The sequence below is a fragment of the Balaenoptera acutorostrata genome, chromosome 8 (assembly GCF_949987535.1).
Source record: "Balaenoptera acutorostrata chromosome 8, mBalAcu1.1, whole genome shotgun sequence".
NCBI classification, from domain to species: domain Eukaryota; kingdom Metazoa; phylum Chordata; class Mammalia; order Artiodactyla; family Balaenopteridae; genus Balaenoptera; species Balaenoptera acutorostrata.
The window spans coordinates 93,374,395-93,446,483 of NC_080071.1; the positions used below are offsets into that span (position 1 = coordinate 93,374,395).

The window sequence follows — 72,089 nt, forward strand, 5'->3', positions numbered from 1 at the left end:
CATCATTGACATAAAAAAAATTTTTATTTATCTATTTATCTATCTATCTATCTATTTATTTATTTATTTTTGGCTGCATTGGGTCTTCGTTGCTGCGCGCGGGCTTTCTCTAGTTACGGCGAGCAGGGGCTGCTCTTCGTTGCAGTGCGCAGGCTTCTCATTGCAATGGCTTCTCTTGTTGCGGAGCACGGGCTCTAGGCACGCGGGCTTCAGTGGTTGCGGCGTGTGGCCTCAGTAGCTGTGGCGTGCGGGCTTCAGTAGTTATGGCTCGCGGGCTCTAGAGTGCAGGCTCAGTAGCTGTGACTCACGGGCTTAGTTGCTCTGCCGCATGTGGGATCTTCCTGGACCAGGGATCGAACCCGTGTCCCCTGTGTTGGCAGGCAGACTCTTAACCACTGTGCCACCAGGGAAGTCCCTAGAAGGGTTTATCATCTCTAGGTGGACTCCTGTTTCTGGGGATGCAGGATTTGCAAAATGAGGAAAGGTCACAATATTACCAGCGTTCTTTGAGCCCGAGGCATTGCTCCCCCGTCCAAGGGCTGGGCCTGTCACTGGCCTCCCAAGGCGACCAGGCACCGCCACCACTCCCCAGTGAGCCGGGGGGGGGAATGGGTGGGGTGGTCTCTGCACCCAGCAACCCCCTCCGGTCGCCCTGGGTGGCACACGGCCAGTCACCGCCCAGCGTGTGCCGCGTGTGTAAAGTTTGGAAGAACAGGGCAAAGAGGCCGAGTTTATCAACAGCCTGCAGACACAGCCCCCAACCTCCTGACCACTTCAGATCTTTGTTTTTTTCTTTTAAACCCTTTTGAGCCCCTTTATCAAATACAAGTTCTCTGGGAGAGACCTACTCATGAAACAGCGGAGGGAGGCTGCTGGCTGGAGGGGCAGGTGGCCCTGAGCCCACTGCCGGCCTGGCCTAGATTAGCCCAGCGTCCCCCACGGCTCCCGCACGGAGCCGGGTCGGCTGCAGCCTGGGGGCCCTCCGCCAGCTTGCCAGAGCCGATGCCTCTGCGTCTGCCGCATTTTCCTGCTTTGTTATTTTCTTTGGCTATGCCGCCTGGAACTGAATGAACTCACCAGGCGTGGATCTTCACTGTCATGAAGTGTCCACGATGACGTTTAGATATCCCCCTTAGGAAATCTAGCTGTGGGTCACCCCAGACCATTCATTGCCCCCTCCATGCAGGCCCCCCTGCTTCTGCCTGCATCTTCTTAGCCAAAACCCCCTCTCTCTCTCTGCCTTTCCAGACCTCCAGGGCTCATGGTCACCTCTGCACTGGGTACTCAGGGCTGTCCTTCCAGAGCCTCCAGCCCTGCCTCTCTCCTGACCCACAGGTGCAGGTGGTGCCCAGGCAGCATGGATAGAGCTGGCCAGCTTCTGAATTGGTTCCCATCCGCACCCCCCTACTGTGACCCAGACTTTTCTTCTCGCCAGGAAAGCACCTGGGACCTTCTATTCTACCTGTGGTCTCAGGTCTGTCCCTGCCTTGTGTCGCCTGGCCTGTCCCTCAGCACACAGCAGGCAGTCACAAATATTTGTTGACAAGAAAGGATTCGCTTGATTTCATAAAATCTAGAAGCTGATTCCTGGAGCCAGTGCCCTGCAGAAACAGCTCTCCAGCCCAGTAATTTGTCATCATCCTTGGCCATCGAGCCTGTTGTCTTATCTAAGAAAATATGCCTCCTTCAAGACTCTCTTCTTCTAGAACAGACACTGCAGCTGGCATTTACACTCCCCGTTACATCTGTGGTCTTCATGATCTGGGTTGGTCGCCGTTGTGGGTTAAATTGTGTCCCCTGAAGACATAGGTTCAAGTCCTAACCCTTAGAACTTGTAAATGTGACTTCTTTGGAAATAGGGTCTTTGCAGATGTAATCGAGTTAAAATGAGGTCATACTGGGTGAGGGAGTGGGCCTTAAATTCTATGACCAGTGTCCTCCTAAGGAGAGAGACCCAGAGACAGACAGACACCCAAGGAGCTCGCCGTGTGATGATGGGGTAGAGTTTGGAGGGATGTGGCCAAAGGCCAAGGACTGCCTGCAGCCGCCAGAGGCTGGGAGGGGGCAGGAAGGATCCTCCCCAGAGCCTTCAGAGGGCAGGAGGCCCCACCGGCACCTTGCTTTCCTATTTCCAGCCTCCATTCTGGGAGAGAGAAACTTGTGAGGTTCAAAGCTGTCCCTGTCATAGTGGCCACAGGACACTGTGTGACCACTGAGGCCTGAGAGGGAGCAGGATGGGGTCCTCTGCCTTTTGCCTTGGCCTGCTGGCCGAGGTTTCAGTTCATTCTCAGTCTTACGGACAAAACCCTCAAATGCATTCTCCCCTCAAAGGGCTGATTTTAAACGTACGCGAGAAGGTTCTCTTGCATTTCGCTTCCTGTCACCGACAAGGGGTTACAGGAACAAGTCAGTGGAATCAGGGCCACGGGGCAACTGGCAAAGTGCAGACGGGTTATTCGGGCGCTCAGAGTCACCAAACCAGTTTGGGTTCATCCCCCTCTCAAAGGGCCTTTGCTCTTTAGATGTACTATTTCCTCAGTCCTTTGATGCCCAGAGCCTTACTTTCTTTTCCGTATAAGCTCAGTGTATCTCCCTCCTACTGCACTGTCTATTATGTTTTAAAATAGATTTCTGTGTGTCTCTTAATTGAAAGTGTTATATAAATATTTTCTAACGGCAGGAAAATGGCTTTTCTTCTCAGTTATTGTGTCCATTATTCCCAAGATGATGTATTTTTGACCGTGTCAGCATGTGCCTCGTGAGAAACACCCCGAGGGGACTTGCCTGCAGCCGGCCTGTCTCCGGTTGCCTTTCTTAGATGCCCGCGGACCCCGCACACCCAGCAGGGGCCCAGCTGAGTTTCCCCTTCACACCCTAGTTCGTTGTCCCCAACATCCCCACCTGCGGAGCCAGCCTCTGACAACACACGTACCTCGGGACCACACCCAGGAGTTGGTCCTGTTCTTCCTTTCCTGAACCCCACCCCACATCCAGCTCCTGTCTCCAAAGGCTATTCTGCATCCGGCCACTCTGGCCACCTCCGGGGCCTCCGGAGCTCCGGCCCCGCCACCTTTTGTCTAGACACGGGGATGCCCTTGACTTGTCTCCTAGCCTCATGCTTCCCTCTACAGCCCACTGCTTGCTTAGTAACTAGAGTGCTTTTTTTAATTTAGTTTTTTTTTTAATGTGGTAAAATATGCAAAACATAAATTCACCATCTTAACCATTTTTAAGCATACAGTTCTGTGGCACTGAGCACGTTTACTTTGTTGTGCAACCGTCACCCCCATCCTCTCCAGAACTTTTTCATCTTCCCAGAAGGAAACTCTGTCCACATTAAATACGCTCACTCCCCACCTCCCCCTCTCCCAGCCCCTGACAACCCCCATTCGACTCTGTTTCTTTGAATTTGTCTACTCCAGGGACCTCTTCATATAAGTGGAATCACACAGTATTAGTCCTTTTGTGACTGGCTTATTACACTCAGCATAATGTCCTCAAAGTTCATCCATGCTGTAGCAGGTGTCAGAATTTCCTTCCTTTTTACGGCTGAATCATATTCCATTGTATGGACAGACCGCATTTTGTTTCTCCATTCACTTGGGTTGTCTCCACCTTTTGGCTATTGAGAATAATGCTGCTATAAATGTTGGTGTACAAATATTTGAGTCCCTGCTTTCAGTTATTTTGGGCATATGCCCAGAAGTGGAATTGTTGGATCATATGGTAATTCTGTTCAATTTTTGGAGGAACCGCCACACTGATTTCCACAGGGTGGGTCTTTAAAGAGCCCAAAGCAGATCACATCACTCCCCAGTTCAAGAACCAAGACCTCTCTTTGGTCTGTCCCTGCCTTTCCTGACTGGCTCCCACTCTCTCACCCCGCTCCCCCTGTTCCGTCCGTCTGTCCTTCAGGTGCGTCCCTGCCTTCATCCTCTGCACTTGTAGGCAGATATAGATATAGATATATATTATTCAGCCTTAAAAAAGAAGGAAAGTCTGCACTTTGTGACAACATGGATTAACCTTGAGGACATTATGATAAGTGAAGTAAACCAGACACAGAAGGACAAATACTGCATGATACTATTTATTTGTGGAACCTTAAACAGTCCAACTCATAGAAGCAGAGAGGAGAATGGTGGTTGCCAGGGGCTGGGGGAGGGGAATTGGAGAGATGTTTGTCAAATGGTGCAAAGTTTCAGTTATGCAAGATGGGTTTGGAGAGCTCATGTACAGCCTGGTGGCTATAGTTAACAATACCGTGTTATATACTTGAAATTTGCTCAGTACGTAGATAAGTGTTCTCACCTTGGGAGAAAAAAAAAAAAGAAAGAAGATGGTTGACTATGTGTGGCGATGGGTATGTTAATTAACTTGATCATGGTGATCATTTCACAGTATCTACATCTATAAACTCATCAAGATGAACACCTTAAATATATGCTGTTTTAATTTGTCAGTTATACCTCAGTGAAGCTAAAAAACGGTACTAATATACTAAAAATATTATATATTTTTGAATCAATTAGGTCCCTATACTCCTGGGAAAATGATGTCTCCTGACCTGCCTTATCAATCTGGTATTTTCAATGGATTCATGTTAGAAAAATGCACATTTATGGTGATTACTTGAACTTTGTCCCACTGATATAAAATACCTAATATGTGAGCCAAGTCGTAGCCATGGTGAATATATGTAACACTTTAAGTCAATCTGTTTCCTTGATAATCTCCATATCGGTAGATATATCATTCATTCTGCATTAAAAATAGTCCAGGAATGCTATTTAGACCCTCGTTTTCATGGGCATGAGTCATTTTCTTAGCAACCGTAATGTAGCGTGAGCTTGCCATCGGACACACCCTGTAATGAACGCTGGGTGGCATTTGGAGGGCAAAGCATGGGCACTACACCAGCCACGGTTTTGGACCAATGCTGCCATCAGCATCTCCAGAGGGAGAGCTGGCTGTGGGTGTCCTTGTTGGTCACAGTTGTCAACACTGAAATGAACCTGCAAAGAAGCAACCAGGGCAAGAAGAAGGCATTCAACATGAAGAAATGCAGGCACCAGGAACCTTTCCGGCATTCTTTTAGACCTATCCTGTGTGCAGTAGAAAACATTCTAAATCAGAAATCTGAGACAGATTTCATGAGGTCCACACCCTGTAGCACTGTTCTGACGAGGCTGAGGCCAGAAAGTGTCAGGATTGATGTTAAGGTGGCACCTACAAGCCCAGGGGACCCATCGGGTGACCATTTTAGGGTAGTCGTGTTGTGTGCTCCTCCGAGCCGCCAGAGGTGGCCCCTTCACTCTGGTTGAGGGTGCAGGCATTCTGGTCAAACTGTCGCCTTTGGTGGAGTCTGCCCACTGGGGCTCTGGGGTCCATGGCCAAAGACCAAGGCCAGTGTCAGCTTTCTTCTCTGTCCAGCTGTGTGTGGACAGAAAAAGAAAGTGTGATCACTTTCTGCTGTGGTCATTGTGTCCTGAGAAACCTACAGTTCCAGGATGGCGGCCTGTGCAGGAGAGCCTTCTCCCAGGAAGGTTTAGCTGGTCAACCTGGGGGCCCCTGGAGAGGCTGGATGAACGTTGATGAGGTGAACTTAACCTTCAGTTACATTAGAACGTCTGATAGACGGACTGGGACAACTTCTTCCGTCGTGATCAGCAGTGACACGCGTTGTGCATTCAACGTGCATTTGGCACAGTGCTGAGCGTTCTCCTTGCATGTTAAATAATCAAACCACCATGGGAACCGCAAGTAAACCTCAAGGAAGTATGAATAAACAAAGAGAGAGAACATTCTGGATTAACATAAACTAACATTAACTAACATTAACTAACATTAACATTAACTAACTAACATTAACATAAACTCTTTCCTAAAAAGAGAAGAAAAAAAGCAGTGAGTTGGAACCTACAACCAGCAACCATACTCTCAATGTTTCTCCGACAAGGATAGCTTGGAGGATGGGAATAATTTCCCTGGAAGAAATGCAGGCATGTCTGACGCCAGCTAAACAGCAGAGTCTGGACCCCAAGGGTGGCTCATCGGAGTACCATCGTCGTTACCATCAGCATGAGGGGCATGAAACCAAGCTGACAGCACCGACACCTCAGTGAGTAAAACAAAAGATAAACTCGGACAATGGACCCAGAACAAAAAAAGAATAAGAATACATTCAAACACAGGAGCGGGGTTCTGGAGAGCCCTGAGACTAGAGCCTAGAAAGCAGCGCCTTCAAAAGAAGCCAAACAGCACAGAAATCGTGGAGCCATCGTTAAAGGGCGTTTCTGGAACAGGAAAAACAACCAAGATTGGAAAAAGCAGAGTCACACAATCTCTATGATGCTGAGTCAGCACTGAAGATGTGACAAGATGCTTCCTCGTAAAATGTTCAACATCAGAGAGAATCTGCCAGAAGCCAAGTGCAATGAACTGGCCCCCGGAGGCTGCCCTCGCCCACCCAGCCCCCCGCCCCACACACCTTTGCTCCATGAACCCTTGTGCAGTGAGTGAGCGAACCCAGCAGAAGGTCTGCAGCTTTCTGGTGAAACAAGAGCCAAAGGTGGCGGGATGCTGTGTGTGGAGAAAGATGGTCTGCCTGCAGGGGTGTCGCTCCAAATGCCCCCCCAGATCCCCTTCCCCCTGGGAGCACCACAAGCTCCCGGGGGGGCACTGCCACCGATGAGGTGATGGGCAGTGACGTCAACCACTCTGGGCAAACGACCGGGACCTCAAACCGAACGGGATGTGACGGCGCCCCACAGAGCCAGGCGAAGGTGAGGAGACAAGCACGGCTGCCCGAGCGCCGGGAGAGGCGCGATGGGGAGACAGTTTCTCATGAAAAGCAGGCTGAGATATTGTGTTCCTTTTAATTAGAATCTACGTCCACAGAGAGAGAACTGAGGAAGCCTGCAGAATGCTTCGTGCCCTCACCAGCAGAGTTACAAAGAGTATTTACTTTCTAAGTTCAAGCAAAGAATGCAAGAACACAGAGACTCTGTAAGAATGGAGGGAAGGCAGCAGCAGGATGGGGCCAGGCAAGGATCAAAGCCGAAGAGGGGACCCTGTCCCAGGTCGGGGTCCCAGAGAAGCAGGGAGGTGACAGGACGTTGCCAAGGCCCCAGTGGCTGACGTACCCTGTGCCTGGCCCGGACAAACCACACGGCCTCCCCCTACCCTACAGCCTGGATGGGTCCCTTCACAGCAGGACTGGCCTGGGTGCACGGGGTTCATCATGCTTGGATGGACCTGAAATCCCCCAGGATTCGAAACAGGCATCATCATGAACAACCAACAGAAGGAGAAAAGCTGAGCTCGGCCCGGGGGGTGCTGAGGGACCCCCACAGAGGCAGCCCCGTGGCTGGTCCTGATGCTGGAGACTGGCTCCCACTGGGGTGAGCCAGGATGCTTGGGCGGCCTGGGCCTCAGTCCCCCAGGCGGGGCCGCAGGCCTGGAAGGCAAGGAGCACGTCCTCCAGGTCAGGAGGATGGGGCCCAAGACACCTTTGCTTCCTTCCTTTCGCTACTGATACCCAGAGAGTTGCTGCCAACCTGTTTTCCAAATGCGAGAACACACTGGAAGATTTATTTTCTGTAGAAAGGCAGAAAACAAATAGGAAATATTATTTCAGAGAACTTGCACGGGGTAATTATTTATGAATGTATTACCGACCATATGGTCTCCTACGCTGGTTTGAGGGGGTAATGATTTTTATAATTACCTGTGTTTAGAAATACCTTCATGCAAAGAAGTAAACATGCCTCCTGCTGAGAACAGAAGCAGTCTCTCCTCTTCCATAATGAGTGAGCTTTTCTTCAGCCAAAGCCTGAAATTACTTTTGGTTTCTCAGGGCCAACGTGAGACAGAGGCCCCGGGCCGGGATCCAGCCTGTGGGGCGTCAGATCTCTCCCAAGTGTCTTCCGTATGCTGCCCTCTGGTGTGACAAAGGTGACCATGGGGTGGCGGGGGCGGGTCAGGCACAGACCTGCCCTCAGGACACAGGTCCCCCTCCCCTGTCCACACGAGAGTCTGCCATCCCCGCCTCTCTGGCCACCTGCCTCAGGTCCGTGTCCTGTGTCCAGAGCCATCTCCTGTCACATGTGACCCGTCACTTCCCTGACTGGAGCCCCAACCCCTGCCCCCGTGGTCCACGATGGGAGCCCCCCAGAGCCAGCGGGATGAGATGCAGGCAGACCAGGACAGAGTGGTGAGGTGATGAAGAGAGCAGGATGATTTGAAAGTTCTGTCCTTTATTCTTGGATGATGTCTTTCCTACTTTTGGGGGCTAAAATCTTTTTTATGGATCGATGGGCATTTGTGATTTGAATAGTCATTTCTTGTCCCTTCTCCCAAAGTCCTGTGTTAGTTTTCTGAATCAGCAATGTGTGTGCATGTGTATATGCGTGTATGTGTGTGTGTGTGTGTGGGGGGGTGATGGGTGAGAGGGAAGTGGGAGGAGGCCTGGGGCCTGCAATTGGCTGGACTTGAACTTGGGACCACAGGCCCATCACTGGACCCCTGACTCCACGGCCACTGCCGGGCATCAGCTGTGTGGAGCAGCGGTGGGGACCCCGTGCGGCTGGGCAGGCCCCTGGACTGTCCTGTGTCCCCACTCCTTCACTGTGAAGCAGGGTGATGGTAGCGGCAGCCTCCTTGGGAGGAGGAGACCTGTGCTCATGTCTGTAAGAGGTCTGGCCGCGGTGAGTGCTACGTGCGTGCACGCTCACACGTATGCATGTGTGCACACATGCCCGTGCACGCCAGTGGGAGCAGGGGTGCCCTTGAGGAGGGAACTGCTGCTTTGCCTGGGAGTCCGCTCTGGATCACCTGAAGGGGAGAAAGGGGGAGGGGGGGAACAGCGAGTTCTTGGGGCCCAGCAGCTCCAGGCTCCAGCGGCTGCCCTTCCTCTGCCTCCTGGCAACCTGGGGCTCGCAAACATTTTAGTGGCTCCTGCTAAATATTTCAGGCTGATAAATATTCTGACGCTGCCTGGTGTTAAGCCACGCCCCCTGTGGTGATAGAAACCATCTCTCCAGAATTTCCAGAAATGCCTTCCAGTTCTGGGTTGACATTTTTATTTTCCAGGAGCTGCTTGCGATGACCTGTGAGCCGATGCCTTTGGCGCTTCCTTTGGCCACGATGCCTGGTTTCGTGCAGTTAAAACACCTGTTTTCTCTGGTTGTGCCACATAAGCTTATGAGTTTTACATGGAAATGTGACCTGCTTTCTTTAGCGAGTCTGCCCCTTAGGGGGCTCCCAGTGAACTGGTCCCCATCGGCCTGCAGCTCCCGCTGGGCAGGAAACGGGGCGCCCGCTCTGTCCTGTGCCCCAGTAAGATGTGTCGGGCTTAGCGAGACCAGTGGCTCCCAGGTTGGATTTAGAGCTCCTCTCTTCTGTTGAGTGAGCCCTGTTACAGAGTCTCCCACACTTACACTCACGCTGGGAGCATCTACTGAGCGCCTACTGTGTGCCAAGCATGGTGTGAAGGGCAGTAAAGGGTGACTTCCACCAGCACCCAGGCTCTGGCTGCAGCAGTGTGTGTGTGTACCATATCTGCACACATGGAAGGACCCCTGCTTCTCACTCCAGTGCGTGACCACCCAGCCCTAACCCGGCCATTCTCAGGGCTCACCGAGCAAGGCCTCCACCCGGAGCCCCAGGTCTCGGTTCTGCTACTTCTGATTCAAGGCCAGTTAACAGAGAAGCTTCAGTCCAGCCCTCATATCACCACTGATGAAGCATCTGCTCGACGGGCCCTTTCCAAGACCCTGTGGTGTGACAGGCATCTGTTGGCTTCGAAAGATCCAGAATGTCCTAGACTCGACTCCTCCCTGGGAAGGACTCACTGCTTCCTGCTGGAATCGGACAAACACAAATAATCCCAATCTAATGAGATAAGAACACAGATGGCTTAGAGCTAGGTTCGGGGTTAGGCATAATTAAGGCAGCAGATGGGGAAATTCAAGTGAAAATTCAGTAAAATTTTAATTGAAAGATGATGTATTTCCACCCTAAGATCCTTTACAGGTGAGCTCACATTTCACGCCCCTGCCCCCCTCCCCAGCAAACACACAATCCCAATCAAGCCTGTTCCAAGCTATGTGGTCGTCACTCCTCCCCCTCAGCCTGAGGAGCTCGACCTGGTCACTCTTCCTGTAACTCTTCCCTGTTGCTGGGCCCAGGAAGAGATGCACACGTCCCTCTTAGGGTGGGCAGTGAGGGCGGGACGCAGAGGAGAGAGGAGGGTAGTTGGAGGGCGCCCGGTGCAGCGGAGGCAGGGACCTGGTCTAGATAGCTACCCCTGCTCGGCCTCCCAGGTGGCCCCATACATCCTAGGTCTCGGGCTGTCTTCCTCTTGGATGTGCTGGGCTGTCCGTCTCTGCCATCGTCTTGGGGATCTGCCCCCAGCCACCGCTGGGAAGCTCTCTTCACCCTGGAGGGGGAGATCCCCAAGGTCCTTGTCCGTAGGGGGACACCATAACCACTATGTCTTTCTCCATAAACGAGGTATTAGTAAAATTTTATGTAACTTTGTCAAAGTTAAGTCACAGATGGAAATCCTGTATATCTCTATGGCATATCCTTTCCAACTAGTGTTTCAAGACGCAACATCAACCATCATGGAAGAATTACTACACTTTCATGACCACATACTAATAACTGTCTTCTTCATTAGCTCTCTGGTTCTTTATATCATTTCACTAACGCTAACAGCTAAGCTAACACATACCAGCACAATAGACGCACAAGAAGTAGAAAGCATCTGAAACACCTTACCGGCCATTATCCTGAGTTTAATTGCCCTGCCATCGTTGCGAGTCCTCCACATGACAGATGAAATCAACAACCCGTCTCTTACTGTAAAAACTACAGGCCACCAGTGATACTGAAGTTATAAGTACACTGACTACAAAGACTTAAATTTTGACTCCTATATAATCCCAACATCAGACTTAAAACCAGGGGAGCTACGGCTGCTAGAAGCAGATAACCGAGTAGTGTTGCCCATAGAAATAACAATCCGAATAATAATCTCCTCCAAAGATGTATTACACTCAGGAGCCGTACCTTCCCTAGGCCTGAAAACGGACGCAATCCCAGGGCGCCTAGATCAAACAGCCCTAATATCAACACGACCAGGTTTGCATTACGGACAGTGTTCAGAGATTTGTGGGTCAAACCATAGCTTCATGCCGATTGTCCTTGAGTTAGTATCCCTAAAATACTTCGAAAAATGATCCGCATCAATATTGTAAACTCATTAAGAAGCTAGGTAGCGTTAACCTTTTAAGTTAAAGACTGAGAGCTAAGACGCTCCTTAATGGCATGCCACAATTAGATACATCAACATGATTCTCTACCATTTCATCTATTTTCTAACACTGTTTATTATATTTCAACTAAAAGTCTCAAAGTACACTTAGTACCCCAACCTAGAGTCAACACACACCAAAGTGCAAAAACAGTCCACCCCTTGAGAAACAAAATGAACGAAAATCTATTTGCCTCTTTCGTAACCCTAACAATAATAGGCCTCCTTGTAGTCATTTTAATTATTATGTTTCCAAGTATTTTACTTCCAACATCAAAACGACTAATTAATAATCACATAATTTCCCTTCAACAATGACTAGTCCAACTTACATCAAAATAATAAGCACCCAGAATCACAAGGGACAGACTTGATCACTAATACTAATATCATTCATTTTATTTATTGGGTCAACCAACCTTCTGGGACTACTACCCCACCCATTTACACCCACCTCACAGCTCTCAATAAATGTGGAATAGCCGTTCTCCTATGAGCCGGCACCGTGATTACAGGTTTTTGAAACAAAACAAAAGTATCTTTAGCTCACTTCTTACCACAAGGCACACCCACCTCCCTTACCCCCATACTAGTGATTATCGAACTATCAGCCTGTTTATCTAGCCGGTAGCACTAGCTGTGTGATTAACAGCCAATATTACAGCAGGACATGTATTAATGCATCTAAACAGAGGGACAACTTTAGCACTAATAAGCATCAACACTGCCACAGTTTTTATTACATTCATCATTCTCACTCTACTCACTATCCTCGAATTTGCCATTGCTATAATTCCAGCCTATGTGTTTACCCTCCTAGTAAGCCTATATCTGCGTGACAACACATAATGACCCACCAGACCCACACATATCACATAGTAAACCCCAGTCCTTGACCTCTTACAGGAGCCCTTTCAGCGCTCCTCATAACATCAGGCCTAATCATGTGATTCCACCTCAACTCAATAATACTACTAATATTAGGCCTACTCACTAATACTCTAACAATATATCAGTGCTGGCGAGATGTTATTCGAGAGAGCACCTTCCAAGGCCATCACACACCAATCGTCCAAAAAGGGCTTGGATATGGAATAATCTTATTTATCATCTCAAAAGTCCTCTTTTTTTTTACCGGCTTCTTTTGAGCCTTCTGTCACTCAAGCCTCACCCCTACTCCTGAATTAGGCGGGTGCTGGGCGCTAACAGGCATTCACCCTCTAAATCCTCTAGAAGTGCTGCTCCTCAACACTTCCGTGCTATTAGCCTCTGGGTGTCTATCACCTGGGCCCACCACAGCCTCATGGAAGGAAATCGCCAGCACATACTCCAAGCCCTCTTTATGACAATTGCCCTGGGCGTATATTTTACACTCCTACAAGCCTTGGAGTATTGTGAAGCTCCATTTACAATCTCAGATGGAGTATATGGATCAACTTTCTTTGTGGCCACAGGGTTCCATGGACTGCACATAATCATTGGGTCCACCTTCCTTATTGTCTGTTTTCTACACCAATTAAAATTCCACTTCGCATCCAACCACCACTTTGGCTTTGAAGCCGCTGCTTGATACTGACATTCTGTAGATGTTGTATGACTATTCCTTTACGTATCTATCTATTGATGAGGCTCATAATTCTTTTAGTATTAATTAATGCAACTGATTTCTAATCAGTTAGTTTCGGTACCCCCCGAAAAAGAATAATAAACTTAATACTGACCCTATTAACACGTACTACACTGGCCTCATTGCTCATACTCATCGCCTTCTGACTCCCCCAGCTAAACATGTACGCAGAGAAAACAAGCCCTTATGAATGCAGATTTGACCTTATAGGATCCGCCCGCCTGCCTTTTTCCATAAAATTTTTCCTAGTAGCAATCACATTCCTCCTTTTTGACCTAGAAATTGTCCTCCTACTGCCCATCTCCTGAGCAACTCAAACAAGTAATCTAAAAACAATACTCACCATGGTTTTACTTATAATCTCATTATTGGCAATTAGCCTGGCCTACGAGCGAACTCAAAAAGGACTGGAGTGGACTGAATATGGTATTTAGTTTAAAACAAAACAAATGATTTCGACTCATTAGAGTATGACTAAACTCATAATTACCAAGTGTCTTCAGTGTACATATATATTATTATAGCTTTCACAGTATCCCTTGTAGGGCTGCTAATATATCGATCCCACTTAATGTCCTCACTATTACGTCTAGAAGGCATAATATTATCACTATACATCCTGGTGACCCTAATAATCCTAAACTCACACTTCACCTTAGCCAGCATAATACCCATCATCCTACTGGTGTTCACAGCCTGTAAAGCCGCACTCAGATTATCCTTGTTAGTAATAGTATCAAATACGTATGGCTCCGACTATGTACAAAACCTTAACCTCCTCCAATGCTAAAATTTATTATCCCTACGATTATACTAATACCACTGACTTGATTATCAAAAAACAATATAATCTGAATTAACGTTACAACCCATTGCCTGCTAATTAGCCTCACAATCCTGCTTCTTCTTAACCAGTTTAATGATAATAGACTTAATTTCTCATTAATATTTTTTTCCGACTCCCTATCTGCACCTCTACTGATTTTGACAATATACTCCTACCTCTGATATTAATAGCCAGTCAATCTCACCTGCTCAAAGAATCACTGACCCGAAAAAAGCTATGCATCACTATACTAATCATATTACAAACATTTTTAATCGTAACATTTACCGCCACAGAACTAATTCTGTTTTACATCATATTCGAGGCCACACTAATTCCTACACTCATCATCACTCGATGAGGTAACCAAACAGAACGCCTCAACGCAGGGCTCTATCTTCTATTCTACACACAGGTCGGATCACTCCTGCGGCTAGTGGTATTAGTATATATCCAAAACACCACGGGCTCTCTGAATTTCCTCGTACTTCAATATTGAACCCAAGCATTACCCAACTCCTGATCCAACGTTTTTATATGACTAGCCTGCACAATAGCCTTTATGGTAAAAATACCCCTCTATGGCCTCCACCTTTGACTACCAAAGCACACGTAGAAGCTTCCATCGCAGGCTCTATAGTCCTTGCAGACGTATTAGTAAAACTCGGGGACTACGGCATGCTATGAACTACAAAAATACTCAATCCCCTGATAGAATTCGTAGCATACCCTTTTCTTATGCTCTCCTTATGAGGGATAATCATAACCAGTTCAATCTGTCTACGCCAAACAGACCTAAAATCACTTATTGCGTATTCTTCCGTCAGTCACATAGCACTTGTTATTGCAGCTATCCTCATCCAGACTCCTTGACGTTACATAGGAGCCACCACTTTAATAATCGCCCATGGCCTCACATCATCTATATTATTCTGCCTAGCAAACTCAAACTATGAGCGAGTTCATAGCCGAACTATAATTTTAGCCTGAGGCGTACAAACCCTCCTCCCACTAATAGCCACTTGATGACTACTGGCAAGCCTGACAAACTTAGCCCTACCTCCAACTATTAATCTAATTGGAGAACTGTTTGTAGTTATATCAACCTTCTCATGATCAAATTTTACCATTATCTTAATAGGAACTAACATTGTAATTACAGCCCTATATTCTATATACATACTAATTACGACACAACGCAGTAAACACACACACCATATTAATAATATTACACCCTCCTTCGCACGAGAAAACGCCCTTGTAGCCCTCCACATTCTACCCCTCCAACTCCTGTCACTAAATCCCAAAATCATCCTGGGCCCCCTGTATTGTAAATATAGTTTTAAAAAAACACTAGATTGTGAATCTAGTAACAGAAGACTGAGACTTCTTATTTACCGAGAAAGTACTGCAAGAACTGCTATTTCATACCCCCGTGCCTAACAGTATGGCTTTTTCAGGCTTTTAAAGGATAGTAGTTATCCATTGGTCTTAGGAGCCAAAAAATTGGTGCAATTCCGAGTCATAAACCTATTTTCCTCTTTTGCTTTGGTCACACACTAATACTAATTAACCCAATTATAATAACTAACATAGATTTCTACAAAAGTGACAAATATCCATCATATGTAAAAAAATACTGTCTCATGTGCTTTTATTACCAGCCTAGTTCCAACGATAATATTCCTCCACACAGGCCAAGAAATAATTATTTCAAACTGACATTGAATCACTGTCCAAACCCTTAAATTAACACTTAGCTTCAAAATAGATTACTTCTCAATAATATTCGTACCAGTAGCATTATCTGTTACGTGGTCCATTATGGAGCTCTCAATATGGTACATACACTTAGACCCTTGCATTAATCAGTTCTCCAAGTACCTACTCCTCTTCCTCATCACCATGCTAATCCTCGTTACTGTCAATAACCTCTTCCAGCTTTTTATTGGATGGGAGGGGGTTGGAATTATATCCTTCCTACTCATTGGGTGATGATATGGATGAGCAGACAAAAACACAGCTGTTCCCCAAGCAATCTTATACAACCTCATTGGGGATATCTGGTTCATTATATCAATAGCATGATTCCTGTTTAACTCAAACACATGAGATCTGAAACAAATTTTTATACTCGACCTAAATCCCTCGAACCTCCCCCTTATAGGACTCGTACTAGTCGCAGCCGGAAAATCAGCCCACTTTGGATTCCACCCTTGACTCCCTTCAGCAATAGAGGGCCCCACCCCTGTATCACCCCTGCTCCACTCAAACACGACAGTTGTGGCAGGAGTCTTCCTACTTATTCGATTTTACCCTTTAACAGAAAACAACAAACTTATTCCAGCAATAGCGCTGTGCTTAGGAGCCCTCACCACCCTATTCACAGCTATATGCACTCTCACCCAAAATGACATTAAAAAAATTATCACTTTCTCCACTTCAGGCCAATTAGGCTGAATAATGGTAACGATCGGCATCAACAAACCCTATCCAGCATTCTTGCACATCTGCACACATGCTTTTCTTAAGGTCATGCTATTCATATGCTCCGGATCCATTAGTCACAGGCTGAATGACGAACCAGATATTCGAAACATAGGCGGCCTATTCAAGGCTTTACCCTTCACCACAACAGCCCTCATTATCGGGTGTCTGGCATTAACAGGAATGCCTTTCCTCACCGGCTTCTATTCTAAAGACTTGATCATCGAAGCTGCTAACACGTCTTACACCAACGCCTGAGCCCTGTTAATAACTCTAATTGCCACCTCCCTCACAGCTGTCTATAGCACCCTTCTTCGCTCTGTTAGGACAACCCTGCTTCTCTCCCTGAACCCACATCGATGAAAATGGCCCCCTCTTAATTAACTCCATCAAACGCCTACTCATTGGAAATGTCTTTGCCGGGTTCATTATCTCCAACAACAGTCCCCCTAATAACCATACCCTTAAATCTAGAACTAACTGCCCTTGCAGTAACCATCCTAGGCTTCGTATTGGCACTCGAAATCAACCTTAACACACATTCACCCTCAAATACTCTTAAATTCTCTAGTCTCTTAGGATATTTCTCCACCATCATGTACCGTCTTCCCCCTTACCCAAACCTAAGCCAAAAGTCAGCATCTTCCCTTTTGGACTTAACCTGACCAGAAAACATTTTACCAAAACCCACATCCCTTACTCAACTAAAGTTCTCCACACTAATCTCAAGCCAAAAAGGCCTTATCAAACTATACTTCCTATCGTTCCTCATTACTCTCACCCTTACCATGCTTTTATTTAATTACCACGAGTAATCTCCATAATAACCACAACACCAATAAGCAACGACCAACGAACGAGTAACAATCGCCAACCAGGTACCATTACTATATAATGCCGCAGTCCCTGTTGCCTCCTCACTAAAAAAGCCAGAGTCACCAGTATCATAAATAACTCAGTCTCCCAACCCATTGAACTTGATCACAACTTCCACCTCCTCATCCTTTAAAATATAAAATACCATCAAAAATTCTATTATCAACACTGAAAGAAACGCCCCCAAGACAGTCTTATTAGAAACCCAAACCTCAGAATACTGCTCAGTGGCCATAGCCGTCGTATAGCCAAACACAACTAATATCCCCCCTGAATAAACCAAAAACACTATCAAACCTAAAAATGAACGACCAAAGTTCAACACGATCCCACACCCAATACCACCACTCACAATCAACCCAAAGCCCCCATAAATAGGCGAAGGTTTTGAAGAAACCCTCACAAAACTGATCACAAAAATAACACTTAAAATAAATACATCATCATCATTCTCACATGGATTCCAACCATGACCAATGACATGAAAAATCATCAGTCATTCAACTATAAGAACACCAATGACCAACATCCGAAAAACACACCCACTAATAAAAATCAACAATACATTTATTGACCTCCCAACCCCATCAAACATTTCATCATGATGGAATTTTGGCTCTCTACTAGGCATTTGCCTGATCCTACAAATCCTAACAGGCTTATTCCTAGCAGTACACTACACACCAGACACAACAACTGCCTTCTCATCAGTAGTACACATCTGTTGAGACGTTAACTATGGATGACTCATTCGATATATACATGCAAACGGAGCTTCCATATTCTTTATCCGCCTTTATATTCACGTAAGACGTGGCCTATATTATGGGTCCTGTGCCTTTCTAGAAACATGAAACATCGGAATTATTCTACTGCTTACAGTCATAGCTACTGCATTCATAGGCTATGTTCTACCATGAGGACAAATGTCATTCTGAGGGGCAAGAGTCATTACAAACCCTCTCTCAGCAATCCCATACATTGGCACTACTCTTGTCGAATGGATCTGAGGCGGCTTTTCTGTAGACAAAGCAACACTCATGCGATCCTTCGCTCTTCATTTTATTCTCCCCTTCATCATTACAGTGCTAGCAGCTGTCCACCTACTATTTTTCCACGAAACAGGATCCAACAACCCCACAGGAATCCTATCTGACACAGACAAAATTCCATTCCACCCCTATTACACAATCAAAGACATCCTAGGTGCCCTACTACTAATCCTAGCCTCACTAATACTAGTCTTATTTTCACTCAACTTGCTAGGCGACCCTGACAACTACACCCTAGCAAACCCACTCAACACACGACCGCACATTAAACCAGAGTGATACTTTCTATTCGTATATGCAATTCTACGATCAATCCCCAACAAACTAGGAGTCTTAGCCCTATTGCTCTCAATCCTAATTCTAGCATTTATCCCAATACTCCACAAATCCAAACAATGAAGCATAACATTCCGATCCCTTAGCCAGTTCTTATTTTGAGTGCTAGTGGCAGACCTACTAACACTAACATGGATTGGAGGACAACCTGTAGAACACTCCATCATTATCGGACAACTCGCATCTATTTTTTACTTTCTTTTAATTCTAGTGCTAATACCAGTAACTAGCATCATTGAAAACAATCTCCTGAAATGAAGAGTCTTTGTAGTATATCACATTATCCTGGTCTTGTAAACCAGAAGAGGAGAATAACACACCTCCCTAACACTCAAGGAAGAAGCCCTAAGCTTCGCCGCCAACACCCAAAGCTGAAATTCTACTTAAACTATTCCCTGAAATTATAAGACATTTACAAAATTATTAAGTACTATATCAGTATTAAAACAGTCCATTTTATCACAAACTACTATGTACATCGTGCATACTTGTACTACCACATTAATAAGTACATATACCTTATATGTGCATATTACATTATATGTATAATTGTACATTACACTATCTACCCCATGCTTATAGGCATGTACATCTTATTATTAGTATTGCATAGTACATATAGATTATTAATCGTACATAGTACATTGAGTCAAATCAATTCTAGTCAACCTGCATATCCTGTCCATTAGACCATGAGCTTAATCACCAGGCCGCGTGAAACCATCAACCTGCTCGGCAGGTGCCCCTCTTCTGATAAACCTCACCAGCCCTTGATAATTCAGTCTATATACCGCCATCTTCAGCAAACCCTAAAAAGGAGCAAAAGTAAGCACAACTATAACACATAAAAATGTTAGGTCAAGGTGTAACCCATGGGGTGGGAAGAAATGGGCTACATTTTCTACACCAAGGACACTCTCTTACCTGCATGAAAGTTTTTATGAAGCCTAAAAACCAAAGGAGGATTTAGTAGTAAATTAAGAATAGAGTGCTTGAAAACCATAATTCAAAAAGAGTCATGTACCACAATGTTCATTGCAGCTCTATTTATAATAGCCAGGACATGGAAGCAACCTAAGTGTCCATTGACAGATGAATGGATAAAGAAGATGTGGTACATATATACAATGGAATATTACTCAGCCATAAGAATAAATGAAATTGAGTTATTTGTAGTGAGGTGGATGGACATAGAGTCTGTCATACAGAGTGAAGTAAGTCAGAATGAAAAACAAATACCGTATGCTAACACATATATATGGAATCTAAAAAGAAAAAAAGGTTCTGAAGAACCTAGGGGCAGGACAGGAATAAAGAGGCAGACATAGAGAATGGACTTGAGGACATGGGGAAGGGGAAGGGTAAGCTGGGACCAAGTGAGAGAGTGGTATGGACATATATACACTACCAAATGTAAAATAGATAGCTAGTGGGAAGCAGCCGCATAGCACAGGGAGATCAGCTCGGTGCTTTGTGACCACCTAGAGGGGTGGGATAGGAAAGGTGGGAGGGAGAAGCAAGAGGGAGGAGATATGGGGATATATGTATATGTATAGCTGATACACTTTGTTATAAAGCAGAAACTAACACACCACTGTAAAGCAATTATACTCCAATAAGATGTTAAAAAAAGAAGAATAGAGTGCTTAATTGAATAAGGCCGTGAAACAAGCACACACCACCCGTCACCCTCCTCAGGTACTATGACAAAACCATAACTTATTAACAAATGCTAGTCAATTATATGAGAGGAGATAAGTCGTAACAAGGTAAGCGTACTGGAAGATGTGCTTGGATAAACCAAAGCATAGCTTAAATAAAGCACCTAGTTTACACCTAGAAGATTTCATAGCCTATGAATGCCTAGAACTAAACCTGGCCCACACCCCTCCCACCATACTAGCACGAACCAATCAAATAAAACATTCACCTAACATCTAAAGTAAAGGAGATAGAAATTTAAATACTAATGGTGCCGTAGAGAAAGTGCCGTAAGGGAATGAGGACAGAAACATTAAAAGTAACAAAAAGCAAAGCTTACCCCTTGTACCTTTTGCATAATGATTTAACTAGCAATATTTTAACAAAGAGAACTTAAGTTAAACTACCCAAAACCAGACGAGCTACTTATGAACAGTTACTAGAACAAACTCATCTATGTGGCAAAATAGTGAGAAGATTTACAAGTAGAGGTGACAAGCCTAGCCAGCCTGGTGATAGCTGGTTGTCCAGGAAAAGAATTTCAGTTCAGCGTTAAATAGTACTAAGAACCTCTTGTAAGTTTCAATGTATATTTAAATGTTAGTCTAAAAAGGTACAGCTTTTTAGAAACGGGTACAACTTTAAGTAGAGAGTAAAAACAAACAGCACCATAGTTGGTTTAAAAGCAGCCACCACAGAAAGAGAAAAACAAATACCGTATGCTAACACATATATATGGAATCTAAGGAGAAAAAAAAAGAAAAGGTCATGAAGAACCTAGTGGCAAGAGGGGAATAAAGACACAGACCTACTAGAGAATGGACTTAAGGATATGGGGAGGGGGAAGGGTAAGCTGTGACAAAGTGAGAGAGTGGCATGGACATATATACACTACCAGATGTAAAATAGATAGCTAGTGGGAAGCAACCACATAGCACAGGGAGATAAGCTCAGTGCTTTGTGACCACCTAGAAGGGTGGGATAGGGAGGGTGGGAGGGAGGGAGATGCAAGAGGGAAGAGATATGGGGATATATGTATATGTATAACTGATTCAGTTTATTATAAAGCAGAAACTAACACACCATTGTAAAACAATTATACTCCAATAAAGATGTTAAAAAAAATGCTAAAGAAAAAAAAAGCAGCCACCAATTAAGAAAGAATTCAAGCTCAGCAATAAATATATCTTAATTTCAATATTAAATAAATCAGTTCCTAGTCTTATTACTGGACTAATCTATAAAATTATAGAAGCGATACTGTTAATATGAGTAACAAGAAGTATTTCTCCTTGCACAAGTTTACATCAGCTACTAATAATATACTGATAGTTAACAGTAAATAAATATAACCCAACACCAGACTATTTATTAAACATACTGCTAATCCAACACAGGTGTGCACCCAAGGAAAGACTAAAAAAAGTAAAAGGAACTTGGCAAACACAAACCCCGCCTGTTTACCAAAACCATCACCTCTAGCAGCACTAGTATTAGAGGCACCGCCTGCCCAGTGACAGCTGTTAAAAGGCCGTGGTATCCTGACCGTGCAAAGGTAGCACAATCATTTGTTCTCTAAATAAGGACTTGTATGAATGGCCACACTAGGGTTTTACTGTCTCTTGCTTTTAATCAGTGAAATTGATCTCCCCGTGAAGAGGTGGGGATGACAAAATAAGATGAGAAGAGCCTATAGAGCTTCAATTAATCAACCCCAAGAAACATAGTCAAACCGCCAAGGGGTAACAGAATTTCACACGGGTTGACAGTTTTGGTTGGGGTGACCTCGGAGCACAAAAAATCCTCCCAGTGATTAAAGCTTAGACCCACTAGTCAAAGCATAATATCACTTATTGATCGAAAAACTGATCAACGGAACAAGTTACCCTGGGAATAACAGTGCAATCCTATTCTTGAGTCCATATTGACAATAGGGTTTACAACCTCGATGTTGGATCAGGACACCCCAATGGTGTAACTGCTATTAAAGTTTTGTTTGTTCAATGGTTAAAGTCCTACGTGATCTGAGCTCAGACCGGAGCAATCCAGGTCAGTTTCTATCTATTATGTATTTCCCCCAGTGTGAAAGGACAAGAGAAATATGGCCCACTTTAAACAAGCACCTTCAAAGCAATTAATGATATAATCTCAACTTAATAAGCAAACACTAAACAACCACCCGAGACCAGGGTTCAGTTAGGGTAGCAGAGCCCGGTAATTGCATAAAACTTAAGCCTTTATACTCAGAGTTTCAAACCCTCTCCCTAACAAAATGTTTATAATCAACATCCTAATGCTTGTTATTCCTATTCTTTTAGCCGTAGCATTCTTTTTTTTTGTTTTTTTAATAAATTTATTTATTTAATTTATTTATTTTGGTTGCGTTGGGTCTTCAATGCTGCTCGCGGGCTTTCTCTAGTTGTGGCGAGCAGGGGCTACTCTTCATTGCCGTGCGCAGGATTCTCATTGGGGTGGATTCTCTTGTTGCAGAGCATGGGCTCTAGGCAGGTGGGCTTCAGTAGTTGTGGCACACGGGCTTAGCTGCTCTGCGGCATGTGGGATCTTCCCGGCCCAGGGCTCGAACCTGTGTCCCTTGCATTGGCAGGCAGATTCTTAACCACTGAACCACAGGGAAGCCCAGCTGTAGCATTCTTAACATTAGTAGAGCAAAAAATCCTAGGCTACATACAATTCCGAAAAGGACCAAATATTGTAGGACAACACGGCCTACTTCAACCTGTTGCCGACGCAACCAAACTATTCACTAAAGAACTTCTACGACCAGCTACATCCTTCACCTCCATATTTATTATCACACCAGTCTTAGCTCTGACTCTGGCCCTAACAGTATGGATCCCCCTACCCCTGTGGGAGGGCAATGCCCGACTGATGGCACAGGGGACAGGGGAGCAGTGAGGGGCCGCCTCCCCTGGGGCAGTGGTCCTCTGGGCCAAGCTTACTGGAGAGGGTGCATGAAATTGCCCATTTGGGGTTTAGTTGCTGTTGTGTGGTCCTCTCTCCACAGGATATGGACATGAGTTCACAGAGCATCCACTCCCCTCTGTGTCTGTCCTTGCGTTTGGACCAGTCTGTGCTCCTCAGGTCTGCGCTTCACAAGGCTCCTCTGTCCCTCCTCCAGGCCAGTGTCCATCTGCCCTCAGGAACTCTGCATGCTGGGGCCTGGACAAGAGGCAAAAACATGCGTTGAGATCAATTGATTAATCAATTGATCAGTTGATCAATCCATCCAAACATCTGTCCATCCATCCATCCATCCATCCACTCACCCAAACTTTCTTCAACAAAGATTGGATTTATATAATAACTCAAAAAAGTAGTAGGATGGTCAACGATGAAATCTCTCGTCACATCTTCAAACAAAATTGTACTTTTTTTTAAGATCAAGGGCAACCATGTGAAATATTAGTTGCCTTTTATTGGATAACTATTGTGCATCTCCATTATACTGAAACATTATATTCTTTTTTCATGTATTAATGATTGGTGTGTCAAGATTTGAACATGGGTCAGCTTTCTCCCCTACCCCACTGCCTGCTGGAGAAGAAATCCCAATCAGAGCACACCTTTGAATAATATGTTTGAGGAGGGTTAGCTGACACTGTAATGGTAGTGTTTGCTCTTTCAATACTTTGGCTCTGGTGGTTCCACCATGATTTTGTTGGCAGGTGATGCTGAGATGTCCCTGACCTTTTGAGTCTCTTTTCTGGTGGACGCAGACACTTCCGGGAAGCTCATTAGGCAAGCTTGGTGGGACCCTCCCTTAGAGGAGAGAGGTCACCTGCAAAGCACAGGAGGGATCCTGGTTGGAAGTGGGACATGGTCCAGCTCTACTTAGATGTGTCTTTTTTTAAATTATTTTATTAGTTATTGATTGCTGTGTAACAAATCACCACAAATATAGTGGCTAGAAACAACAGACACTTGTTTTCATGGGTCAGGAATCTGGGTACAGCTCAGCTGGGCCCTCATCTCGGGGGCTCACAGGCTACAGTCAAGGCCAGGGCTGGGGTCTTATCTGAAGACTGGACTGGGGGTGGATCTACTTCCAGGTTCCTGAGGTTGTTGGCAGCATTTTGATCCTGTGGACTGTTGGACTGAGGGCTTTGGTTCCTTGCTGGCTGTTGGCTGGGGACTGTCCTCAGTTCCTGGCCATGTGGGTGCCTCCCCAACTTGGAGCTTGCTCCATGGAAGCATGAAAACAGAGAAAGCAATAGAGAGAATGCTAGCAAGTGGACGTTGGTCTTATGTAGAGTAATTGCAGACATGCCAGCCATCTCCTGTGTTGTGTTCTCCTGGTTGGAAGCAAGTCATGGGTCCCCTCACACTCAAGGGGAGGGGGGCACAGAAGGACATGAACACCATGGGGGTGGGGGTCATTGGGGGTCATCTTGGAGACTGCCAACCACATTATTCATGTGCAAGTTTTCTTTCAATATTAATGATATTAAACCTGTCTTTGTTATGTTTGTTGAAGATATTTTTTTCCTAGATTGCTCTTTGCATTTTTATTTAATTTAGTTTTGAAGTAATGATTTTTTGTCATTATGTAGCTGGGTTTTTTAGTGTTTTCTTTTTTGGAGTTTGTGCAAACAAAAGCTTTTCTCTCCCCTAGGTCAGGTGGCTATTCATCCACATGCTACACACGTTCAGAATTAACCTCCTCATCTATCTGGGTTTATTTTGCTGTCTCTGGATCTACCTTTTTTCCCAAGTAGTAAACCCAGCACCAGGTTTGAATAATCCATCCTTTCTCTCACTGATTTAAGTTGTCCGTTTTATAAAGAGTGAAATGTTCTTTATGTCACAGGTAGTTAAGAAGGTAGGTATTAAATATTGAAGCTAGACCTACCCTCTGAAGGACTTGCAGGAAGTGGATGGTTAAGGATGGCTGGATGACCCTTTGACCCCTCTAGTGGAGCAGATGGGGGAGGATCTGAGAGGGCAGCTTTTGGAGCTGCTGCTGTGGGCTTGGAGCCCTCCCCAGCCAAGGGGTGGGGCATTGGAGGGCATCTCAGAGAGCTCAAGTGCGTCCCTGCAGTTGGGGGTCAGAGTGATCCCTCCCAAGGCATATAAAGGGTAATGAACAGGCTGGGATCGAAGGAGGAGCTGGTGCTGAGCCGGGGGGCAGCCTGCAGGGGCACGTTAGGGGGTGTGGAGGATGGCTGTCTGCTGCTCCTGGGACCACTGACCGTGAGGCCCACGGACCATATGTTATCCTTAGGGTCATCCTAGGGCCTTAGGATTATCCTTAAGCCCCCTCGGTGGGCAACATCCCCAACAGAGAGAAGTTGGAGGTTCTGTGGGAATTTGAGGGCCTGAGGGACAGGGAGGGACTTGTCAGAATAGAGACATCAAATAGCCATTCTTGACCCCTGCCTGTTCTGAGACCAGTGGTATCTGTTTCCTTGGCCCCCTAACAAATGACCACACGCCAGTGACTCACAACAACAGAAATTTACCCTCTCCCAGCTCTGAAGGCCAGAAGTCCTCCATCAAGGTGTGGACAGGGCTGTGCTCCCTACAGAGGCCTCCCTCCTTCCTGCCCCTTCCAGCTTCCAGGGGCCCCAGGTGTTCCTTGGCTCGTGGCCCCATCATTCTGGTCTTCTCGTGGCCTCTTCCTCATCTTGCTGTGTCTACTCTTTTGTTTCTTCTAAAGGATCTGTCCTTGGATTTAGGGCTCACCTGGGTCAGCCAGTAGGACTTCATCCTGAGACCCTTAGTTACCTCTGCGAAAACTCTTTTTGCAAACAAGGTCACATTCACAGGGTCTGGGGCTTAGGGCTTGGGCACATCATTTTGGGGCCACCATTCAACCCACTACACCACCTTAGGAGGAAGTCACTCAGAGGTTTCCCTGCCCACCTCACCTTCTTCCCTGTCTACCTAGAGGGAGAGAAACGGAAGGTGGAAAATTGGGGGAGGAGGAGAAGGAGGCTTCCTGGCTGCCCCCTGGTTTCGGTGCTGCTGACGTGCTCATCTGGGACTTTATGAGACTAACATTAACACCTAGTACTATTCACATCACATCTATTCATCCCTCCTAGCCTGAAGTTTTGTTTCTTGGCCAATCTTGCTTGTTAATTTTTTTCAAATAAAATTTGGAATTATTTTGTCAAATTCTCCCCAATATTTGATTAGAATCTTTATTGGAATGGCACCAAACGTATCTATTAATTCCGGGGGGATAGATATTTTCTCAACATTGAGCCCTCCTCTGCAGGAACCAACAAGTCTCCATTTAGTCACATGTTCTTCACGTGCCTCAGTGCAGTTTGCCCGGATTAATAGGTTCTGCTTCATTTCTGTTAGATTCTCTCCTTGTTGTTTTGCTACTTTTCAGTAACAGAAATTTGTTTTAACTTTGCTAACTAATAGTTGCTAATATACAGGAATGCCCATGATTTTTTATTTTATTTTATTTATTTTTTATTGGGGTGTAGTTTTCTACAATGTTGTTAGTTTCTACTGTACAGTGAAGTGGAGTTCCCTGTGCTATACAGCAGGTTCTCAATAGTTATCTATTTTATACATATTAGTGTATATATGTCAATCCCAATCTCCCAATTCATCCCATCCCACCCCCTTCCCCCCTTGGTGTCCATACATCTATTCTCTACATCTCTGTCTCTATTTCTGCCTTGCAAACCAGTTCATCTTTACCATTTTTCTGTGTTCCACATATATACGTTATTTGTTTTTCTCTTTCTGACTTACTTCACTCTGTATGACAGTCTCTAGATCCATTCACGTCTCTACAAATGACCCAATTTTGTTCCTTTTCATGGCTAATATTCCATTGTATATATGTACCACATCTTCTTTATCCATTAGTCTGTCGATGGACATCTAGGTTGCTTCCATGACCTGAATGCCCATTATTTTGATGTTTTTTAGTTTCTTAGTTGGCATACTTATTGGTTTTGAGAATTTTTCAATTTACTATTTGGGTTTTTTTGGGGGTTGATAATGATATCACCTGGTTCTTCTAGACAGTGATGTTGGATTTATTTCCAGCAGAGTCTTTGCCTCCTTGCTGAAGCATTGAATCCTCTGTAAGGAATTATTGGTAACGTTTGTGCATTGTGTAGCCATGTTTGTAGTAAATATTTAGACTTAGACCCGTGGTCAGATGGTTTCAGTGCTTCCTAGCAGAACTTTTATTCAAAAACTTTCCACTCTCAAGTTTTAAATTGTGATTGCACTTTGAGTATGTTTGCATATGCCTCTGGAAAAGTCTATGTTTAGGAAGGATTCCTGGGTATATACTTGAAGAAATCTTGCGTATATGAGAATGCCCTTCTGTTGAATGAAAACGGCCCCTGCAGAATCCCGTAAAAGAGACTCCGCAATCCTGTCCTCACGTCCACGTTGTCTGTCCTGATGTCAGAGGCTCCTTTTTTTCCTTTGCATCTTCTGCCTTGTGGTTTCTCTTAACACAAGCCTTTTTTCCCCTTCATGTTCTCACTGTGAGGAACCCGTCTCTGCTGGCTTTGTCCCTGTGGCCATGTGTCTGGGAGGCCTGGCAGGCTGTCTTTCTGCCTACTGCCTGTCCTGTGCCTCAGAGACGGGGTATCAGTGGGGCGCTGCTGAGGTACCCTCCTTCTAACTCTGAACCACGTTGCTCTTTCAGAGACTGGTTGGCTGTGGATCAGTCCCTTTTCTCTCACTGACACAGTCATACCTCAGTCTTTCTAGCATAGATTCCCAGAGCACATGGCATTCATTTCTGTGTGATGCAGGCATCCCCAGCTTCAAAATTATTTCCACTGACTCTGTGAGCTAAACACCTGCTCTTCCTATACCATTTACGTAAAAGTCACCAAGGGAAGAGTTTCGTTTTGTTTTTAATAGATTTTGTTTTTTAGAGCATTTTTAGGTTCACAGCAGAATTGTACAGAAGGTACAGAGAGTTAGTTCCCAAGTGTCTCCACCCTCCCCCCACAGCTTCCATTATTAACAACATGCATTAGTGCAGGACATTTGTTACAACCGATGAACCAATATTGATAGCTTATTATTAACTACAGTTCTGAGTCTACTTTGAGGTTCACTCTCTGTGCCGTAAAGTTCTGTGGTTTTGACAGAGGCAGGCTGTTGTACATCCACCATTAGAGCATCATACAGAATAGCTGCTCCTTCCTAAAGAGGCCTTGTGCCACCCGTTCTTCCTCTCCCCCTGCCCTGAACCCTGGTGGCCACCGATCTTTTTCTGTCCCTGTAGTTTTGCCTTCTTTGTTTGCTTTGTAGGACGGGAGAATGTATTGTACGTATAGGATGAGGGGAAACAGCCATGAGAAGAGAGCCTGGAGATGTCAGGAGAGAGAGTGTGCTTGGAGGAAGAGGCCCCTGGGAAGCCAGGAGACGCGGGGCATGAAGCAGAGGCGCGGAGGAGTCTGCAATGGAAGGGAGAAAGACTTCGTCTCAGAGACAGGAGGCTTCGGGGAGGCTGAAGGCCCCGCCGCAGCAGTGTGGAGGCACGGGATTGTCTGCGGGGGGAGGGGGAGAGTGAGAAGAAGCAGATGATGAACACGGAGATGCTGGGCTGGGCAGCAAGGGGCACGGACTAAGGCTGGGAACCGTGGTCCACAAGTGACTGAAACCCACAGAACTTCAGAGCTGCGTTGGCAAGGCTTGTGTGACTGAAGGACAGGGGCAAGAGGGTCACGGATGCTGGTGGTCGATGGGGAGATGAGGCCTGTGAGGGGCTGGCAAAAAACAAGAAAGGACCCAGCTGGGAGCGTGGCCTCCACTTCTGAGGTCTCCAATGTCACTAATCCTGGCCACACCCGGACAACGTGGGAGAATCAGGTGCCACTTCCACTTTGGGGAATGTGGGATTTGCTCTACGCTTCTCTAAGCTGGAGATTTTAAAGAACCAGAACTAATGCAGATGACTCCCCTCCAAGTGCTTTCAATCCCCTGAAATATGTGCTCAGGACAAATGTCTCTTTGCAAAACATCTCTTTCCAAAGAAGTCTTTAATTCTTTTTTTTTTTTTTTTGGTAACATTTTGTGTTTTCATAAAAGCCATATTCCATCCGTGATATTCTGTAACACTCTTTCAGAGCCAGATCTATTTTTTAAAAAGCATTTGGCACTCTGAAGTGTTACATGTGGCTTAGTGAAAACAGCAATATGCAGAGATTCAAAAGATGTCACTCCATGTTAGGTACAAAACGTGATCAGCCTTAGTTATTACCCAGCACAAACACGGAATTCAGACGTGATGCTGTGAGCAGAGACCTCCTGCGCACATGGCCCTTAGGGCTTGAATTCTCAGCACTTTGAACTGCTCACCAACAGAAAGAGCGAGGGACGCAAGGCCCTCTCTTGGGCACGTCCTGAGGTAAGAATAGCCTCTCAGGGCAGACCAGTTGGGGTAGGGAGGATTCCCTGAATGCAGCCTTGCATCTGCCAGACCACACCAACCAGCCACGGCACGTCTGCTGCCTCGTAGATGGTGTTGCCTTGAAGTCAGGAGTCTTGGTGGCCTCCCTCCCCCTGCCCCTCTGGCTAAGCCCTCAGACATTTGTCGCCTGACTGAATCTCTGCAACAGTCCCAGCAGAGAGTCATGTGATTGCCACCATCTACAGATGAGTAAACTGGGTTCCAGGGGTTAGAGATGAACTGAGGTTTTCCTCCCAGAGTCCATACGTATGTTCAGCCACACGTGGCTGCCACCACGACAATAAGGAAAACGCTAATCATCATCACGGCTGTCACCCGGCCCAGGTATGCACTAGCCCAACGCATCTCTTAGGATTTCAGGTCAAGGTCACTCACAGTTGTATCTGGGGCCTAGGTAGGCAGCCTATGATATTCTTGCAGGAAGCCTGTGTGTGAATTGGAAGAGCCTCTCCCTCTAGGGAAATACCACTGCTGTTCTGGCCACAGTGAAACATTAGCCATCAGGTCTGTATTGAAACTGAACCTAGTAGGTTAACAGCTTCCCACCAGTACACAGTGCTTCGGAAAGCCAGCCAATCAGTGGCAGCTTACCCTTCTGAAAACCAACCAATCAGTGACCACTCACCCTTCGGAAAGCCAGCCAATCAGTGACAGCCACACGGCTATAAGCGCCAGCCCATGAAAACAGTCTCACTTTGGTAACTGAGATGCCACAGCTGCAGGTCATCCTGAATCTACCCATTGTGGGTTGCGCTCTTCGCTGGCGGGGAGGCTGCCTACTCTTCCTTGCTTCACGCAGGTGTTTGCGCCATGCTGAGGCCCTACTGCAAAAGCCTCCCCACCAGGCAGCAGCTCGGGCTGTGCAGTGGGGCCCGGCACTCAGGTGGACCCGGCACTCAGGTGGGACCTTACACTCAGGTGGACCCGGCACTCAGGTGGGACCTTACACTCAGGTGGGCCCAGCACTCAGGTGGGACCTCACACTCAGGTGGACCCGGCACTCAGGTGGACCTGGCACTCAGGTGGGACCTTACACTCAGGTGGGCCCAGCACTCAGGTGGGCCCAGCACTCAAATGGGGTCCTGGCACTCAGGTGGGACCTCACACTCAGTTGGACCCAGCACTCAGGTGGGGACCGAGACAGGCCACAGGGAGAGCACCTGTGTCCTGGCACCTGTGCCTTCCTGAGAGGGTGGGGGAGGATCTGTCTGAGCACCTCCCGTACAAGGAAATCCACCAGGTCAGGCACTCTAACTTCATCAAATATGGCCAAGGGAGTAAGCGCAGATGATGAGGGAACACTCCATCAAAGCCAAAACAACAGACACCCCCTCCACCCTCTACGCACAAATATCCTGGAGCTTCCGGTTTGTGAAGAGTCTTCTCACAGTTGTTCGCTGCAGCAGCTCCAAAGGGTCCAGCAGCTCCAGAGAGCTCAGCACAGCGAGCAGCCGGGAGAGGACCCCGAGGGACGATGCCCAGGCTGAAGCAGGTGCCGTGGCCGCCGGAGTTGCATCGTTTGGTCTGGAAGCCACAGCGGTTGACTTGAGTCTCGCTAGGACGGAGGTCCAGGAAACGGCTGAACCTCCAGCATCCCAGCCGAGTCCCCGTGCAGCTGACCCACTCTTAAGGCCTTGGGTGCCCCCTGGACCGACCTCTATACTGGAGACCCCACACATCTGCTGCATCCCCCATGCCTGTGGTCTTGACCTCTGACCTGTAGCCTCACCCCTCTGTCCTCAGCCTGCTCCCAGCACCCTCTTCCTGCAGGCCCATCACCCATCCCACGGGCATACCACCACCTGTTCCACCTGCATCCCACATCCATGGTGAGGGTCCACCAGGTGGAGAGTGCAGGGTCCTCTGCAGCTGGCGATTAGCTGTACAGACATCCAGTGTCATTGAGGCTGTGGCACTGACGTCCCCGCTGGGAACTGTGAGGGTGGCAGAGGGAGTGTTCTGTAACACAGGAGGAAAGCAGGCCTGGAGAGCGGCCAGGTGTGTCCAAAGGCCGAGCAGGAAGGTGAGGGAACCCTGCAGACTCAGCTGCTCCGGCCCAGCCACCTCCAGTTTCCCGGCTGGCGGTCCCTGTGCGACATAAGTGTACACGATGCGAGGGCCTTCAGGAATTACTTAGGTGGAACCCGCCCGCCCGGCCCAGTGCAGGGCTCCACTGTCTCAGCCCATCACTGGCTACTGACGGTTGATCCATAAAAAGGAAAACTTAAGGGCAGCCTCAATGATTTAACTAAGCAGTCATTATTAACGCAGTTAAGGCCGAGTTGGATTCTGCGTATGTTTACGGAACACCTGTGATTCGTGAGGCCCCGCGTTGGGTTCTGAGAACAATCTGGATATGATTACAAAGTAGTTTAGAGCAAGGTTTGAAGAAATATAAACTCCTAGGTGTGACTGATGCATTGCTCACTTGTGTGTTGCCGGCACCTCTGTGTCCACCTTGAAGGAACACTTGCGCTACATGGAGGGCGGGCCCGAGGGGGCTCTGAGGGTCGGGACCCAGTGTCTGGACCACGGGAAGCAGAAGGGTGGCCCATTCTGCTGACCACACGAAAGGGCAGCGTGAGGGAACCCAGGAGGGACAGGCCCCCAGGACCCTGTTTGAGCAGGAAGCAGGACATGCCAGAGCCCTGGTTCCCTGGAAACGACACCGGGCTGTTCTTCTGTCTCCTCTGCAGCTCAAGGGCAAGGCTCAGTCGACCTGCTGATGTTGGTGTGAAAGTTAATGACTCCTGCCCTTCATCTACCCCTACAGGCCACGTCTGGGACCCCCAGCTTGGGGTCTAGATGGAAGGATCCCTAGTCTCCAGGTGGAGAGGGCTTAGGACTCAGAGGAATGACGAGTGGCTTGGTGTGCCGTCTTGGTCTTTATTTCTACAGCACTGATCGAGTTACTCGGAATTTGGTGGGCATTGGTGCAAATAAAACCGGGACAAGCCATGGTTGGGTCTAGAGCCCCTGTCTCCACTGGATGCTCAGGGAACAGATACAGCAGCAAGCTTCAGGGAGACAGCCTGGGACGTAGTTATGCTGGCTGTCTCAACCCAGCTTCCTTCCCTTGGGCACAGGTTGGGGGGGGGACTCAGTTTCCCTGTCTGCAGCATGAGGTTGGTGGGATTGAGACACGCAAGGTCTGTCCCAGCTGCAAAATTCTCCTTCCATGAGTCTTTGGCAAAACAGGACCGTGGACTGTCAGGAGCCTGCCGGAAGCCAAGATCTGGATGATGATTCTGGAATGGCTCCGGAGCCAGGTGAGGCCAGCATCTCTCCAGAACCTTCCAGCATGGGGGACGGAAAGGGGGGCCAGGGCAGCTGCGCTCGCCCCTGTGGTCCAGCAGGGCCTGGCCGCCTGCTTCACTTTCTCCCTCCTCCTTGGGTTTCAGTCTCTGACTTGCTAGCAGTTGGCTCTGGACCGGCCAGCTGTATATGACAAGGAGCTGGGTATGGCCCCGCGGAGATGGAGGGAGAATGACAGGCACTGGGTACCAGCCAGGAAACTGGCCTTTTCAGCTTCATCTTAATTTGCCAGAAAGCGCTCCCCTTCTCACCCCAAGCATCTCACTAAGACGCTGAAAACCTGATGCCCTAATGTAGTGGATTGCAATTATTCTAAATTAGGCAAACGAGCACATTTCTGAGAGTTTTTCCCCATCTGTCTAACTTGAAGATTCTGCTGTTTGTAATGAGTCATTTCTTTAGCACAGAAGCCTGGACCAAGAAGAATTTTTACATTGAATCTTTGCTCTTCCATTGTCTGGAGTCTGAGACCTTTCCTGCCCCCTCCCAGGGCCAGGGCGTTAGCTTTGAGGATGGATGCTGGCTGAGTGTGACCCAGGACTCCCGGGCCGCGGGGTCCTGCTGGGTCTCCAAGGAGCTCTGCCTGGAATGTGGGCCCTTTCTGGGCAAGTCGTGTGGTGGGGCAGGCTGGTGGAGGGAGGGAGGGGAGGTGGGTGGGTTTAAGGCATGCTGTCACCACTCCTGATGTCCTCACGTCACAGGTTTTAGGGACGTTCACAAGTGATATGGCAGCTCACGCCCATCAGGACAACTCAGTGAGGTGCCCGCTCTTCTCTCCCGGGAGTCTGGGACCATGTCACTTGCTCTGGGTCAGGGCTGGACAGTGGCGGGATGACCCTCAGGGAGCCCTGGACCCCATGATCAGGTTGACCTCAGGAGCCCACAGAAGGCCTTCTTGCCTGTTCCCTTCCCCAGGAGCTGGCCGTCCATCCTTTCAGCCTGCCAGTGTAGAGACAGCTCTCCTGGGATCCTCACAAGTCACTTGACCCAGAGACGGGAGGAAACCTGGGGGGCAGGCTTCTGCCAGGTGACACCAGGAGCTGGGTCACTTGCCCTTCCTGTGACTGACTCACCCAGAAGGTGGGTTCACAGCACACATGAGATTCACCCTCATTGGCATCTATTGACATCACCCTGATTTCCCGCAGAGCCTTGGGGCACAAGTGGGGGCAGGGCAAGGACAGCTTTGGAAAGGGGAGAGGCAAAGTCTGACCGTGGTGGCTCTTCTCCCTCCGTGTGGGAAGGATGTCCCCCTCCCCCAGAACTCAAGCTCCTGGGTGCAGGCGTGCATTCTGCTCTGCCCATGGCTGCAGCCCTGGGCTGGAGCAGGGCCTGGGTGACTGGGTGAATGCATCCCCAGGGGGGTCTCTGAAGTCAGCCCCATTCCATCCCAGCCAGGACTAGCCCAGAAGGGAGATGTGGCAGCAGGATGCCAGCCCCTGCAGAGAGGAGGGGCGGGAGCCCACCCATGGGAGGGTGGTGGGGTCTGGGTGGGCAGAGGGCCAGGCTGGGCCACTGCAGCCAGGAGCTCTGAGGGGGCATCAGGTGGGTGAAGGGACAGATGTCCATTTTCTAGTGGGATGGCAGGAGCTGGGTTGGAGTACTGGCCAAATGGGTGCCAAGATAGGCTCCCACCTCTGACCTAAGTGGGTCTCACTGGTACCCATGCAGGAAGCCCTGGTATGAGACTCAGGGCCATCAGTCAGCCAGCTGTGACCTTGAGGTACTGGACGCCTGTGTCAGTGAGGGTTCTCCAGAGAAATAGGACTGTACATATATATATATATATATATATATATACACACACACACACACACACACACACACATATGTTATTATATATATGTTATAATATATATATTACATACACATATATACATATATTACACACACATGTATAAGGTACATGATATATAATATGTGATATTTATTATAAGGAATTGGCTCATGCAACAGTGGCGTCCAAGCCCCCAGATCAGCAGTCTGCAGGCTAAACACCCAGGAGAGCCAACGGTGTAAGTTCCAGTCCAAAGGCTGGAGGTGCATGACCATGGAAAAGCTGATAGTTCAGTTCAAGTCCAAAGGCAGGAAAAATCTGCTGTCCCAGCTGGAAGGCAGTCAGGTGGGAGTAATTCGCTCTTATTTAGGGAGGGTCAGCCCTTTCTGTTCAGGCCTTCAACTGATCGGATGAGTTCCACCACACTGGGTAGGGCAATCTGCTTTCCTCTGTCTACTGACTTAAATGTTAGTCTCACCCAAAACCCTCACAGAAACACCCAGAGTCATGTTTGGTCAACTCTCTGGGTGCCCGTGGCCTGGTTGAACTGACATGTTCAGTTAACCCTTACACCCCCACCTGTGCCCACCCCTGCTGGTCCCCTGGCCGCACCCCATTCAGGCATGGAGCGGGGAGGTCAGGGGTGGCAGACTCATGGCGTGTTGCGCTGGAACGGCCCCAGGTGTCCACAGATCTATCCCAGAGAGGCCCGCGTCCTGCCTGAGTCCACACAGCCAGTGACCCGGAGAGCTGGTGCTGCCCGAGAGGCTCTGACTTCACTATGCCCCACTGCCTGTGTGGTCCCTCAGGTTGGATTTCTTTGCCAAAGAAAAGTTCTGTTAAGATGCGAGGATTTTCTGTGTCTCAGAAGCTTGGGCTTTTCGCTAGGCAAGGCTCTTTGAGTCCTCAGAGAGCTAAACGAATCTGATTCACCCAGAAAATCCAATACAGCCTGAGCTTCAGCCCAGGTGATTCAGTTTCGTCCCGGAAGCTGCATCCCTCGGTCTGACTTAGGAAGCAACTCCTGACAGCGTCTACAATGTGCTAACACGCAACGCTCAAGGGGTTATCGTTCAAAAACGAGATTTGCCACGTGGTAAGTACTCTGTGAGCAGCCTCGCAGGCAGTTCAGCCGTGTAAGCAGGTTTAGTCTTTGCTGCTGTGCTGAATACCCATAAATGAAAACATAGATTTTACAATATTTCATACACGCACACGCACACGCACCACAGACCTGTCAGCTCGTTCTCAGAAGGTGTCTAATCTGTATTTTAAATATTTACCCCTCATCGTGCAAACAATAGAATGAGTGTAACAGGTGACACACTGGCCTTCTGCCTTAACATTTTTTTTGTTTAAACATCTTTATTGGAGTATAATTGCTTTACAATGGTGGGTTAGTTTCTGGTTTATAACAAAGTGAATCAGCTATACATGTACATATACCCCCATATCTCTTCCCTCTTGCATCTCCCTCCCTCCCACCCTCCCTATCCCACCCCTCTAGGTGGTCACAAAGCACCAAGCTGGTCTCCCTGTGCTATGCGGCTGCTTCCCACTAACTATCTATTTTACATTTGGTAGTGTATATATGTCCATGCCACTCTCTCACTTCGTCCCAGCTTACCCTTCCCCCTCCCCATGTCCTCAAGTCCATTCTCTACATCTGTGTCTTTATTCCTGTCCTGCCCCTAGATTCTTCAGAACCTTTTTTTTTTTTTAGATTCCGTATATATGTGTTAGCATACGGTGTTTGTTTTTCTCTGTCTGACTTACTTCACTCTGTATGACACATTCTAGGTCCATCTACCTCACTACAAATGACTCAATTTCGTTTCTTTTTATGGCTGAGTAATATTCCATTGTATACATGTGCCACATCGTCTTTATCCATTCATCTGTCGATGGACACTTAGGTTGCTTCCATGTCCTGGCTATTGTAAATAGAGCTGCAATGAACATTGTGGTACATGACTCTTTCTGAATTATGGTTTTCTCAGGGTATATGCCCAGTAGTGGGATTGCTGGGTCTTAACTTTTTAAGAGAAAATGTTATTGTCAAAAAGTGCTGTGGGTAGAAACCTCACCCTGGCTGTCACTGGTGCTGAAGGAGGCAACCACGGGCAGGCAAGATTCTCCAGAAGCCCAGAAAGCTGCCACCGAGCTCAAGCACTCAGCACCTTAGGCCAGGACAACTGTCATGCTGAGGGCAGAGCTTACCAACTGTGTAAGAAAAATGGAACGGTCTACCTCTGCAAGTCTGTTTTCCTGGGCTTTTTTTTCCCCCCTGGAAACCCCCCAATTCTGCTCTTGCTTCTTGAGACAGCAAGAAGACCATGCATCTGTTTATCTGGAAGACAGCTGTCCAGAAGGGACTGGATTATCCTGGGGGGGCCCAAGCCTGTGCTGTGCTGTTTCTGCCTCATGCCGATTTCTGTGGGGTAAATACACCTCCCGTGGCTGCTTTCCAGCGGTCAATGGGAGGTCCTCACTGTGGATGTGGGAAGACATCACGTACAACCTGTTCTTGCTGGTGGTAGCGGCCAGCCCCAGCAAACCACTGCACCTCCAGCCCTGGGAAAGAAGTCCTTGCTTCTCCTAGGTGAAGCCTGCCGTCCAGTTACCTGCGACCTGAGAGGGCTTGTGTGTGAGTGACACGCAGAGGGACAGAGAGAGGAAGGGAGTCTGCTCGTGAGGGGCTGGTCGTGCAGCCCTGGGGGGCAGGGGTGGGGCTGCGTAGTCACGACTCACCTGCACCACGGACGGCCCGTCCGTGGGGCACTGCGGTCTGCGCAGACCTGCTTACACAGGCTTGGGAGCACATCGTGGCCATGATTTCCCAGGGGATACTGCCCAAGGGCTGCACCCAGATCCCTCAGCGAGGACGTGGGAAGAGCCTCCTGTGTTCTACTTGTCTGTCCAAGAGGAGACCACGCAGCCCCCCAGCCTCCCTGACGGAGAGTGACGCGTCTACAAGCCGAGGAACGCCAGGGCTTGCTGGAAGGCCCAGAAGCTAGGTACGAGCACGGACGCGAGTCTCTAGAAGGAACCAGCCCTGACAACATCTTGATCTCGGGCTTCTGGCCTCGAGAGCTGTGAGCCAATAAATTCCTATTGTTCTAAGCCGCCCCATTTGCGGACTTTTGTTATGACAGCCCTGGGAAATTAACACAGGTTCCAACATCAACTCTGCCCCAGGCGGGCTCTGTGACCCCGGGCACCCGTTTCTGGCCCCCCAAGTGGAGTAAGGACTCCGGAGATGTGATGGCGATGAGCTGTGACTCTGGCACAGGCCCTGGAACGGCGCCTGGCCTGGCTGTGTGTGTCCCGCGTGAGCACAGGTGCAGGGGAAGCGGCACGAGCAGGGCCCAGAGCCCCGGAGCCCTGGGAGGGGCGGGAGACCCTGGCAGAGCCAGGCAGGTGGTTTGAAGGCCCAGAAGGAGCGTAAGGGGGGAGCAGAGAGACCCTCAACACCCAAAAGAGAAGATGTCTTCGGACGGCTGCAGCTTCTCGAAGGAGCTCAGGGAATTCTGGGAAAGGTTCCCGGGTAGGTCACTTGTCTGCTGATGTCAGCCCTGCTTAGCCTGAGAAGTCAGGATGGGATGGTGAGGAAGGGGCGGGGAGGAGGCTCCTACCCTCCATGCCGGGAGAGGGGGGACAGGGCGACAGGCTGAGCCCACGGGCCTGTGACTGTGGGAAGAAAGGGGCCCCGGAGCCGCGGGGAGGCCTCACGCACACACAGGAGGGCAGACGCGCCTGACCTGGCTGCCCTCCTCCCTGCCCAGCTCCAGACCTCCCAGGGAGGACCGTGCCAGCCTGCAGCCCAGGCCCTGCGGCAGCCTGGCCGGGTCTGGCTTCATTTCTGCCCCTCGGCCCACAGAGGTGCTCTTCAGAATGTGTCTGATTGAAACTCATAGACAGTGTCACGTGACGAGGTGGCCCTGGACCAGCTCTGCCTGCACGGACAGTGCGTCTGTGCCACACGCCCTGCGGGTTCTCCGTCCCCCACGCCCACCGCACGCTCTGCCGTTATAATGTCCCCTTGCCGCCGAGTGACATGATGACACTGGATGATCTGGGCATTTTCTCCAAGCCTCAAGCCCCGCATCTTTTTTAGCAGGTGCGAAATTGCCCCTCCAGCTGCTGAATGTAATTAGCTCCATTAGCATCACAACAGCTGTAATTTTTGAGGAAAAGAAAAACATTAATAACCACTACCAAGCTGAAAAACAAAGCCAAACAGAAAACACAGCATACCCCCCAGAGCTGAATTGGCCAACAGGGGAGAAAATGGTCCCAGGGATCAGACAGGCTCGCAGACCCCTGGGGGGGCGGGGAGGGTCTCACCCTCCCTGTCGGGTGGTGACCTCCCGCCCACCCTGGGGAGAACCGGCCATCAGGGTGACCCCTTCCAGGTCGGACTGCTCAGGACACCAGATGGGTCCAAGAAAGGGAAGTGGACAGAAGAAGAGGAAACCCCACAGGGCATGTGTCCTGACGCTCTGGGGATGGAGTCGAGTCGAGGGCAGAGCACGAGCAATTCCGACTGGTCATCCTTCCCGTCTACACCACAGGCATACTCACGCGTGCAGGCACACGTGTCGTGTGCAACCCTGCAGAAATGTGTACACAACACGCATACCCTCACACACGGGTGTGCACTCAGGCACACACGTCCACGTGATACACACATATACACATGGGCATAGCCCTCATATATGTGCATGCACCACGCACCTCGGACACTCAGGTGCAGACCCTCCATGCACACATACATGCATTCACATGATGCACACAGATGCACCCCCTCACATGTGTGTGCATGGAACACACACAGGTTACCACCCTGAGACCCCTGCCCCGGGCCCCTGCCCTGGGCCTGCACCATGGTGAGGACCCTTCATGACACACATGTACAGGCATGCTTACACGCTCACACACAGGGTATGAAAGCACACCCAGCCGCCCAGGCCCCAGAGGAACGCCCTCCGTCCTGGAAACAGAAGGTGGTTGTGTCACGGCTGTGTGGTTTGTGCGCTGCGGACGGTGGGGTGGAGACACTTACACGGCCAGGAGGATCCGGGGGCTGAAGCACTTTAGTAAAATAAGGCGAATTAATGTGTCCAAGCTTCCTTCTCAGAGAGCGTGAGTGGAAGTGATTCTTGCACAACAAAGTATCATTTCTAAGTAGTGATTTAATCGTCAGAAAATTAAATAATCATCAACTTTGTTGAAATAACTTTGAGGTGAAGTTTCAATATTTATTATAGGTTGCATTTGCCATTAATTTTTTTTTTTTTTTTTTTTTTTTCCACACACACACACACTGTATTTTATTTTTACAAGAGATAGATAGACTGACACCAAGCATTGTACATGGATGACCACAACAAAAGCAACAATGATTGCAATTACCAAACATGAAACACACTTATACTATGTCATAATATTGACATTCAGTCCAGTAATCCTCCACTGTAACAGCTCCTTTACTTTGCAGTGAAAATTGATTTGTATATTCTTTTCCTCTGAGTCCTTGTGGGATTTTTTTTTTTTTAATTCAGACAGAAAGTCACAAAAATTATACTCATCCTCATCAGTTCACTCAGTCCCATGTAATTAATTTCTTTTTTTTCATCTTGATCTTTTGTTAGCACTTTTATGAGTTCATCAGTTTTTCATTAGAGTTCTGAAAATGCTTATTCATTCAGTTCAGCAGTACAGTCAGTTACCAGAAACCTGTACTTGTCAGAGTCTTTTCCATGAATTTCTTGAAGATGAAACTCTTTTATAGGAACATATTTGCAAAATCATCAGAGTACACCCAGAACTGTCTGTAAATGACAAAAGACTTAAAAATGACCATGGTTAAAGATTTGATGAAAGTTCATAATAATGCAGTTGACAAGAAAATTAGTTATTTCTGAGATATACATTTTAAAGTAATAACTAGGATTATTACTTATAACATTATACCAGAACATATAAGATTTTTAGACGTTTCCTGTAATGTCTGAAACATTTATATTAACATATTTCCATACATATTTCCATACAAATACAAATATAAGATTTTTAGAAATTTCATGTAATGTCTGAAACATTTATATTAACATATTTCCATACATATTTCCATACAAATACAAATATAAGATTTTTAGAAATTTCATGTAATGTCTGAAACATTTATATTAACATATTTCCATACAAATAACCCAATGAAAGTTTAGTATTAGTTGTTTTGTTTGTTTTTTTTATACTGCAGGTTCTTATTAGGCATCAGTTTTATACACATCAGTGTATACATGTCAATCCCAATCGCCCAATTCAGCACATCACCATCCCCACCTCATCGCAGTTTTCCCCCCTTGGTGTCCATATGTCCATTCTCTACATCTGTGTCTCAACTTCTGCCCTGCAAACTGGCTCATCTGTACCATTTTTCTACGTTCCACATACATGCATTAACATACGATATTTGTTTTTCTCTTTCTGACTTACTTCACTCTGTATGACAGTCTCTAGATCCATCCACTTCTCAACAAATGACTCAATTTCGTTCCTTTTTATGGCTGAATAATATTCCATCGTATATATGTACCACAACTTCTTTATCCATTCGTCTGTTGATGGGCATTTAGGTTGCTTCCATGACCTGGCTATTGTAAATAGTGCTGCAATGAACATTCGGGTGCACGTGTCTTTTTGAATTACGGTTTTCTCTGGGTATATGCCCAGTAGTGGGATTGCTGGGTCATATGGTAATTCTATTTTTAGTTTTTTAAGGAACCTCCATACTGTTCTCCATAGTGGCTGTATCAATTTACATTCCCACCAACAGTGCAAGAGGGTTCCCTTTTCTCCACACCCTCTCCAGCATTTGTTGTTTGTAGATTTTCTGATGATGCCCATTCTAACAGGAGTGAGGTGATACCTCATTGTAGTTTTGATTTGCATTTCTCTAATAATTAGTGATGTTGAGCATCTTTTCATGTGCTTCGTGGCCGTCTGTATGTCTTCTTTGGAGAAATGTCTATTTAGGTCTTCTGCCCATTTTTGGATTGGGGTGTTTGTTTCTTTGATATTGAGCTGAATGAGCTGTTTATATATTTTGGAGATTAATCCTTTGTCCGTTGATTCATTTGCAAATATTTTCTCCCATTCTGAGGGTTGTCTTTTCGTCTTGTTTATGGTTTCCTTTGCTGTGCAAAAGCTTTGAAGTTTCATTAGGTCCCACTTGTTTATTTTTGTTTTTATTTCCATTACTCTAGGAGGTGGATCGAAAAAGATCTTGCTGTGATTTATGTCAAAGAGTGTTCTTCCTATGTTTTCCTCTAAGAGTTTTATAGTGTCCAGTCTTATATTTAGGTCTCTAATCCATTTTGAGTTTATTTTTGTGTATGGTGTTAGGGAGTATTCTAATTTCATTCTTTTACATGTGGCTGTCCAGTTTTCCCAGCACCACTTATTGAAGAGACTGTCTTTTCTCCATTGTATATCTTTGCCTCCTTTGTCATAGATTAGTTGACCATAGGTGCGTGGGTTAATCTCTGGGCTTTCTATCTTGTTCCATTGATCTATGTTTCTGTTTTTGTGCCAGTACCATATTGTCTTGATTACTGTAGCTTTGTAGTATAGTCTGAAGTCAGGGAGTCTGATTCCTCCAGCTCCATTTTTTTGCCTCAAGACTGCTTTGGCTATTCGGGGTCTTTTGTGTCTCCATACAAATTTTAAGATGATTTGTTCTAGCTCCGTAAAAAATGCCATTGGTAATTTGATAGGGATTGCATTGAATCTGTAGATTGCTTTGGGTAGTATACTCATTTTCAAAATGTTGATTCTTCCAATCCAAGAACATGGTATATCTCTCCATCTGTTGGTATCATCTTTAATTTCTTTAATCAGTGTCTTATAGTTTTCTGCATACAGGTCTTTTGTCTCCCTAGGTAGGTTTATTCCTAGGTATTTTATTCTTTTTGTTGCAATGGTAAATGGGAGTGTTTCCATAATTTCTCTTTCAGATTTTTCATCATTAGTGTATAGGAATGCAAGAGATTTCTGTGCATTAATTTTGTAACCTGCAACTTTACCATATTCATTAATTAGCTCTAGCAGTTTTCTGGTGGCAGTTTTAGGATTCTCTATGTATAGTATCATGTCATCCGCAAACAGTGACAGTTTTACTTCTTCTTTTCCAATTTGTATTCCTTTTATTTCTTTTTCTTCTCTGATTGCCGTGGCTAGGACTTCCAGAACTATGTTGAATAATAGTGGTGAGAGTGGACATCCTTGTCTCGTTCCTGATCTTAGAGGAAATGCTTTCAGTTTTTCACCATTGAGAATGATGTTTGCTGTGGGTTTGTCATATATGGCCTTTATTATGTTGAGGTAGGTTCCCTCTATGCCCACTTTCTGGAGAGTTTTTATCATAAATGGGTGTTGAATTTTGTCAAAAGCTTTTTCTGCATCTATTGAGATGATCATATGGTTTTTATTCTTCAATTTGTTAATATGGTGTATCACATTGATTGATTTGCGTATATTGAAGAATCCTTGCATCCCTGGGATAAATCCCACTTGATCGTGGTGTATGATCCTTTTAATGTGTTGTTGGATTCTGTTTGCTAGTATTTTGTTGAGGATTTTTGCATCTATATTCATCAGTGATATTGGTCTGTAATTTTCTTTTTTTGTAGTGTCTTTGTCTGGTTTTGGTATCAGGGTGATGGTGGCCTCATAGAATGAGTTTGGGAGAGTTCCTTCCTCTGCAATTTTTTGGAAGAGTTTGAGAAGGATGGGTGTTAGCTCTTCTCTAAATGTTTGATAGAATTCACCTGTGAAGCCATCTGGTCCTGGACTTTTGTTTGTTGGAAGATTTTTAATCACAGTTTCAATTTCATTACTTGTGATTGGTCTGTTGATATTTTCTGTTTCTTCCTGATTCAGTCTTGGAAGGTTATACCTTTCTAAGAATTTGTCCATTTCTTCCAGGTTGTCCATTTTATTGGCATAAAGTTGCTTGTAGTAGTCTCTTAGGATGTTTTGTATTTCTGCGGTGTCTGTTGTAACTTCTCCTTTTTCATTTCTGATTTTATTGATTTGAGTCCTCTCCCTCTTTTTCTTGATGAGTCTGGCTAATGGCTTATCAATTTTGTTTATCTTCTCAAAGAACCAACTTTTAGTTTTATTGATCTTTGCTATTGTTTTCTTTGTTTCTATTTCATTTATTTCTGCTCTGATCTTTATGATTTCTTTCCTTCTGCTAACTTTGGGTTTTGTTTGTTCTTCTTTCTCTAGTTTCTTTAGGTGTAAAGTTAGATTGTTTACTTGAGATTTTTCTTGTTTCTTTAGGTAGGCTTGTATAGCTATAAACTTCCCTCTTAGAACCGCTTTTGCTGCATCCCATAGGTTTTGGGTCGTCGTGTTTTCATTGTCATTTGTCTCTAGGTATTTTTTTATTTCCTGTTTGATTTCTTCAGTGATCTCTTGGTTATTTAGTAACGTATTGTTTAGCCTCCATGTGTTTGTCTTTTTTACGTTTTTTTCCCTGTAATTCATTTCTAATCTCATAGCGTTGTGGTCAGAAAAGATACTTGATATGATTTCAATTTTCTTAAATTTACTGAGGCTTGATTTGTGACCCAAGATGTGATCTATCCTGGAGAATGTTCCGTGTGCACTTGAGAAGAACGTGTAATCTGCCGTTTTTGGATGGAATGTCCTATATATATCAATTAAATCTATCTGGTCTATTGTGTCATTTAAAGCTTCTGTTTCCTTATTTATTTTCATTTTGGATGATCTGTCCATTGGTGTAAGTGAGGTGTTAAAGTCCCCCACTATTATTGTGTTACTGTCGATTTCCTCTTTTAGAGCTGTTAGCAGTTGCCTTATGTATTGAGGTGCTCCTATGTTGGGTGCATATATATTTATAATTGTTATATCTTCTTCTTGGATTGATCCCTGGATCATTATGTAGTGTCCTTCCTTGTCTCTTGTAACATTCTTTATTTTAAAGTCTATTTTATCTGATATGAGTATAGCTACTCCAGCTTTCTTTTGATTTCCATTTGCATGGAATATCTTTTTCCATCCCCTCACTTTCAGTCTGTATGTGTCCCTAGGTCTGAAGTGGGTCTCTTGTAGACAGCATATATATGGGTCTTGTTTTTGTATCCATTCAGCCAGTCTATGTCTTTTGGTTGGGGCATTTAATCCATTCACGTTTAAGGTAATTATCGATATGTATGTTCCTATGACCATTTTCTTAATTGTTTTGGGTTTGTTTTTGTAGGTCCTTTTCTTCTCTTGTGTTTCCCACTTAGAAAAGTTCCTTTAGCATTTGTTGTAGAGCTGGTTTGGTGGTGCTGAATTCTCTTAGCTTTTGCTTGTCTGTAAAGCTTTTGATTTCTCCATCAAATCTAAATGAGATCCTTGCTGGGTAGAGTAATCTTGGTTGTAGGTTCTTCCCTTTCATCACTTTAAGTATTTCATGCCACTCCCTTCTGGCTTGCAGAGTTTCTGCTGAGAAATCAGCTGTTAACCTTATGGGGGTTCCCTTGTATGTTATTTGTCGTTTTTCCCTTGCTGCTTTCAGTAATTTTTCTTTGTCTTTAATTTTTGCCACTTTGATTACTATGTGTCTCGGCGTGTTTCTCCTTGGGTTTATTCTGTATGGGACTCTCTGCGCTTCCTGGACTTGGGTGGCTATTTCCTTTCCCATGTTAGGGAAGTTTTCGACTATAATCTCTTCAAATATTTTCTCTGGTCCTTTCTCTCTCTCTTCTCCTTCTGGGACCCCTATAATGCGAATGTTGTTGCGTTTAATGTTGTCCCAGAGGTCTCTTAGGCTGTCTTCATTTCTTTTTATTCTTTTTTCTTTAGTCTGTTCCGCAGCAGTGAATTCCACCATTCTGTCTTCCAGGTCACTTATCCGTTCTTCTGCCTCAGTTATTCTGCTATTGATTCCTTCTAGTGTAGTTTTCATTTCAGTTATTGTATTGGTCATCTCTGTTTGTTTGTTCTTTAATTCTTCTAGGTCTTTGTTAATCATTTCTTGCATCTTCTCAATCTTTGCCTCCATTCTTATTCCGAGGTCCTGGATCATCTTCACTATCATTATTCTGAATTCTTTTTCTGGAAGGTTGCCTATCTCCACTTCATTTAGTTGTTTTTCTGGGGTTTTTTCTTGTTCCTTCATCTGGTACATAGCCCTCTGCCTTTTCATCTTCTCTGTCTTTCTGTAACTGTGGTTTTTGGTCCACAGGCTGCAGGATTGTAGTTTTTCTTGCTTCTGTTGTCTGCCCTCTGGTGGTTGAGGCTATCTAAGAGGCTTGATGGGAGGCTCTGGTGGTGGGTAGAGATGACTGTTGCTGTGGCGGTCAGAGCTCAGTAAAACCTTAATCCACTTGACTGTTGATGGGTGGGGCTGGGTTCCCTCCCTGTTGCTGTGGCGATCAGAGCCCAGTAAAACCTTAATCCACTTGACTGTTGATGGGTGGGGCTGGGTTCCCTCCCTGTTGGTTGTTTTGCCTGAGGCAACCCAACACTGGAGCCTACCCGTGCTCTTTGGTGGGGTTAATGGCAGACTCTGGGAGGGCTCACGCCAAGGAGAACTTCCCAGGACCTCTGCTGCCAGTGTCCTTATCCCCACGGTGAAACAGAGCCACCACTCGCCTCTGCAGGAGACCCCCCAACACCAGCAGGTACGTCTGGTTCAGTCTCCCCCAGGGTCACTGCTCCTTCCCCTGGGTCCCGATGCACACATTACTTTGTGTGTGCCCTCCAAGAGTGGGGTCTCTGTTTCCCCCAGTCCTGTCACAGTCCTGCAATCAATTCCCACTAGACTTCAAAGTCTGCTTCTCTAGGAATTCCTCCTCCCTTTGCCGGACCCCCAGGTTGGGAAGCCTGAGGTGGGGCTCAGAACCTTCACTCCAGTGGGTGGACTTCTGTGGTATAAGTGTTCGCCAGTCTGTGAGTCACCCACCCAGCAGTTATGGGATTTGATTTTACTCTGATTGCGCCCCTCCTACCGTCTCACTGTGGCTTCTCCTCTGTCCTTGGACGTGGGGTGTCCTCCTTGGTGAAGTCCAGGGTCTTCCTGTCAATGATTGTCCAGCAGCCAGTTGTGATTCTGGTGCTCTCGCAAGAGGGAGTGAGAGCACGTCCTTCTACTCCGCCATCTTGGTTAATCTCTCCTTTGCCATTAATTTTAATAAACCATTTTAAAATTTAGATTATGTCTTTGAAAAATGCATATGGCTTTGTCTTTAATGTATATATTTGCTTAAAATATTTGATAAAACACTTGCACGTGTGCATATGTCCACACGTGTGCATTAACAGGCACGTGGGCACACAGGACCTATGTGGACACACACACACACATACTCGCAGGGCATGGGCACAAAGGCATGTGTGTGCGCACACGCATCTGTCTTTGCCAGCCCTGCGCTGGACGACTGGCCTGGGGAATCAGGAGTGGGTGAGCCTGGTAGGTGGGGGGCAGGGAGGGAACAGAGTTGGGGGCTAAGCTGGGGTTGGAGCCGGAGAGGGCAGGGCTCCGCAGTGAGTGCTCTAAGCAGTTGGGGTGTGGGATGATTGGGAAGCAAGGGCAGGGGGCCCAGGGGGGTTGCTGTGCTGTGGTGATACCCCTCCTTCCAAAACCCTTGGGAGGAGATGTGGGTGCCACACCAGGGGGACCAGCCCCTTCCCGCCACCCGCCTGCAGGGCGGAACCTGCCTGTCCTCCTTTTGGTTCCTTTCCTTGGATTTATTTGCGGACACAGCGCCCCAGGGTGAATCTCGGGGTCATCCCGGTCGCCTTCCTTGCATCCTGTTCCTTTGGGAGAGGCAGACGTTCTCCAGGAATAAAACGCACACTCCAGGCTTCGTTCGGAATCTCCCGATCGTGTTATTTAGAAGAGCGATATCATGGTGGGGCTAAATTAGTCCCCTTCTAAATTAGCATTTTTCAGGAAAAAGAATTTTGCCTCGTGCCAACTTGCAGATTCCATAAGTTTCTGTTTGATTGTATACTAAATTTAAAAAGGATTTAATTAGCAAATCATTTCTTTATTTACATTGTGTTTCTCCTGAAATGATATTTGAAACGAGTTCTATTTTTGTCCCAGGGCATGGTGTTAAGTATGATTCTGAGCAGTGATAATGGGGAAACTGTGCTGTGCGGCACCTCTCTTCACATGGACGTGTGTGTGTGAAACTGAGCTTTCTTTTATGAATGGAATCGCAGAGTCCCCTCCACCCCTGCCCTGGCCAGGTGGCTCTCAGGGTGCAGGCCTCACCTGCACCTGCTTCTTTGTGCTCCCAGCTCTGCCCTGGTTCCTTCCTCATCTGCCCCCTCAGGGACATTTCCTGGTTCCCCGAGGGCTGCTTACTGCAGTGCCCTTGGTCCATGCCTTGGCTTCTCCTGGGCTGAAAGTGGGTCAGCCTCTCTCTGGCCTCCCAGGCCGCAGGTGGGTATTTGTTGCCTCGGCCAACTAATCACCACTCTGGTCCATCCCACTCTCCGGCCATCTTCACTGTGAGGGCTCCTCTTAGTGGTCAGTGTGATAGGGCCGTGAGCTTGTTAGCACCTCTGGGAGCCGGACATCTGGAACACAGCCCCCCTGACCTAACCTGGGGGTCTTCCACACCCCATGCAGAAGTGGATGAGTGCAGTGTGTGTATGTGTCCACAGGTACATGAGCATACGTGTGCAGGCATGTATGTTGCACATGTGGTTGCATGTGTGTGCAGTGGGACTCCAGCTCTGAGAGCAGCTGGGTGGTGAGGCAGGCCAGCTGCAGTGACTTTTGACCACACCCTCCTTGCTTTGGCTGACCTGCCCCTTGTTGTGTAAACATCCCTTTCCTCCTTGTTTTAATGCCCTCTGGGCTGGGGACCTTCTTCTGCTCTGGGCAGGTTCCCAGGTGGGTGCAGAGGAGTGGAGTCTTGTCCTGGACGTGAGGCCAGAAGCCATCTCACAGCTATCTGATATGCTGTTCCTTTTTTTTCCCCAGTTTTTTTCTGTGTTTCATTTTGGAAAGTTCCTGTGGCTGTGTTTCAAGTTCACTAATCTTTTCCTTTGCAGTGTCTAATCTGCTGTTAATCGCATCCAGAGTATTTTTCACCTTAGTCATTGTAATTTTTTTATCTCTAAAGGTTCACTGGTTATTTATTTAGTTTTTGTATCTTTCATGTCCTTACTTAACATGCTCAATCTGTCCTCTAGCTTCTTGAGCAGCTATAATAGCTCTCTCGTTATCCCCATCTAACTGTATCATTTGTGCTATTTCTGGGTTGGTCTCAAACGAGTTTTCTCCTCATTACGGGTCATATTTTCCTGCTTCTTTGTATGTCTGGTAATTTTTGATTGGATGCTAGATGTTGTAAATTTCACCTTTTGGGTGCTGGATATTTTTGTATTCGTAGGAACATTCTTGGACTTTGTGCTGGGATACAGTAAAGTTATTAGAAGCACTTTGACCTTTTTGTGTCTTACTCATAAACTTGGTCAGGTGGGACCAGAGAAGCATTCAGCCTAGGGTAAATTTTGCTTCACTACTGAGCACTGTACCTGATGCCCTGTGAATGGTGAGGTTTTCTACTCTGGCCAGAGGGAATGGGAGCTACTCCTGGCCCTGAGTGAGTGTTGGGCACTCTTCCCCCTAGTCTTTCAAGTGGTTCTTTCTCCAATTTGGGGCAGTTCCCTCACAAGTATGCACTTATTGGTCTTCACCTGAGTATTCAAGGGGCCTCTGAAGATCTCCAGAGTTGCCTGCCTTTGTAGCTCCTTCATCTCCAGTACTCTGATGTGAGAACTGTAGCTGCCTTAGTCTGCCTGGACCCTCAGTGCCTAATCTGGAGGGTCCACCAGGCTCGGTCTGTATCTCCCCACTCCCCCCCCCCCCCCACCTTGTGCCATGGCCTGGAGGCAACCACAGGACTCCCATCACTTGTTCCCATCTCAGAATCATTGTCCTTTGTTGCCTTATGTCCAGTGTCTTGAGAACTTGTGGTTTCTATAGTTTACGTGTGTTTTTTTGTTTGCTTCAGGCCAGAAGCAGAAGTCCTATGTGCAATTTTATGGAGTTCAGATTGTCCTGAAGATCACGGAAGCCACAGAAGTGAGTGGCTCAATCCCTTAGCCCGAGGCTGTGCTGGCAGATGCAAATAGGACATTTTCTTTCTCCTTAGAGCAGACCTGTGGTTTAGGATGTTCCACCCAAAGTGGGCAACTTCACGGCTGGGGTTCTATGGGGACCTTTACTTATGGAGGAGGGGTTAGGGCCCCAACACATGAATTTGGGGGGACCCAGACATTCAGTCTCTGACATCTCATTTTCCCATGAGCTCTTAGGTGTTGGAGGGGCTGCCCCTGTGAGAAGGACCCTGAGACCCCTCGGATCTTCAGGGGAAGTGCCTGCAGGACACTGGAGGCAGGAGAGGAGGTGGCAGGGGCTCTGTGTTGAGCAGGGGGTCACATGGTGCCTTCGTCCTAGAGAACTTTGGTGCGTCTAGCGTGCCTTGTTGGTGACCACGGATGAGCGCCGCAGCCCCTCGAGGCTGTGTGCAGCTCGGGTTCCCAGTAGGCAGAGAGATGGAGTTTGGCTTGCCTAGTATGTACTGAGGGGCTGACATCCCAGGGGTCGGGGAGGGAGGCTGGGGTGGGTGAAGGCAGAAGCCGAGCTGTGATGGAGCTGGGACAGCCTTGGGAACCCTCCAGGAGCTGCAAGGAAGAACGGCCCTACAGGCTTGGGCTGAGATGGCCCAGGTGCCAGGCCTTTACACCCCACCACTGCTGGGCACTGGATCTGGTGGTGCCAGAAAGGCCATGCCCTTGGGTGACGAGGCCACTCTGGAGGGGCCGGCGGGGGCTGGCAATGTGCCCAGTAGCTCTGCCTTGGAGGTGAGGCGTGGGATGCCAAGACAGCACCCGGGCGTGTGACCGTGACGTGGGTGCGCGAGCGTTTGTTTCTGGGGGACGGGCTGGGGCTGACTTGGGAGAAGAGCTCCCGGCGTGGGACTGTCCCCACAAAATCCCCGCAGAGAGGATAGGAGGCTCTGGAGGGGATGAGCTTTGGGGTCCAGGAAGACACGGCACATTCGTTCTGGGAGGGCAGTGGGACCAAGGCCAGCCCCGCCGCCCTGAAGACGCCCCTAGAGGGGCCGGCTCGCAGACCCCTCCCAGCCCCGCTCATCTCCCCTCCTAGGCACTAGGGGCTTATACAGACCCAGGCCCCTCCAGTAGCAGAAGAAGCAGTGTGAGACTTCTAGCCCTAGTGTCTGTACATACATTTCTTCATGTTTAAATCTTCTCCCAATAATCCTGCATCAAGGGGCTGTATCAGCCAAGGGCTCTCCAGAGAAACAGAACCAGCAGGACGGGGACACACACACACACACACACACACACACACACACACACACACGCTTGTCTGAAATCTGCATGCATGTTGCTGCTGTGGCCTTAAGGCAGAATTTCTTCTACTCTTGGGAACCTCAGTCTTTTCTATTTGACCAAACATCCGGGCACCATGGCCTGGCCAAGCCAACACGTGGGATCAGCCATCACAGGGTGAATGGGGTTTGGCCAATGACCCTGCCTGCCCCCCTGCCCCATAGCTGTGCCCTTGGTGCCTGGGGGGCAAACCTCCGGCTTCCTGACTGGCTGGACCCTGGGGGCCTCCCTGGTGGGTGGGCTGCCTCCTCACCTTCCCACACCCAGGACACCGAGCCCGGATGCATGGGCAGGACAAAGGGGTGCCAGGCCTTGGGATCAGGCAGCACCAGGGCTGGATCACTGAGATGGGCAGAGAAGGAAGCCGCCGATTCCAGAAACTTCCTTGGACTCTTCTTCGTGGCCTGGCGCCATGGGGCCCTCCCTCCACCCCCTGTTCTGTTGACTCTGGGCTCGGGGGTGGAGATAACCAGGGCACCAGCACCGCCACCCTAACCCCGAGAACCTTGAAAAGCCCGGGATTCCTGATTCACATTTAGGGCAGCGGGTGGATGCCTTGGAATTTGAGAAACTGTTACTTCAGCTCTTAAAATTGCTGTGGATTAACAAAAGTTTCCCCTCCCTGCCTCCGCCTTTGGAACGAGACTCTTTGCGCTGGACCGATTTGCCTGCTTCACGGCGACCAGCGGTTCTGGTGCCGCGGCCCTTGGGGGCCCGGTGTGAGTAGCCACGCCCTCAGCGGGGGTGCAGCCGCACGAGCCACCTGTCCCTGGACCTCAAGCCTGGAACTCCGTCCTCACCTCAGGGTTTGGGAATTTAAAGCTGTTTGCAATGTGCAGCTAGGGCGCAGGGTACAATTCCAGGTGGACGTCGAAAGCCATCAGAGCAGTCTCTGTGCAGGAGCCCTGCCGCTGCTCCTGGAGCCTGGGGCCCGCGGGGCTGGAGCTTCCTCGCTGGGCACCACGCTCGCCAGTTCACGCTGAGCCTGGAGCTGCAGCCACAGGGCGCTATCGGGAAGCTGGCGGATGGACCTACCCGCGGGCTCGCTCCTCCTCCCCCTGCGAGGCTCGCCGGCCTGGGAGCAGACTCCCTTCCCAGCAGCAGGCAGAGGGAGATGTCTCCCGGGACGTGGAGGCCAGAGCCCCCCGAGCGAGAGCATGTCTGGAGGATGCCCCACCGCCCCCGGGCTGAGGGGCTGACTCTTCCCAGCCGCTGCTCCCGCAGCGACTTCTGGGAGAGCCGGGGAGACGTACACTGCTGTGCAGAGGAAGTGTTCCTTTCACATTTGGCTTCAGGTGCCACTCGGGGGGCGGGTGGGGTGAACCCTGGGACCCCGCTTCAATTGCTGCTCCTCACATCCATTCACAGGTGCCCAGGTCACGTGTTGGATGAATGTCTGGCGTGTCCTCAGTTCATCCTCAAGTCAACCTTTGCTGACGCGCGGACTTGAGCAGCATCGTGTACTTCTACAGCACGAGACAAAGGCGGGTGGGCTCTGGGCAGGTGCAGGACGGGGCTGGCTCCTGGGTGGCATGCCTCTCCGTCACAGGGCGGTGAAGACCCGGCACAGAAGGTGAAAACCAGAAAGCGCCGAGAGTGGGCTCACGCTGCCCCCATAACCACGGGCTCTGTTGTTTTCCTCCTGCCTTCTATTTGTAATCACCCTCAGAAGACAATGTCAGAGGTTTATGTCTTATTGCTCAGTATCTCACATCTTTTAAAGGAATAATCAGGACCCATCTGAGCGGGAGGAGGGATCGATTCTGCTCTGCCCCACGCCGCCTGTCTTGTTGTCAAGGGGAAAGCTCTTCAATGGTTTTATTTAAGATGCTGCTTCCCTGTAGCCCCCGGAGATGGGCTCTCCTCTGTGTTATGCTAAATCTTTAATAGCTTTTGACTGAAATATAGGCCGGGAGGATTCTTATCAGGCTGGGCCCAGGTACTTCGTTCTCCTCTGAGTGGAGAAAACAGAGAGTGGAGGCAGCTGCTTCGTGAATGACTCGTAAAGTTGGCCTTGCTCGTGCTGGAGGAGGAGAAGAGGATCCTGGTGAAGACGCAGCTCGGAGATGAAGTCTTCTTTCTTTGCAAAGACACTGAGCTCTCTCGCAGGTGCACGCAGACTCGAGAGTTTGGACGTGAAACGAGGTTTGGGCTCCAGACCCCAGACCCACTGCAGAGAGGTGGACTAGCCAGCTGGAAACGGCCTGAGGTACCGCTAGGGCTGCAGGAAGGTTCTGGGTCCACCTGGAATGATCCTGAAAGAAGTGAGGCCTTCTCCTAGGCAGCGAGGGGACAAGGAAAAAAGGTCATGAACTTGTGGACCAGGGACCACACCTTGATGTCCAGATTCCTTTCCCATCAGCTCCTGATGATGTACTTTGACCCACATCGTTTCTGAAAATAGTGCAAAGGCCCAGGAGAGCCAGAAGGAAGCTTTGAGATCATCTAGTCCCACAGCCTGACTTCTGGAGAGAGAACTGAGGCTTGGAGTGTCCCATCTCTGCTTCTGGGGGTGGGGAGCAGCCCTGTGGGTGCCACCCGGCAAGCTGGGCACTCACACCTGAGGCCTGAAGCCCTGCCCTCCTTCCTGCGAGAGGCACACCGGGCGTCCCTGGTCCCCGGGGTCCACCAGGGCCAGGTCTTCCCTCCTCCACTGCCACCGCATGCTCACTCACCCTCCCTTCCGCTCTCTGCCCCATGGTGGTCACTATGCCCTTTGCAAGTTCAGCGTCGTGTGCGGGAGACACTTTGTCCTGTGTCACGAGTGGAACAGAAGCCCCCAATTCCAGGGCTAGATTCCCTGCGGATCAGTGTGGAGGCCAAGGGATCAGGGACCCAGGGAGGAAACGGGAGGAGGGGGGCTCCGTCCAGCCGGCCGCCCCTGTGCCGGCGCTGCCTGGGACATGGCCTCAGACTGTACCTGGGGGTTGCAGGTGGGGCGGGCGCTGCGAGGGAGAGAGCGTCCCCGAGCCTCTGTGTCCCTGGGGTCTCTGCCCCCGGCCACCACCAGCCCTGGCCGGAGCCCGGCGGTGCAGGAATGGGGTGCAGGGCGGTCCTCCAGCACGTTTCCCTCCTCTCCTCCTAAAGCCCCCAGACCCCATGCTGCCTGCCGTGCCCCCTCCGGCCTCTTCCGTGGACCACCCCGTGCTCCTCCATCGGCTTCAGGGGCCCTGCATCCTGCCCTCCTCAACACCCCCCTCGCGTCCTCTTTCTCCAGGACCGGAGGGGCTACACGGCGACCCTCCCGTGACCTCCTCACTTGGTGACCCTGTCCTCTCCCCCTCAGCCGTGCCATCCTGTGGCCGCCTCTCGACCTCGCCATCAACTGTCCAGCACCTTCCTGTCGGCGTCTGGCTCTCCGGCCTGCACTCCCCTTCCTCCAGCTCCTGACTCCCAAGACTTCCCTTCCCCCACGGCACAGGCCCCGCCTCTTCCATCATACTGGCCGCAAAACCCCACCCACTCAGCCCCACTAGCCACCGACTTCATGCCTGCACCCAGGCAGCTGAATATTTCTGCAGGAAATCTTCTTCCTGGTTGTATTTTTTAAAAACAGCTTTATTAACGTGTATAATCTGATAAGTTTTTACCCACGCATATATCTGTGAAACCATCACTACAGTCAAGATCGTGACTGTTTACACCACTCCCCAAGCTTTCCTCACACCTCTTTGTCAACCTTTCTGCTTGCCTGGACCCCAAACTTGTGCCCAATTTGCTTTGGTGGCTGTGAAATTCAGATTAAATTCAGTTCTGTCTCGTTCAGAACTAGCTACGCCAGACACTTCCACGGGCGCCGTTTAAGCCACCTGACTGCAGCTACCCGTGTTTCCCCTTCAGGGAGGTTTGGTCTATTTTTAAAAAATAAAAATTGTATATATTTAAGGTGTACACCACTGTACTTTGATTTGTCCGCACACTGTGAAATGATCGCCCTGGTCATGCTAAGGAACAAATCCATCTCCTCACGTAGTTACCTTTCGTGTGTGGTGAAAGCAGCTGAGATCCAGTCTCAGGAAATCTCCAGCACACAGTGCAGTGTTATAACTACACTGCACGCTAGATCTCTAGGACTTATTCATACTCATCACAGAAACTTGGTGTCTTTGACCAATACACTGTTGGTGGGAAAGTAAAATAGTGCAGCCACTATGGAAGATAGTATGGAGGGCCCTCAAAAAAATAAATATAGAACTACCATATGATCCAGCAATCCCAGTTTTGAGTATTTATCTGAGAGAAATGAAATCTTTTCTTGAATCTGTCTTGAAAAAATGTCTGCACCCTATACTCATTGTATTGGTTTGGCCAAAAAGTGCCTTCAGTTATTAAGTAAAAATAAAAGACACATTTTTCATTTTCACCAAGAACTTTATTGAACAACATATTCACCCTTTTGTTCCACCACCTTCTGTCATTTTCCAGGCAACTTCATAATTCCATCTTCCCAAAACTTTTTATCTTTTTGAGCAAAGAACTGTTCCAGGTGCTTTTTACAGTCTTCCAGGGAATTGAAATTTTTTCCGTTAAAAGAATTTTGTAAAGACAGAAATAAATGGAAATCTGAAGGTGCAATGTCTGCTGAATACGGCAGATGAATCAGAACTTCCCAGCCAGGCTGTAACAGCTTTTGCCTGGTCATCAAAGAAACATGCAGTCTTGCGTTATCCTGATGGAAGATTATGCGTTTTCTGTTGACTAATTCTGGACGCTTTTCATCGAGTGCTGCTTTCAGTTGGTCTAATTGGGAGCAGTACTTGTTGGAATTAATCGTTTGGTTTTCCAGAAGGAGCTCATAATACTCTCTTCCAATCCCACCATATACACAACGTCACCTTCTTTGGATGAAGACCGGCCTTTGGTGTGGTTGGTGGTGGTTTATTTCGCTTGCCCCACGATCTTTTCTGTTCCACATTATTGTACAGTATCCACTTTTTATCGCCCATCACAATTTGTTTTAAAAGTGGAACGTTTTCATTACGTTTAAGTAGAGAGTCGCATGTGGAAATACGGTCAAGAAGGTTTTTTTCACTTAACTTATGTGGAACCCAAACATCAAAGCGATGAACATAACCAAGCTGGTGCAAATGATTTTCAACACATGATTTGGATATTTCGAGTATGTCGGCTACCTCCTGCGTGGCATAACATTGATTGTTCTCAGTTACTGTCTCGATTTGATCACTATCAGCTTCAACTGGTCTACCCGACCGTGAAGCAGCGTCCAGCGAGAAATCACCAGCATGAAACTTCGCAAACCACTTCTGACACATTCGATCAGTCACAGCACCTTCTCCATACACTGCACAAATCTTTTTTTGCGTTTCAGTTGCATTTTTACCTTTCTTAAAATAATAAAGCATGATACGCTGAAAATGTTGCTTTTTTCTTCCATCTTTGATATTAAAATGGCTATATAAAAATTTACCAATTTTGGTAAGTCTTTTTTTAAATGCACACTGATATGACAGCTGTCACATACAATCTAACAAAACTGTTTCGAATGAAGTTAAAGACAACTAAGTGCTACTAGAGCCATCGTAAGGAAAAACCTGAATGAACTTTTTGGCCCACCCAATAGAATCACTCACACAAGCCAAGACATGGAAACAAACTAAGTGTCCATTGACAGATGCCTGGATGAAGAAGTGCTGTGTATATACAATGGAATATTATTCAGCCTTCAAAAGAAAGAGAAGGAAGTCCTGCCATTTTCAATATCATGAATGAACTTGGAGGATGTCATGCTAAGTGAAATAAGCCAGACACAGAAAGAAATACCCCATGATCTCACTTATATATGGAATCTAAAAAAGTTGAACTCAGAATCAGAGGGTAGAACAGTGGTTACCAGGGGCAGAGAGGCTGGGGAGAAGTGCGGAGAAGTTGGTCTGGTTTTAAACATCCTGAACTTGTAAGCTGCTTTGGATCATTTTGTGAATGAAGCCGGGGGAAAGGTATAAGTCAAGCATCAATCAAGAAGTAGCGTGCACCTATGAACTCGAGCACATCAGACACGGCTCCCCCAACCAATGTCGTCTTAAGGGGTTGGTTTGCTAAGTTGGGTGTGACTCCCCTTCTGCGAACCCCTCTGGGTGGGCAGCCTGCTGGGAGGTGGTCTGGAGCTGCTCAACCCTGGGAGAGACTGTGCTGCAGGCCAAGCCCGGGGCTCTGGTGTCCTGCTCTGCTCGGGGCTCTTTACGAGGGATCAGTGTCTGAGGAGACATCAGGGGGCCTCCGAGGAGAGGGACACAGCTCTCCCTGACCTGTACTCCTTGGGGAGAGGGGTGACCGACAGTGAGGGGTTGCAGAACTGGGATTGCCTCGGGAGAGCCAGTGTGCCGGGCCACTCTGCATGGGCCCCAGAACAGCCTCCAGGGGACTTTGGACACTAAAGCGTCTGCCCACCCTCCTGGGGCTTTAGCCGGGGCCCTTGTCCCCTGGTCCAGCCCTCCGCGGCCAGGGCTGGGCCGCCTCCCCAGGGTGGGGCTGGCGGAGGCGCTGGGAGTGCAGGGCCCACCGAGCTCTGCTGGCCGGGCTCGGCGCTCTCGGGTAGGAGTGGACACGGCCCAGGGCCCACCTGGGTCTGGAGCCGAGGGCTGGGCCGCACCTGCCTCCTGGGGCCCCACCCCCGCCCTTCCAACACCTCAGCCCTGGATGGAGCCCCCCTCCCGTCCCCCTGCTCCTGGCTCCCGTGGGCCCGGCCTGGGGTCCCGTGTCCCTTGTGGCGCCTCCCACACTGGGTTGTGAGCTCTGAGAGCAGGGCTGCATCCCCCCTCTTTCCCAAGTCAGATGGGAGCCCAGGCGCCGGCAGCTGGCCCATCTCCCGGAGCACCGGCTGCACTGCGGAGGGGGTACCTGGGCCCTCGGGGTCCTCACCTGCGAGGCGGAGGATGCAGGCCTCGCGCTGGGCCGCCCGGCGGGCTCCTGCGTCCCATTGCTTGGCGTTCCCAGAACTCAGGAGGTGGAGCCGGGACGGGCCACCTCACGACATCCCCCGAGTGGAGCAAGGCAAGCCATAATGGGGACTTGAACGGGCTTTTCTCTGCCCGGTGAGGCTTCTAGAGAAAAGCGCTCTGGCTCCCACTTCTTAGGGACCAGAATTCCAGTCTGCCAGCCCGAGCGTTCCCAGCCTTGATGCCGCCTCTCCAGAGTCTCAGAAGGGGCGATTGTGAATAGACGTGGGGTTCCCTGGATCACCTCACGGCCTGATGGTCATGACCCCTGCCCCTCACGTACGCGGCCCGGGCTCTGACGAGGCGCCCAGGGAGCACGTGTGAGCACGCGAGGCAGCCTTTTAAGGAGGGTGGCATGCTGTTTCTTCACTGCAGGACTTCTCAGTGCCTTTGAGAAGCTAATGTGCCCTGGGAGTCTCCCAGAAGGGGTGGAGCTTGTAGGTTTCAGGAAGCAATTTCTCCAAGGAAACTTTTGTCAAGAAGCAGTTTGTGGCGTGTGCCCTGTGGAACCCAGTTTGGGAAAGGCTGCTCTACTGCCCAGTCTGCAAATAGCTGCTGAGACAGAGCCGGGGGTCCAAGTAGGGCAAATGGCATAAGAAGGAACAAGGCTTCCAGCTGCCCTGGGCTGTGGGTCTCCTGGGCCTGTGGGTCTGGCCGCCTGTCCTGCTTGTACCCACTCTTTACCCCTTAAGGCTCTCCCTGCCTCGAGCTTGCGTTTACCGTCTCCCCCTCCTACCCCTGTGACCCTGAGCCACCCTAAAATCATCACCTTCCACCTCCTTCCCTGATGGACACCCCAGAGGAGGCCGGCACTCCCAGTGCACTGCTCAGGGTGCCCTGCACGTCTGTCACTTCGTAGTCGTGGGGTTACGTGTGTCTGTTCTGTGTCTGCCCCTCCTGCTGGCCTGTCAGCAGGGACCTTCGGTGTCGCTGACCGCTGACCCGGGCACCTGAAGTGAGCAGGCGCTTAGCTGGGCAGAGCACAGAACTGCACCCGGTGCTGCGCACGTGCCAGGCCCAGGGCCCCGATCTGGCCACCCTCCAGGGCTCTGCGGGCCAGGAAGGTTGGAGGCGAGCGGCGGGGACCCCTAGATGACACCAAAGAGGCGGGGCCGCAGGAGACAAGGCTGTAACGGGGAAGACACTGACGTCAGAGCCCTGCCTGTGTCCCTTGCCATCCTCACGCCAGCCTGGGGCCACAGGCAGCATCATTCTGCCTGTTTTGGAGCCAGGACCGTGGAGCTCAGAGAGGCCACACCACCCCCAGTCCTGGGCCTGGCGCCCTCGTGGCTCATCCCGGCGTGGGTGACGGGACGTGGGCGCAGCTGTGGCAGTCCCGCGGCGGGAGGGATGGGGTCCCGGGAAAGGCCAGAAGCTCCGTCTCTGCTGGTGGCTGCTTTCGCTGGCCTTGGCACTGCTGCCATGGAGATGATCCGGATAATAAATAATCTTGTCGTGATGATTTAAACTGTGCACGAGCAGGATGGAAAACTCAGGTGTGGTGAGTTTGGCCGGGAGGGTCTCCTCAGAGCTGAGTCAGACCCTGCAGGGAAGGTGGGTGAGGTCGTGGGAGACACCTGGGGTGCGGCAGCCGGGGGAACGCACGTCCGCCTCCACTCACACCCCCGAGGGCCTCAGAAAGCAGCTGCTTCGCCTCTTGACATGGCCGCATGGGGACAGAGTCTCAGCCCCGTCCTGGTTGTCGGTCACGTGGGACCCTGCCTCGGCCTGTCCGTGCCTCCCCAGCGCTGGACTCGAGACAGTGGGCGTGAGCTGTGCAGTGCCAGCCATCCCCATGTCCCCCGGGCCTGAAGCAGGAGCCGTGGCCCAGGGCCTGGGATCGGGCCGCTGGGGTGTATTCCTTCCTCTGTCTCACTGTTCTCACTTCAGGGACTTGATTCCAAGGTAGGCCGCTGGGAAGCAAGGGCCAGGCCAGTGCTGCCACCCCACCTCTCCCCTGTCCCTCCAGGTCACTGCGTCCCGAGGATGTAGTGCCACCTGGCAGCCGGGAGGGCACGTACGCTGGGAGCATGGCCTTCGGTCTCAGCTCCTGTCGCTGCCTCTGTGACCTCGGGGAAGTGGCTCAGTGTCGCTGGGTCTGTCCTGGCAGACAGTAGGTGCTCGTGAATGCTCCTTCCTATGAAGGCAGATCAACAGAACCCAGAACCCAGGAAGCCCTCCCACGGCCACTCTGGAGCCCCTCCTCCCTGCTGTTTAGAACGTCCTGTGCACCCCACACGTGACACAGGGACCGGCCCGCCCTCTAGTGTGGTGAGCACAAGGGTGGGTGAAAACAGCCCAAGTCCTGTTTCTGAATGACACCGGATGGCGGCTCAGGTGTGGTCTGTCCTAATCCCTGAGAGCACCTGGGGGTAGACAAGACGCAGGTCCACCCTGCAGAGAATGGAGAGAGATGGAGGGGGGTGCTGCTGAGCATAAAACCCATGGGCAGCACGCTGGGGTGCGGAGACCCCTGCAAACAGTCAGGGACCCTTCCCGCCTGACCCCAGGGACCTGCGCCAACGGGCAGCCCACCTGTGTCACCTGCAGGGAGGCATCCCCAGGGTCCTCCTCCCTCCCATCTTCCTAAACCCATCAGGGCTGCCACTTCCCGGAAACCACTTGAGGAAGAACTAGAGAGGGTGGTGCAGGGGATGGGATAGTCCCCCACATTGAGGTCCACCCGGAACCTCAGGCGTGACCTTACTTGCAAATAGGTTCTTTGCAAACATAATCCGTTAAGGATCTCGGATGAAATCATCTTAGGTTTAGGTGGGTCTTAAAGCCAATGACTCACGTCCCTCTAGGAGGAGGAGGGGACACAGACAGAGGGGAGGGGACCATGAGAAGATGGAGGCAGAGACGGGAGGGACGCGACCATGGGCCAAGGACTCCAGGAGCCCCCAGCAGCTGGAAGAGGCAGGGAGGATCCTCCCCTACAGCCTTAGGAGAGAGCATGAATACTGGACTTCTAGACTCCAGAACTGTGAGAGAATAGCTCCCTGTTGTTTGAAGGCACCCAGTTGGTGGAAATTTGTTACCGTGGCCCCAGGAAACTCATACAGGGGGAAGCCATATAGAGGGTGAGGGGAGCAGATAGAGAGAAGCCTGGGGCAGGGTGGGCAGGACTGTGCAGTTGTAAATGTGGATCCCATTCAGCAGGTGTGCCCACTGATATGGGCAGAGAGGAGGTCCCCTCTGCAGAGCCGGAAAGCTCACGGGTGGCACCCTGCTGGGAGTGCAAACTACACTGGGAAATAAATACAAGAAAGAATAAAAGACAACATCAGTGCTAAAAAGGAGAATCAAGAGAGTGGAAAATCCACCATGAGGGTACGCTCGGAAGTGTAAGCAAAGATTGAAGTGGAGGAAGAGAAGGCACCAGTTCTGGGGGCAGAGGTGGGGGGCAGCAAGGAGCTCATCCTTGCTCATCAAGACACAGCCACATAGCATCCTGGCTGAGAGTGTGGGATGACTGGATTCTGTTCTATCAAGGCTGGCTGTGTGACCTCAGGCAACTCACTTGACTTCTCTGTGCCTCTAGGGTCTCATCTGTAAAGGGATAATGATAGCTGTCCTTCAGGCTTGTTGTGAGGAGTAAATAAAATATACACGTAAGGAGCTTAGAATAGCTCCTGGCAGATGGAAACAATCAATGTCAGCTGTTTATGAGAATAGGAGAAACAGAAGTCAAAGATATAATAGAAGAAAATTCCCCAGGCTGCAGAAAGGTCAAGCATGAAGATTTGAAATGCACACCCCTGGTGGAAGAGAAACACACCAAAGCATGTGTTTGAACTACAAAGAATAAAAACGAATCTGGGTATGTCTACATTATGCTATACCACAGAGCTGTAAAGATAAAGATAAGTGCACATACTGACTTGGGAGAGACCTACGAAATATGCTGTTAATGGAATAAAACAAGCTGCAGAGAAAATGCAGCAGAGCGAGCCCATTTATAAAAATCCTTGTCCTCGTGTCTCCTGCTGGACAGGCACTGAGGGCCTCCCGAGAGGTGACGCGTGTGAAGGCATAGAGCTGGGAGCAGGGAGGAAAGGGCCTCGTTCCTGCAGCATTCTGTGGCCCAGAATCACCTCATCTGATATTTGACAGCTACCTGGGAGGGCCAGCGTGGCAATTTACAGCCCCTCTGTAAATGAGCAATTACCAATCTGCTCATTTACAGAGGGGCTAAGTAAGCTCCCAAACTCTCAGCGCTGGCTGGAAGCTGCCCTGGGTCCCTTCTCTGTCCCCTGCGCACTGTACCAACCCCCCCGGGAGGCCCAGAGTTCCCTGGGGTCCAGCACTGGGCAGGTGGGGGCACCCAGGGGCCAGAGCTGACTTTATAGCCAGGTAACACCAATGACTTCTAAGCTGGTTGATGACCCAGAAGAAAATAAATGCCCCATCCGATCCCATCTCTGCATCTTTGACAGGAAACATCTTTGGTTGCCAGGCAACAGCTGGGTGCCCGCACAGTCAGAAGGCAGAGCTGGTCTGGCTCCCTCCCTGGACTCTGGCTTTCCATATACCCTCCCCCCAACCCCGAGTTGCTGACCTGGGTGACGGAGCATGGCCGTGACCCTGGACCTCTGCCAAATGTGCAGAGGCTGCAGGCAGGGTTCATGTCTCCTGCGCTGTGAAAGTCCAACTCCACTCTCATCACAGCTCCTCCATCAGCTGTCCCTGGGGGAGGCGTGCCGTGAATTATGCATTTCTTATTGACCTTCCCAAACCACTTTTGCCTTTCTTTGCATTTCATGTAATGCCGTCACTTGCTGACTGGAAGGTGGCCTCTCAGGATGAAGGAGCAGGGGTCAGAGGGGCGCTGGGGAGCGACCGGTCCAACGCCTGTTACCAAAGGTGTTTCCTCTTTTCTTAACACTAGAACTTCCTGTGTGTGCACGTGTGTGTATGTGTATGTACCGTATGTGTGTATGTGTGTGTGTGCGTGGAGACTTGATATATAAAGCAGACCCGGGAGGAGCTGGGTTGGCTGAGCCTGGGGAGGGGCTCATGGCTGTCCACCGGCCCCCAGGTCGCCCCCTGGTCTCGGAGGCTCCCCGGGGAGACCGTTTGGGATTCTTTGCTCTTGTCCCATCATCTCATTTCACGGATGGGGAAGCTGGCCCCAGACAGGGAGGTTAACAGTCCTAACACTCATCAGGGCAGAGGTGTATGGGGGTCCAGGTGTCCAGCGTGTCCTGGAGGGAGTTGGGGGTGTGTACAGCGTTCTTTCTGGGGAGAAAGAGCCACCCTGACATGAGGACTCTTTCCAACACCAGGCCAGGCCTCTTCTGGGAAGAGAGTTGTGTCTGGAGAAAAAGAGGCTCCCTTATCTCTTTCACAGCTGGCATGAAGAGACAGCAGGACAAATGGTCTGGTATGACATGGAGATCAGGAACAGCGAGATCAAGCTGACTCAGCAGCCTTTGACTGTGGAAGAGTAAGAAGTTTCCTTCACTGTTTCTCCATCCCAGGGTTAGAAAGAGCTCTGGTCTGAGTGGCTGGTCACTTGGAAGCTTGGCGCTGTGTCCTGGCAACATGCCCCAGTACCTTTGCATGTGCTGTGCCCCTGGCCTTGGAGTACCCTTCTCCTGTCCCTCTTGGGTAACTCACTCAAGTCCTCCAGGACCTGACTCCAGTCTTCTCCCATATCTTTCTCAGCTTCCCTGGGCAGCACCAGGTCACCAGGTGGCATCCCTCTGTCCCCCCAGCACTTCTTGAACTAGCTACTGCTCTCTGTTATTAAGTTTTTTCATACGTATACAGTTGCTTGAAGAATCTGGGCTACAGAAGTTTGCTTATTGCTTCTACATACTATAGATAATATTTTCAAACACTGGACCATATGTCCTGAAAAGTTTTCTTGGAGAGTTGGGCGGGCATAGGGAAGGCGTGGAGGGTTGGTGTACAATCTTTAGCAGCTTCAAGGCACCAACAAGTTCACGCTTCCTGCCTGCAAATGGTCTTGCCGAGGCTCTGCGGGTGAGCTCAGAGGAGCCCTGTGCAGGGGGGGACGGGGGTGGGACTATAGCATGCTTGCTCCGGCCCCTCTTCCCCTGTGCACTCTGCCCTCCGGCTGCAAGGAGATGATTTCAGGTCCCCAAATGTGCCAAGTGCCCTTTCTGCCCTCCTTAGCACGTGGCTTCCCTCTATCTGGAACACACCTCTCCCTCCACCCCAATCCCACCAAATTCCACTCACCTTTCACCTCCCCGCTGAGTTGCCCCTTCTTCCAGGGGGGCTTTCCCGAGCCCCTCTGGGTGCACCGGTCCCATCCTGTCTGTGGCTCCCAGGCACTGTGGCCAAGCCCCGGCGACTGTGAAGGCCACGAGTCCACACCGTAGAGTGGAAAGCAATGCCTGGAGGTTGAGAAGCTCTTGTTAGTACTTCCCGCAGGATAGACCAGCACGCCTCGATGATGCTTGTCTCCTGTCTGGGGGTTACGTGACTGTCCATCTTCCTGCCCAAGGCCACTCGTCCGTTTTCTGGACATGCGTCTTCATTGCACTCGGGGTGGACGAGTCCCGTGGGTGAAGCTTATCCTGGTCGTCTCTCTCACGTTTAGGCAAGTTCATGGCCATGACTGAAGGAATTAAGCTTGATTTGCTTCTCATCCATCCACTTGCCTGTGTGGCCAGCCAGTAACCCGGCTTGAGCTCCATGTACAAGGATGGAGAAGAGGCAGGGGGTGCGGCAAGTGTGACCCTGGACCCCGACGGCCTGAGTTCTACCCCCGCGTCTGCTACCCATCGGCCTCGTGACAAGTGACTCCACCTCTTTTTTTTTTTTTTTAATGTAAAGTCTGCAGGGCGTATATAGGTGTTCAACTTTTTTCCAGATTTTATGTTTTTGGTGTTTCGTAAAGAATTTTTATTTATTATTTATTTATTATGTTTATTTTTGGCTGTGTTGGGTCCTCGCCTCTGCACGAGGGCCTTCTCCAGCTGCGGCGAGTGGGGGCCACTCTTCATCGCAGTGCGCGGGCCTGTCACCATCGCGGCCCCCCCCGTTGCGGAGCAGAGGCTCCAGACGCTCAGGCTCAGCAGTCGTGGCCCACGGGCCCAGCCGCTCCGCGGCATGTGGGATCCTCCCAGACCAGGGCCCGAACCTGTGTCCCCTGCACCGGCAGGCAGATTCTCAACCACTGCGCCACCAGGGAAGCCCGTGACTCCACCTCTTAACCTCAGTTTTCGCAAGTGTGAAACGCGATTGCCTCTTAGGGTTGTCATGAGGACCACACGTGTTCATCTACGTGCTCAGAACCCAGCTAAGTGCAGAGTAAACACGGACATGTTAGCTATCATTAATTTGATTGTTTTAAAAAATAATTTCAAAATGTGGTACAAAGAGGTTAATTGTTTTGCCCAGAGTCATAATCAAAAGATGCTTTTTTTATCCATGTGCTGCTTTTGAAACATGGTCTCAAAATTCGCAGATACTTTCTCCATGGAGAGGTGGGGTCTAAATTCCTTCCTCTTGAATCTGGCTCTGTGACAACTTGACCAATTAGAATAGGGGGGATGCCGTGACATTTCTGGGCCCGGCTCGTGAGAAATAGCTGCTGTCACTTCCTGTCTCTTGGGACAATCTCTGCAGAGCCCGCCTGCCATGTTGTAAGGGAGCTCAAGCTGCCCATGGAGAGGCTCCTGGAGAGGAGGCCGGGCCCAGCCCCCAGCCCCCACTGGAGCAGCTCCCACCCCCCTGCCGGCCCTGTGATGACGGGGGAGTCCTCCAGCCCGCGTCAAGCCGCGACACTGTGTCGAGCAGAGGTGAGTTGTCCCCTGGAGCCCCTCCCACACTGGACATGTGTAAATAAAGAGATGACATGGCTGTTTGAAGCCACCGTGTTTTGGGGGTGGTTTCCATGCAGCAAAAGTGAACAGAACACAACCACACGTTGTGTGAGAATCGCTGAAGAGCCCAAACAGATGCGTCCAGCCTGAGCCCCCTCCCTCCCTCTTAACTGCCGGCCGCTCCCACCCCCACCTCCTGGAGGAAACGCCACTTCCGGAAACCAGCTGTCCCTCTAAAGTGCTACAGGCCACCACCCGCTCTGCCAGGCGGCCGGTGCTTGAACCACACTGTCCAGTCCAACCGATGTTGGCTGAGCCCCAGTCAGCGTCCCAGGCCAGCGTCTGTTGGAATCCTGAGCCACGACCGCAGCCTGCCGGGCACATGCTCTCCCCGGGGTGATCACGGCACCTGGAGACGCCGTTCTCCCTGCCCAGAGGGAGTCCTTCAGGTTGCCCACCTTTTCACCCCCTGCATGTCTCTTCCCTGAACCATCTTTCCTCTGCAGACTGAGGCGAGGATGATTTGGTCCTCCACATCACAGCCCAGCTGACCTCTGGCTCACGCACCATGAGATGCTCCATTTTCTATCTCACGTCCTAGACGCACATGGGCCGCATCAATGCAGTAGGTCAGTGGGAGGGCCCTGGAGGCTGAGCTGACGTCAGCACCAGCCCCTCCACTGAGAGTAGAGAGCAGACTGGTTTTTCCTCTGGAACCCCCATAATCCAGCAAGAAACCTGGAAAACAGTAGGTGCTCAATAAACACACGTAGCCTGATGGACTGAGCAGCTGAGTGAATGGCGATCTGGGGCCCAGCAGGCGTCTTCACGCTGGTCTTGTTCCGCCAGGTGCCCCCTCCTGCCCTCCCTGAAATGAACCACACGGGCCCTTGACCCCGAGCTGTGACCTCAGAGCAGGTCAGAAGAAAGGGAAGTGGGGGTCCCTGGGGGCCTGTGGAGGAGGCTGGAGTGGGGCACCTTCTCCCCTGCCTCACTCTGGTGTGACCCTCCCATGCCACCCCACCCGGATGGGCCTGAAGCTCCCTCCCTGCTCCCCCTCCAGGCCAGCCCCTCCCCTGCACCCCCATCGACTCAGTCCTGCCTGTTGAAATGCAGATGCCCAGGCTCTGCTTTGGGGCTTCTGCGGTCTGGCTGGGACACCTGGGGCTGTGATGTAGGTGGGGGGAGGCACTGCCCTGAGCAGAGTAATTGCCCTGCCCCGTCCTGGCCCACGGGTCCCTCCGGCACGCGCGTCACGGTGTGGTCCCTCCGGCGCGCGCGTCATGGTGTTGTGGCTTCACTACCTGCTGCTCGGGGAACCCTGTCCTATGTGTCCCTTGGACCAGAGCACCTGTGCGTCCCAGGTGGGTGCCCAGCGTGCGCTGGCTGAATGGACGCAGGGTGCACGAGGTAAAGAGATTTTCAGCCACAGGGACAGCTTTGATGACACTGATGTGATTTCCATTTCTCACTGCAAGGCTACCTCAGGCTCTTCCTTTTTCAGAGAATCCTCAAAGTAGGTGCACTGACATCTTCCAAACACCTCTGTTCTGTCCTGAGCACAAAGCACGCGAGCACCGTCAGACCCCACGCTCCCACCCAGCTCCTGAGTCAGTATCCTACACACACTCCTGACCCTAAGCTCTGACTTTCAGGGCAGTCTTGGGGGGCACCCCGAGCTAAACTTGGGGTACAGAGAGGAACCCCCTGGAGAAGTTTCTATGGGGAGGAAACACGTGAGCCAGGAGGGTTCAACTGATCTGCAGGAAGCTGGATGGGCACACAGCCTCTCCTTGCAAGTCCTGGCTGGTTAGTGGGTGGCCTGCAGGCTGGGCTGGGACAGGCTGACAACTGGCCAGGCCTGCAGACCGAAGGAAAGGTCTGCGCCCACGCCTTCTCGTGTTTTCTGACCCTAAGCTGATCCGGCCCCTTTTCTGCTTTGAATGAGGCGTTCTTTAGTGTGGGACATCAGACAGCGGGTGAGGACAGACAAGGGGTACGCGTTGGAAGGACCGCAAGAGTATCGTTTGGGCCACAGCCCCAAATGATGACGTCATGGTCGTCGTTGCTGTGACTGTCACCTGAGTGCACACTAGGTGCTTGTGCAAGATCGCCTTTATCCCAGAACAGCTAATGAGGTAGGCCGTTATCACCCCCATTTCACAGGTGTGGACACTGAGACTCAGACAGGCTGAGTAACGTGCCCAGGGCTGCACAGATACTAAGAGGCAGAGTCGGATCTTGAATCCAGGCAGGCCGATTCCCAAGCCTGTTACCTGCCATGCAAATGCCCGGGGTGGTGTTTCCAAAATAAGAAGGAATTTGGCACAATGAGGAACGCAGGGACCCTGGGAGGAGAATTGCTGAGCAGGACAAAGCATCTCACAGCCGGGAAAACATTACGGTCACCTCCATCGTTTCAGTTAAATTGAAGAAGGGACTTGTGCTGGGTCCTGAGCTCCACGAGGCCCCGACACAGCAAGATCCCAGCTCCCCAGCCGAGGCTGCTTGGGTCTGTTTGCTCACGAAAACTGCAGCGTAAGCAGCCACTGAGTTGTAATTAACTTTTCCTGGAGTAATTAAAAATGTGAACTATCCCAAATGGTTGTAGTTGCCTCGTTTGGGGTTTACGTTCAGTGTGGCGAGCCATTCCAGGGAGGATTTATTGGCAAATGCCTGCAAGGAGCAGGAGGATCTATTCACCCAGGCCAGACCCATGTCTGCTTCTGCTTAAGGTCATCCGAGGAATCCCCCATCCCAAACCAGACTGCGCTCACCGTCCTGCTTTTGTAGACTTGGCAATGAGACCCTAGGGGCATTTCAGGAGATCTTGCCAAAGGGGCCATTCAGCCAAAGGAGAGCCCAGGCCCCCGCAGCCCACCACCTGCTAGCCTTTCCTTGAGAACTTGACACTGAGCACTTGGGGGTGCGGTGGGCTGGGTGTGGGGCGGGATCCTGTCTAAGGTCGCACAGATTTCTTTGCATTATTGGAGTCCCACCCTCCCTGGGGTCCTCAAAACCAAAGGTGCAGATGGCTTCATCCATGCAGTGTGTTGAACAATGGCTCCCCGCAAAAGACATGTCCATATCCTAATCCCTGGAACCTGTAAACGTTATCTTATCTGCAAAAAGATTCTTTGCAGAAGTAAGTAAAGATCTTGAGATGAGATCGTCCTGAATTATCCAGCTGAGTCCTCAATCCAATGGCAAGCATCCTTGTAAGAGAAAGCAGAGGAGATTTTGGACAGAAGAGGGAAGATAGAGGGAAGAGGAGGAGGCCCTGGACCATGGGGCAGAGATCAAAGCCATGTGGCTACAGATTCTCCCCTCGATGCCTGAACAGAGTGTGGCCTTCCTAGATTTCTGGTATCTGGCCTCCAGAACGGTGAGATGATAAGTTTCTGTTGTTTCAAGCCACTAAGTTTGTGGTAATCTGTTACAGCAGCTGCAAGAAACGAATACAGTCCACATACTGGATGTCTGTAAATATTGCTTAGGTACGTCTCTGCTACTGAAGTTATGCCATACTTAGTTTCCTTTTAAAAACTATTTTATTTTGAGATAATTGTAGATTCACATGCAGTTGTAAGAAACAGTACAGAGAGACCCCCACACCCTTCACCCCTTTTCCCCCAAAGGTAACATCTTGGGTAACTAGGGTACAGAATCAGAATCATGAAACTGACATCAATAGAAAACACCCAGCAATGCAGATTTGCCAGTTTCACATGCCCACCTGCCCAATGAGGATATTTAGTTCTATGAATTTAATCACACGTGTAGGTTCCTGAATCCACCAGCACAGGCTCCCTCGGGCTCCTTCTACAGCCTCACCACCTCCCTCCTGCCCCCTAACCCCCGTCACCACTATCTGCTCTTCCTTCTCTCTAATCTCATCATTGCAAGTGGGTTATACACTATTTAACCTTTCGAGATTGGCTTTTTCCACTCAGCATAATTTCCTTTGACCCATTCCTGTTGTTGAGTGTATCAGTAATTTGTTCCTTTTTATTGCTGAATAGTGTTCCATGGTGGGATGGACCACTGCTTGCTTTGTGTGTGTGTGTGTGTGTGTGTCTGTATGTGTGTATGTGTGTGTGAGAGATATTTGTGGCAATTAGATTTTTTTTTAATTTTATTTTTTGGGCCACTGCTTGTTTATCCACTCACCTGTTGAAGGACGTCTGGGTTATTTCCAGTTTTTTGGCTATTGTGAATAAAACTGCTGTGAATACCATACAGGATTTCATGTGAATATACGTCTTCATTTCTCTGGGATAAATGCCCAGGAGTATAATTGCTGGGCCACCTGGTGATGGTGTGTTTAGTTTGGTAAGAAACTGCCATCCTCTTTCAGAGCAGCTGCACATTGTGTGTCCCCACCAGCAACGTATGAGGTTTCTCTGCATCATGGCCAGGATTTGGTATTGTCGCTAAGTTCACTTTAGCCACTCTGATAGATAGATGGGTAGTGAAATCTCACTGTAGTTTTATTATAATTAGTTTTTAAACAATTTCTCCTCCCTATTAGACTGCCGATATTTTTGAGGGAGGAACTGTGGCTAATTCATTTTTCTGGCCGTGGTATCCAGCTTCATGGCAGTTTATTCAATGTTTGTGTTTAATGTCAATGTTTAATGGTTCAGCAGGACCACTCTGGAGGAGCCCTTGGGTCCCTTAAGGCTCATCTGCAAGATCTCTGGTTCTGAGAATGTGCTCCGAGCCTTTGCCCATGCAGCTGTGAAGGAGGTGACACCAGCAGGTAGGGCTGTGAGCACATGGGGGGACAGACAGGTACCAGGCGCTTTAGGAACCATCTTGATTTATCCTCACAGGTGAGAAAAACGAGGCACAGAGAGATTAAATAAGCCATGGTTCGTAACCTTGACTTGCTTTCAGTCAAGTTAAGGAAAGAATAGGCAGCATCAGATGTTAAAACACGCAGCAATCATGGTGTAGGGGCTGGAACGCAGGTCAGAGCTGGCTGGAACCCCACACCGCGTGCACAGAAGCTGTGCCCTTGCTTTGGTCTTCATCCTGGGAACTCTCCTGGTAGTTCACCTTCAAGGATAGATTTTTAGCCCACTAATTGTTAGCCCTTCCTCTTACTATACAAATTTTAGGGCCATATATTTTCTTAAAAATTTAAGTACATCTGTAAGTTTTGATATGTAGCCTTTTCATAATTTTTCAGTTCTAAGAATTTTTCAATAAAAAATATTTTTTAAAGTTTAATCCAGGAGCACTGAAGTAACTATTTAGAAATGTGCTTTTAAATTTCCAAAAAATGTATATTGCTTTTATGATAGATTTCTAACGCAATTGAATTATGGTCAGAGAAAGCGTTCTTTTTGAAACTGATATTTAAGAAGTTTTTGAAACTTGACTTAGTACACGGTCAAGTCTAATAAATGTTGCATATGCACTTGAGAAGAATATGTATTTTCCAGTTGTTGGGTGTAGAGTTCTATATATTTTCATCAGACTCAGCTTATTGTATTATTGAAAATTTCCTTATTTGTGTTTGATTTTTCCATTACTGAGAGAGATGTGTTAAAAGTTCTTACTATGATGGTAGATTTATTATTTTCTTCAAGGGACATCTCTTAGTTTCTGTCATATATCTTAAGGTCATATTATTAGGTCCGTTTTGTTTAGAATTTTCATGTCCTCCTGGTGAACTGAACTTTTACGATTATTCACCAGTGACTCCTTGTACTCTCATCATATTCTAGCGTTCAAATCTATTTTCCCATGTATGTGGCTAATATTTGTCTGATATCTCTCTTTTACAACTTATTTATATAAGTTTTAAATATCTTTAGACAAAATATAACTGAATTAAAAGTCTAATCTGACCATTTTTTAGCTGTTGAATTTTGTCCATTTGTTTATTTATTTTTCATGGCTGTTGATAAATGTTGCATTGTTTCGTGATTTCTCTTTGTTCCATGTTTCTCATGTCCCTTCCAGCCTTCTTCTGAATTGATTACATATTTAAAATCCATGTTCTCTTTTCTGTGTTTTTGAACTCTACAAAACTACAATCTTTTTTATCCCTCTGTTGGTTACCTTTAGAATTTTAACATACAAACTTAACTCAGAACCTAGCCTCAATGGAAA

At 48.9% G+C, this 72,089-nt stretch overlaps 4 pseudogenes; all 4 read left to right on the top strand.

The window, feature by feature from the left end:
• Window positions 1-10,580: 10,580 nt before the first annotated feature.
• On the top strand, window positions 10,581-11,246 carry LOC130708747 (cytochrome c oxidase subunit 2-like; annotated as a pseudogene).
• Window positions 11,247-11,494: 248 nt separating this feature from the next.
• On the top strand, window positions 11,495-12,169 carry LOC130708745 (ATP synthase subunit a-like; annotated as a pseudogene).
• A 737-nt stretch (window positions 12,170-12,906) lies between these two features.
• Window positions 12,907-17,075, top strand: LOC114238214 (NADH-ubiquinone oxidoreductase chain 5-like; annotated as a pseudogene).
• Window positions 17,076-17,654: 579 nt separating this feature from the next.
• LOC130708741 (cytochrome b-like) lies at window positions 17,655-18,782 on the top strand (annotated as a pseudogene).
• Window positions 18,783-72,089: the final 53,307 nt, after the last annotated feature.